Consider the following 72,089-nt stretch of genomic DNA (forward strand, 5'->3'; position numbering starts at 1 on the left):
TATATATATATATATATATATATATATATATAGGCCTATATATTAATTTTAATTCCAAAATCTGAAGTGTCATCCAGTCCACTCCGTAGAAATCTCCTACCATCTTCCAGCCATGATTTACAGGAGGAGGAATGTCTGGCATGCACTCAAGACTCCTGCTGTGTACTGCAGCCTGATAGCTTGCCCGCTGGATGTGTTTATGCAAGGAGTCTTTGTTTGGAGGCAAGTCTCTCTCAGAACATTTACCTGATTTGAACAGTTTGGCCCTCGCAATATTGACATCTTGGCAGTCCTTCTGGTCATATAGGTCACACGTGTAAACTTCCAGAGCCTCACATAGTTCTGGTGATGGGGTGAAACTTGTTCCTAGCTCTCTAAACATAGTGATGTATTCTGTTTTTGAGCTTAGTTTTTTGTATGCTTTTGCTTTCCCAACCTTATGCAGAGCGCTCACAGTGTCACATCCAGAAAAGGCATGTAGACCTACAAGGGCATCACATTTGTCTTCGCCAAGATGGGCATGTAGCTTGGTAATGTCAGTAATGTGTGTGTCTCTCCCCTTGGCAGTATGGAAATGGAGGTGGCCATCAATGTGGCTACAGAAAGCTAGAGCCAGCACAAAGACATCGGTGTCTGGGCTCTTGATTACCAGGTCACGGCTGTGTTTGGCTGCATGGACCGCGTGCAGTATCATTCTGGTGTCTGCCTCCTCTTGACTTGTCTCTAGGTCTTTGAGTTCCAGTATCTCAAGGTCAGTATAGCTCACATTCATCTTAATTGCGTGACACTTGCTTCCATGTGCAACAATGATGGTTATATTGTCAATTATGTTCTTTGCAGATGAGCTCCAATGTTGGAAGAAATACTCCAGTAAGTTTTCTTTATTTTGGCCACATGCCAGGAATTTTTTCCACTGCTTTGGGGTTTTTTGGTCATCTCCATATATTTGTATTTTTTGGTAGCCCTGTTCTGTGCGCCGACTACGCTCAGCATTTTTGATGCTCAGGTCGCTGTATGTGTCGCATACAAAATGAAGCTCTGTTGACTTGGTTGCCTTAGCTGAGTGAACTAATGTCCTCAGTACATGATCCGCATTCAATCCAAATGTTGGCTGTGGCTTTAGTTGTTGCACCAGAGCCATAGCATCCCAAATCCAAACTGAGCCATCAGGAATGTCACTCACTGTTGCAGGCGGGTTGATCTCATCGAGCAAGATGTGCATCAGCTTAGCTTTGTTGGTTTTGACCAGAGACCCATCAAAGTTTGAAACTGACTGTGGAAAAGAACCCAAACTGTAAGTGAGCATTTCATCGATGTTAATTTGCCTAACACTGCCCACAACAATTAGCCTTGCAAACAAGTTGCGATGTGATGTTAGGGTGATTTCTTTTCCTCTAATTTTTGTGACTGTACTTTGGCCAGTGTCTTTGAATGTTTTCATTTTCATTTTCTTTATAGGGTCATGGAATGATGCTTCGCCATTGATGATCCTTTTTTCACAGAATTCAGTGAGTGCCATTACACCTCTTTGTTTAGCCCCTAGTAAATCTGTGGCAACATTTTCTGATGCCTGTTGGCCAGAAGAGATGTGACAAAGAGACTCTCCATCCAGCAATGGGTCAAAAGGATTAACCATATTTTGGATAGTGGCCACAATGTTCATCACATCAGCCTGATCTCTCTGCATTCGGGTGTTGTCTAGCTCGGAGTTAAGATGTCCTACCGGGCACTTTCCTGCCATTGTTTTGCATTCAAAAGTGATTGCTGCCCGCTCATGTTGTGTTAGGGTCCAGCGGTGAACTGCACCCTTGTTCAGAGAGAACCCACTGATGCCTCCCTTTGTCTTTGAGTCACGATTGGCTGTTTGCTCAATGACTTGATCACATGCAGTGCCGGCGAAACCATGATTTTGATGTCTTTGTGCCACAAAGTCACCTGAAAGAAGCTGCTGGTGTGCTGAAGGGTGTGTGTCTTCCAGGTTGATCATTTCAGCCCAATATGCCGTCAAATACCTGGCATAATTTACTTTGTCACAGGCAAAAAAACAGGGCAGCATACTTTGCACAGTGGACAAATGGAGAGCCCAGTTCCCCTCTCTTGTTGCCCTGATGAAAAGAAGCAAATCTTCCATCATGTCAAGGTATGTGCTCCAACATGCGAATGTGTGGTTACAGTTGTTTTTCACCACAAATTCTTCATAACCTTGCAGTAATTGCTGAAATGTGTCTGATGTTAGCATGACCTTAAACTCTTCACAGGGAAAACAATCCTGCATATCTGTTGTTACTTTTAAAGCAGCTGCATTTTGTTCTTGTGTCAGTGTGTCCAAGTATGCCCACCAGCGCAGTTTCTGGAGTGCTTCCATCAGGAGTTTGTGAGCCAGTATGCTCCTGTTATAGTGATGGCCGGAGATCACTCCATCGATTGAGCCTGCTGCCACCAGGTCAGACTCGATCAAGATGTCCTGAAAGCCAGCATCACCATACAACTTTCCTATGCATGAAAGATATGCCATTGCTGTGTGGAACTCTCCCATCCTCACTACAATTCTCGCAGAGTAAGAATTTGTTTGCCAACGGATCTCTTGGGCCTTGGCATATATGGCTTGATCCATAACTAAAACAACTAATTTTTGTTTCAAGCTGTCAGCAATGGCAATGGAGCGGCTCAGGATGGTGTGGACAGTGTTGAGATCAGTCGGGTTGGCGTCAATCACTGGCAGGTAGCCAACATATGTAGATGGCAGGACTGTGTCTTTCTTTAACATGATATTAAACCCTGTCCATCCAGGAAGGACTTTGCCCTGGGCCTCAGGTACTTTCAGTAAAAAGAATGTAGCATCAATTCTTCTACCGGTAGTTTGGGCATATCTGTATTAGTCCTGCTGGAGATCTATCTTCAATGCAAAATGCTGTGGACCAGACCGCTTTCCTCTTGTGTAGGTTGAAAGATTCTGTGGAGGAGGATGAACAGACCGTTCTCGTGTTCTCTGTCTGAGTAATGTGTCTGGTAAGGATGCTGTATAACTGTTTATGGCTCTCTGAATTATTATACCATTGGTGTTATGTGTTGTCCCTTTACCTGAAAGAGTTTCCTCTCCAAAGTCATTATTATCCCAGACAAGAGTCACAGGCACTTCAGCACTGATGTTTTCAGGGATGTATATTTCTCCTCTCTCCATTTGTAGGTGAGCAAGGGCAGTATCATGCTCAAGGACCTGGGAATTGGATGAGCAGTGACCCAGACCATTTAACAACCCTATAAGCTGTGCAGAGCCAGTCATATGCCAAACTGCCATTGCAAGTGAGCACTGTTTTGGCATGAGCCACCGTCCTCTGGTTGCCAGGGTAATAATGTCCTGACAAGTGGACACTATCTTTCTGCTGTCCTCTGAAGTGACATCAACACGTTCATCTGATGGTTGTAATGACATTCCTGATGTCCATGCAATAAAGTTAAAAAGTTGGTGAGGCACTACACTCAGGGCATTTTCCAGTGTGAGGTCACCTGCTGTGGGAGGCCATGGAAGCTTTGGTGATCTTTTTGATGTCTTTTGTATGATTTATTTGAGTATAATTGCTGCATGATATAACACCCGAGAATCATTTGTGTTGATGGTGGCATTTTCAATAGCTTCTTGACTTGTCATTTCTCCTTCACTTTCTTCAGATGAGGAGGAAGCAGAGGAGACAGCAACTTCATGCACAATCTCGTCAGCTGACCGATTGTCCACATATACAAGATAGGTTGTGGATGCCTTCAGGAATTTCAAGAAGGGATGAGACTTTCAAAGTCTTGCCTTAAGTGAATGTGCCTTATAAGCTGCAATGTTCACTCCCTCTGTTTCTTCCACAGTTTTTTTGAATAGCAAATTCAGCTTTGACAGTCGAAGCACTTCGCAGTGTTTTAAAAGCCTCTCCTCAATGACTGTTTTGCAGAAGTGCTTGTATCCATTTTCATATATGTTTGTTTCTGTTCTCTAATTTTTTTGTGTGGTCAGATACCAGGTATAATCTCGATAGCAGGTGAAGTGATACCGTGCTTCACTTGCCACCAAGTCCCTGTCTTGGATATGGAGAAGGAGAGACTCATCCCTTCTCCCTTCAGCGGTGAGAAGCAGTTTCCCGGCATGGGAAAAACATGTTAGTTTTTCTTTTACCCTTTTCCTGCTGTGTGTCTGAACCTTGTACTTCTCATGTTTGCAAATAATGCATTGTACTGGAAGCAGGTGTGGGGCCTGCTTGGACGTGTAGATATCACGGGCATTAGACCTTAGAGCCCGTGTTTTTACTGGAGTTGCCTCACCATCCTCTGCCTCTACCACAAAAAAAGTGCAAAACAATAGATTGAGGTTCTGCACCCTTCCCCACATCACTGATTAAAGAAAAATGGTTTGTAACTTTCAGCAGGGGAAAACTCATGCTCCATATATTGGTTTCACCTGTTCCCTTAACATGGTTAATAAACCAGTTTCACAGTGTTCAGGTGTCTGGCCTTGTTGATGTTAATAATACACTGTATATAACTATATTATTTGTACTATTATACTGTTACTGCTACTACACTGCACATAACTGTATGTGTTTTTTCATACTGCATATCCATTTCTATTATGATCTATTATGCACATTTATGTAATTTATATTACTGTAAAACATACTACTTTCTTAAATGTATACTACTGTCTACACTGTACTGAATGTCTTAAACTGCACCACCTATCTATACAATATAATACTGCACTGTATGTCTTTTACTGCACCTCCTGTCTATACAATATAATACCAACCTTCATTTGCAGTTTCTTCAACTAATACTGCCTTCTCTCTTCTCCTTTGTGCTCATTCTATCTTCGTGATATTTGTGAAATGGCTGTAGCACTCCCTGTGGTAGCCAATGTTAGCTGGTTTGACTAACTGGTTTGTAGGTTCCTGGCTTTGTAACTTGTATGCCTGTACTGCCTCTTCTGCTATAAGACTTTCTCTGCATTCAAGGTCTTTCCACAGAAACACCGATTTAATAAATTTCACCCAACTTATGTCTGTGAAGGGAATGGTGGGTCCATTTCCCTCACATATATGCATGCAGCACTTCATGTTTTTGCCATTTCTTCCACAGTAAAAATGTGCGGGAAAAAGAGTATTGTCTGGCTCGTTTTTATCATAGACATAATAAATACATAGATGCCCAATTGCCCGCTGGAGCGTACGTCAAAGGTGCCGCCACATTGCGGAGGGCAACTTTCCCATAACTTTCATACCGGGAATTGAGAAAAGTGTGTTTTGTGTGCTGCTTGGGGCTGTACAAATCACCACACAATTGAAAACAGGTCTCGAGGAATTACCTTTCACAAGCAAGACTGAACATATGTTTCTGGTTGTATTTGGCCATTATATAATTAGTAAATAATTAGAAATTTCAAAATACTACTGTTATTGTGTCACGAAATGTAGTTTTAATAGTTTTTCAGTCGACAATGTAGTTGTCTAAAGCTCAAATCTATGGTTTATTCATAAAGATAGAGCCTATTTAAAATTTTGATCTGACGTTTTCGGAGTGAGAGATCCAGGCGCTCAGCGCTCATGTACCCCACCTGGAACAGCCTTAAGTCGGCTAGTGCTTCTGACGTTTCGCGCTGGCTCTGATGTCTAGTGGTTAAACATGAGATATAATTTGTCTTGTGTATATCTAACGGGCGATCTTTGGTCTCATTAATCTATAATTTTTTCCTTGGCAAATCGTTTTGGCTGAGGGCAAAGTGAAGTTTCATAACTTTATATTTAGGCTATTTTAACATTGTATCCTGCTGTAGATGTCTATGGTTTTTATGATGTTGTGTTTCCAAGCAATACAATGGATCAAATGTGTGAAATCAGAACGGTATATTTATTAAAGATTACAACGAAATGACAGGACATCGTATGACAAAAGATGGTTACATAAAATAAAACAGTGAAAATGCATAACGTTACCTCTACATTCACATTTTGTGTCAAACTGAATATGTAGCATAAGTGGGCAAAATGAGTTAACAAGTTCAATTTTTCCTGGGCTAAAATCACTTCTCGAAAAGATGTGCACAGACAGCAACTTCATATCAGCGCGCCAGTGTGTTGACAAACGCGTCACCAACACCGACACTTTCCCACGCACGCTATTGGATGAAGGCAACAAATACGTCATGCATGATATTATAGTAATGTGCAAAGTATGTGAGTGGCAACAATTTTTATTTGCTTTGTTGAGAAGTGTAGTGGTTATATATAAAAAACTGGGTTATCCATCCCCACAGATCGTCTGAAAACACGAAATCTCCCCTCGGCCCACCGTCTATGAGTGAAGTTTGAGATGCCATTTATTTGATAGCTGTAAAACGGGAGGTGCCCGTTTTACATCCGTTTTCATACTTACGAAGAGAGCGTCTGGAGCGTTGGAAGCTATATTGAAGAAAGTATAATTCTGGCCATTCCCCGGTGAACCATGGTCCTAGACGGCAACCCCTGAATCCTATGGAGGGAGCCATGTCCAAGAAATAGGGGCGTGTCATCCGGAGATTCTCGCAAGCCATCATCAATTGGTGGGTAGGAGAGGCTGGCTATAGAATGAGCCAGTGTGAGGAGGCGGAAAAACGGCGGAGTGGCCTTGAGGAATGATAAGCATGGCAAAATTGAGTAGGCCTGATGGGGCTGGAGATTGCGTAAGGAGACCCAAACTGACCAGGGAACGACGTGAAAATAGACCTGATCCTGTCATGTTTCTTTAGGGGGGAAGCTTGCATGGTTAGAGAATGTGTGTGATGTCTAGAATTCTAGAGACGTGGCTTGTTGTGGGTTGTTTTTTTTTTTATTATTCTCTTCTCTCTCGCTCTCTCTCTCTCCTCCCTCTCATTCCTCGAGATGTCACATTCCTAATGTCTCAGATTCATGAGAGTTTAGTTGTTGGCTGTAAAAGGAACATGAGAGTCTTATGTACTCCCAGCATAGAGCCCTGAAGGTGAAGTGGACGGTTTCGTTTTTGAAGGAGGTGTGCCCCAAAACATATGAAAATGTGTGCATGTTTGTGCAAATCATCTTGCACAAGACTGCTTTGTGAATGTGTTTCGATATGAATCGGGATCTTCAAGAATGTGATTCTCGAGCATTGATCAGTTCCGGCTGTTCATGTCCCACCTGAAGATGCAGTATCACACTTTATCTTTTGTGAATATTTGCAAATCTCCTTCCGAAGGTGTTTGATAGCTGATTCGACAGCTGATGTGCCAAGTTACCATTGTCTCTGACATATTCCGGAGACCAGATACACATGCGATTAATGTTAACAGATTATACGTATTTTCGAATGTCTAAGTGTTCGACGTTGATATCCGATCTCTGTTGCGTGATAGCAGTCCTCCAGAAACAGCAATTTGTTTATTTGTGCCGGAAGTACGGATGACAACCTGCAATATCAAAAATGGGACTTCATACCTTATTATGAAATAGCGATCGCCAGATGAAATTCAGTTCGGCCTGCTTGGGTCAATTGTCTGTGACAGAGTTCATTCTATAACGTCCAGTAGCACTTTTGTACGCAATTATAATTATTGATATGTTCTCTATGTTTACATGAGATCTCACCTGGAAGAATTACACTTCATCGTTGTCATCACTTCAATTATTTTGAGTTTTCATTAACCCTTGTGCTGTCAAAAATGACCGGCCTATTAAAAATGGTTATAAATCTCTCATTATGATATATTATCAAAAAAAAAATTGGATTATAACTTTTTGTCTACTTGTTTTCTTTCAATTAGCACAGGTTTTGTATTTCTATTTGGAAATTACTGATTATAGGCCTCCTTGACCTGAGCTTATGCACCTAAGTTTTAAGTGAAAAAAGCATTATTTGTGGATAATTTTGGCAATATTAAATAAAATCTGAAAACATGCTATACTATTTGTAGGAAATTTGGTAGTATAAATGTACACAGTATGGGAAAAAGTGCCCACCTACCTCCATCATTATTTAGGGAACAGTATGTGTTAGGAATTAACTGTCCTAGGAACTGTCCACAAATCTACGTCATTATGTAAGGAATTTATAATGAAATTCACTGCATTGGACAACCATTATAAGAAGGATAAATGACATATAATTAGATTAACATCATAATAAAACAACTCGTTGTATCCACTCACAATTTCTATTGTAAGGAATTAGCTTTAATATGGGAATTACAATTAATTCACATATTGGAGTAATATTATTCACATGGCTTATTGAAAGTAATATCACAAATATTTTAGGTATAGCATGTCATGGTGTTTCCTTGCATTGCTTTGGTTCTTTGGCTCTTTGTTGAAAGTTCTGGTTGTTCCGTCAATGTTTTAGTCCGTGGATGCCTGTTGCTGGTATGATGAGGCGCGGCTTTGAAGCGAGGCCTTCGGCGAGGGAGACTCGTGACTCCTGTAGTAGCGCAGAGAATAGCTTCCTCTGAACTTTGTTTCGAGCCTTCCTGACTCAACAATGTAAGGGACTTGAGGGCAGCCGAGGCGAGTCTGCAAGCCTCGAGGGCCAGAGCGAGGAGGATGCAGAGCTGCAGAGGAAGAGAAGAGAAGAACCGAACATTCTTCCTTGGTACCAGAGTCTTGAGTGTAGACTGGCTGCACCCAAAAGGTGTCTTGAGCCAATCATGGTCAACTCCTTCCTTCCTTTTCAAAGTTGATTTCCAATCCTTTGTGTAAAGGATTGGTTTAATCAAACATTTTATATCTTGAAAACAGTGCAGGAGACATGACATTTGTTAAAATTCTCTACAAAAACAAGCAAGAATTGATATGCTAAATATGACATATCTTCATGGATATTCATCATGAAAGTAAAAACATAAAAATACCTGATTAAAAATCATAATAGTTCATTCATTGGTTTACAAAATTGATAATACAAGATTAAGGATTATAATCATCGATTTGTCAGTTATAAGTGATTACAAATCACTACACATATTTTAAAAGGTACATCAGGCTATAATCATTAATTCCTCATTTATAAAAGTGATCACAGGTCATAACATCCTTTTTGGAATTAGCAAGGCTAGGTATTGTGTACATTTTGGTACAAACAGGTAGATTCTGTGTATTTAGAGGGCTAAACCACAAGTACTGTGACTTGTGTGAAATATTTATGGCTCCAGATCTCGCTCTCTTGAGTTTAACTTCAAGAAGGAGTTTCCTAACAGGATACCAGATTAAAAATGTATAATGTTTACTCCGTTAACTTAGAGCTTGATTATCTGTTATTGTAGATGTTATAGTCAGGCTAACCCTGGGATATAAAATTCTCTTGTGTCCTTTGTCCAACATACATTGAGTCAAAATGTCGGTGCCTGTGTGGAAAAGTTCAGAAGGTCATGCTATGTCCCATGTCACTGTACTTTGGGGTGCAGGGACCTCTCTGACCAATGGCCCCTTTTTTAAAATCATACTGTTTTTCTGTTTTAGCAGAATGGTAATCTCTTTGACCAGCCATTTGGCATTCCTTAATTATCTCAAAACAACAACATAAAAGGAGCTTCAGTCTCCCAAGAGGGGACTTCCTGAGGTAAGTGTGATCTTCCTTTGTTTGGATGTTGCTGGGAGACTTTCGGCATCAAATGTATAGATGAATAGTTTTATGGACTACAAAGGCCATAAGGTTATTCCTGCAGAAAGTTACACTTATCGCTTTGCATGTCCTTTGGAATGTTTGCTGCCTGGTGCACTTAAAGTCACTATTTTTGGGTAAAGTATATCCAGGTTTAAAAGGTTGGGTTTTCCTGGATTCAAGTCATTTTGTATAGCAATTGTTCGTTCTTCTGCACCTAATATACTACATTCTAAATCACAGTAGTATGCTTTAATGTTTAAACAGTAAGTTTGTTTTGGAACACTTTTATTAAAAAAATAATTGCACAAAGTCACTATTATGGTGTTCACAAATGACTGTCCTATTAAAATTGCTTATAAATCTCTCATTATGCTATATTATCACTGTGGCACCGGGGGCGTAGTTGAGAACCCATCTGGAGAGAGAAAGCGGTAAGGGTGCTTGCACCTGAGCTAAATTATTTAATTTATCTCATTTAAATCTCTAATTCCAGTGAGCATGGGGAGATCGGCATATAAACGGCCACGCCACCACCAAACGGGAGAGAGAGAATGACACAAGTGACCAGCGACTGACGTGTCTTACTGAGTGTTGTATTTTGCTGTGAACAGGGGTGGAAAGAGTACTGAAAAATAATACTTAAGTAAAAGTACTGTTACTATACAACTTTATTTGAGTAGAGTAAAAGTGTCTGACCTAAAAACTACTCAAGTAAAAGTAAAAGAGTAGCTCGTTTAAAAGTACTCATGAGTATTGAGGACTGAGTTGCAAAAGCTATGCCCCTTTACAATAAAAACTCTATGCTGCCATTTTAAAATGTAGCACATATAACGTAATTTAAATTCCCTTTCATGGCTGTTTGCCAGAAATAATAACAATATAGGTATTTTAAAGGTGATTATGACAGACACATTTTAAAATACATCACTTATCTATGATAATGTAAACACTACATGAATCTGTTTTTTTTTAATAAAAGGGTGACATGATTACAGAAATTAAAAGATGAAAAAGTTATTTTCAATATCATAATGTATGAAACAATTACCATATAATTAATTTACGTTCAAGGTCTAAATTTCACTTAATGCCGACTTTTTGTTGCCGAGTTGTTGCGCATAAACCATGTTCAAAACAATGCAAGGAATGCAAAAAATAAAATTAAAAAAACACTAAAAAAGAAGGGTCACTTGGCATAATAGAGGAGGTAGAGCAGTTGTTTGGTACAGGGGCAACATCTGGCTTTAAAGGGATAGTTCACACAAAAATGCTCTCATTATAAAGTCACCCTTTTGCCATCCCAGATGTGTATGACTTTATTTCATCAGCAGAAGACACATTTTTAGAATATTTCAGCTCTTTTGGTCCATACAATGCAAGTTAATGGGTGCCAACATTTTGAAGCTCCAAAAATCACATAAAGCAGAATAAAAGTAGCCTAATCAATGTGACCGGGGACTCCATGTGTTCAGAAGAGATATGATAGGTGTGGGTGAGAAACAGATAAATATTTAAGTCAATTTTGCTAGAAATTCTCCTCCCTGCTCAGTCAATCTCCATTTAAACTTTTACTTTCTTCTTCTTTTGTTTTTGGTGATTCACATTCGTCAGGCATATCACCAACTACTGGGCAGGGTGAAACATTTCTAGCAAAAATTGACTTGAAATTTTGATCTGTTTCTCACCCAACCTATCATATCACTTCAGAAGTCATTGATTTAACCAATGGAGTCACATACATAACTAACTGCATTTACATTAATGCATCATCTAGATGGGCATTGGCGGAATTATAAAGTGTATTTGATAATTTAGGCATCCCTTCCAGGTGTGATTTTTTTTTACAGCTGAACATTTTACAGATGTTCAGCTGTAAACTATTCTTGAGGCATTCTCCACATCCATAACAGTTGGCCCGTAAAAGCTTTTTACGTGTGATTTGATTGGATGGGAGTCACGAGACTCTCTATAGCCAATCATGTTGATGGATAAAATAAAATCAGGATGGGGATGTAGCGAACACAGACGGTGGGAAAATAGTGCAGTAAAAGTACTGTTACAGCACTGAAAATACTCTCAAGTAAAAGTGAAAGAATAAAATTTTGAAACTACTTAAAGTACAATTATTGGGAAAAAGTAGTTAATTACAGTAACCTGAGTATTTGTAATTCGTTAAATTAAACACCATAAGAAAACATCTGTGCTATAAAATGACACTAGTTTGTTTTAATGTTTCACACTGAAGTTTGTTTTGAAGCCCCTTTATTTTGTAAAAAATGGCAGATTTGGTATAGATTTGGTAAGTCACAATTGTTGTGTCATCGGTCAAAAATGACTGGCCATAGAAAATGAATGGAGAAGATCACAAAAACTATTTATTTTTATTTTTAAATGAACCAGGGCATGTGGTCTAGTGTCATGATCAAGCATGTGATCAAGAGCCATGTGCAAAGAGTAGCGCTTGGCCATTGTGTTACCATAAAGTGAATGATGATCAAGGCCTTATGAGGCTTTATATACCTTAGCTGTGGGAAAGCTCTGTATATTAGTAAATATTAACCACGTTTCCATTATCGGGCCGAATGAGGGTGTGGCAAGTGTGTGCCAGGGACAGTTGCGTTCCCACTGTCAAATCTGGGGCTTCATCGTGCCTCCCGGGACTTTCTCAGGGCCAATGGCCTTTGGCCACCAATTACCCTCGGACCAAACAAGGACAACAGGGGATTGAGGCAGTTGCAATGTCAAAGGCGGAGTTTCGCCAAACTTGTCAGGATATGTATCCAGCGCACAATGGTACAGGTTCAGAAAAAACTAATAAACAAAATGCAGGCACAGTACAAATCGCACAATGGACAAAGTGGTGCCCAAATGAATTACTTTCCATGGTTCAGTGAACTTTCATAGATGGTGTGCTGGGACATCGTCCCACTGTTACTGGAGATACAACTTGGGACATCATGGCAGTTACAGTCGATGAGTTGTTAATGCTAATTTATCTTACTAGCTAGCTAATGTATACCATCAATATAAACTTGATTCTAGATAACATGATTCTAGATAACACTATGCTTCAAGATGCCGCCAAGTATGGCTGCTGCGCTGCGAGCTCCGACCCAATATTGCAGTTTTTAAAAAAAAAATTCATCTTGGATGTAATCTGCCTTATTTTCTATGAGAGAAAAACACTTTTGGACATTGTTTCGTGAGCAGCACACCAATAACTGCACTTTAAATTACTCAATGACATGCTGTTTTCACATACGACAGTGGAGCCATTTGTCCGACTGTGGAAACATTGCCAGAAAAGGGGAAGGAGAGCTGGTGTTCTCATCAGACTAAGACGTCGCGCATATCGACCCTGCTACCCAGCATTCTACTGTCAAATGTTCAGTTTCTGGACTAAAAGGTCTGAGAGCGCAGGTCTCTCTCCAAAGAGAGATGAGGGGCATTATCTGCCTTCCAGAAACTTGGATGTTGGCGGAGATTCCAGACTCAGCCATCGGACATGTTGGGTTCCTCTCAGGTAAAAGCAGAGGAGGTGGTGTATGTTTTATGAACAACAAATCCTGGTGTGATCAGAGGAACGTACATTCTATCAAGTGTATTTGCTCTACTGATCTGGAATTTCTCATGCTTTTGTGTCGACCATTCTGGCTACCGAGGGATATCACAGTGGTGTACATCCCCCCACAAGCCAACACAGACCGGACACTCAAAGAACTGTATGGAAGTATAAGTGAGCAGGAAACCACACACCCTGAGCTGCGTTCATTGTGATCAGGGACTTTAACAAAGCCAGCTTGAAGTCAATTGCACTGAAATACTTCCAACACATCAGTTGCAACACACAAGAGGACTGGGTTTTGGACCATTGATACTCTCCCTCCTGCGATGGCTACAAATCCCTCCCCCGCCCACCATTTGGCAAATCGGACCACTCTACCATTCTGCTTCTGCATGCTTATAGGCAGAAACTGAAACAGGAAGCACCCGCCCTGAGAACGATCCAGTGCAGTGCTGATCCAGTTCTATGCTACAGGACAGTTTTGATCATGTGTACTGGGAGATGTTCTGGTCCGCCTCTGATGACAACATCGAGTTCTATGCTGATACCGTAACATGTTTCATCAGGAAGTGCATAGATGATGTAGTGCAGACCAAAACAATACAGATCTACCCTAACCAGAAACCATGGATTAATAGCGATGTTCGTGCGGCACTTAATGCGCAGACATCTTCTTTTAATTCCGGGAATGTAGACGAACATAAAAAAGCCAGTTATGCCCTCCGAGCAGCCAAATGCCAGTACAGGGAAAAGATTGAAGGACAGTTCAAGACCAACTCTAGAAGCATGTGGCAGGGAATAAATATCATCAAGGACTTCAAAGCAAATAAAAACTCCACTGTGAACACCGCTGCCTATCTCCCAGATGAGCTTAATATTTTTATGCTTGTTTCGAGGGAAATAATGGCACCCTCGTGGAGCGAGCTCTCACTGCCAAAGCTACAGAGGTTAGTTCACTCTCCATTACTATAGCGGACGTAATCCAATCCTTCAGACGGGTGAATATCCGTAAAGCCGCGGTCCAGACGGCATTCCGTGCTGAACCATCTGGCTGATATTTTCAACCTTTCCTTCTCCTTGTCTGTGGTCCTCACATGCTTTAAAACATCTACCATTGTGCCTGTACCAAAGCAACTCAAAATCACTTTCTTAAATGACTGGTGTCCTGTTGCTCTGACCCCCATCATCAGCAAATGCTTTGAGAGGCTAATCAGAGATTACATCTGCTCTGTGCTGTTTGCCTCACTGGACTCACTGCTGTTTGCTTACCGCAACAACCGCTCCACTGATGATGCCATTGCACTAACACTACACACTGCTCTCTGCCACCTGGAAAAAAGGAACACATATGTGAGAATGCTGTTTGTAGTCTACAGCTCAGCATTCAAAACATAGTGCCCTTCAAACAGGCTCTGGGCTTAACCAGCTCAATCTGCAGATGGATCCTGGACTTTCTGTCAAGAATGGACAGCAACATCTCCTCATCACTGACCCTCAACACTGGAGACCCGCAGGGCTGTGTTCTCAGCCCATTCCTGTACTCCCTGTACACACATGACAGTGGGGCATCACATAGCTCCAATGCCATCATTAAGTTCGCTAATGATACGATGGTGTTAGGTCTGAACACTGACAATAATTAAACAGCCTACAGAGAGGAGGGGCACACTGTGACACTCTGGTGTCAGGAGCACAACCTCTCCCTCAATGTCAGTAAGACCAAGGAGCTTATGGTGGACCTCAGGAGAACACAGCCCCATCACCATCAACAGAGCACCAGTGGAGAGAGTCTGCAGCTTCAAGTTCCTCTGTGTCCACATCACTGAGGAACTCCCATGGTCCATCCAAACTGAAGCAGTTGTGAAGAAGGCTCACCAGCGCCTCTTCTTCCTGAGGGAGTTTGGAACGAACAACCACATTCTCACACGTTTCTACACCAGAACTGTAGAGAGCATCAGGACTGGCTGCATCACTGCCTGGTATGGTAACAGCACTGTCCTCAACCGCAAAGCCCTGCAAAGGATGGTGCGAACTGCCAGACACATCATCAGAGGTGAGCTTCCCTCCCTCCAGGACATCTATACCAGGCGGTGTGTGAAAAAAACTTGGAGGATCATCAGAGACTCCAGCTACCCAAGCCATGGGCTGCTCTCACAGCTACCATCAGGCAGGTGGTATTGCAGCATCAGTACCTGCACCAGCCGACTTCATGACTGCTTCTTATCCCAGATGCATATCTACAGACAAATATCAGCACTGCACTTTATTTGCCTCAGACTGGACTCACATTTTATACTTCTCTTAATAACAAACTGGCAACTGACTATGAATTGACAGCTGAATGTCAACACAACACTTCTTTATTTCCACTGATTACATGGGGGGGATTTTTTATGTATACAGTCTTCTTATTTTGTGTATACTGTATATTGTAAATTGTTATTGTGTTATGTGTATATCAGAAGTTAATTGTAATTGTCATATTGCTACATTGCTTGGAACTGCACCCAAGACTTTCACCCACTGTTACACTTGAGTAACAAAAAAGGGATTTTATTTTATTGATACTTCAGCTTCCCTTTTGCTTGTGAAATGAGCAAGGTGTGTGACTTTGGCACCAGCTATCGGCCCCGGCTCGCCAGTTGATAGCCCTGGCTTGCACTGGACTGATAGTGAATTCAAGTTCATGCTACATTGTGGGGACCAAATGTCCCCATAAGGATAGTAAAACCAGAGATTACCTACATTGTGGGGCCCAGCCAGTGGTCCCCACGAGATAAATGGTTTATTAAATGTACTTAACAATGATTTGTTGAAAATGTAAAAATGCAAAAAGGTTTCTGTGAGGTTTAGGCTTAGGGGTAGGGTTAGGGGATTGTAATTCTCATTAGAAAGACTCGATTGGAGAGGAGTCACTGTGGGGCACAGTAAGTTCAGGTGTGTGTGCGTGCGTGTGTGTGTGTGATAATGTTGGATGGATGTTGGATGCGGTTCACGGTAGGATAAAGTTAATCTCTGTGGAAAAGAAAGAATGTAATACTCATAGTTTTGCATGTGTGTGTGTATGTGCATGTGTATGTGCACAGGTCCGAGGCCTTTATGCTTGCAAGCACACATGCACATATGTGCTCATCTAATGGATGAACATGTTCCTGAACACTCTTATTTTTTTCTCCCCCATTAATGACCGGGAACACCACAAGTATGACTTTGTGCCATTTTGTACAAAATAAAAGCATTTCAAAACAAACTTTCTGGTAAAATATTAAAGCACACAGTGTGATAAATAATACATATTGTTTTAATATTGTATTTAATATTGCAAAAATTATCCACAAATAATGCTTTTTTTCACTTAAAAAAGGGGTAGGCTCCTCGCCCCTGCCTCCTATCTTCGGCAGGATATGACGATTCCGAGTACGATTCAGAAGTATATTTTTTGGACTGCCAGACGCCCCGTAAAAGTAAAAGACATTACTTTTCTGTTTTATTTTCTTAATATAAATCATCTTAAATTTCACTTAAGTCTGTGAGTCTTCCTGACAGAACATGTCTGATTGACATGTCTGTGCATCAAACACACTTGTTTTGCTCCTAGCAAAAGTTCTGCATTTTCCTACAGTCTTTAGAAATAACACAGAACAGAATGAAGCATATACTGGGCCATAGGAAGCGGAGAAGGAAGTGGGGAAGAGGACGGACAAAACTCAAAGAATAACAACAACCCTGCATTGAAATAGTTTGTAAACTTTTATTTTCAGAACTAGGGCTGTTGTGCAATCATGAAGATGATTCTGATGGATCAATAATTGAAGATGCAGAGTTTATGGAAGTGTGCACAAAAAAAAGAAAAATATAAAACAGAAGTCCGAACTACAAAGGTGTTAGAAGATAGTGAAAATATGTTGACAGCAGCACAAGGAGGGAATACAAAAAAGACCAAAACAAGTCAGAATAATGTAAGAGATGAACCTAAATCAAGCAAGAAGTTGAATTCATATAAAGGTGATGATGACTTTTGAGAATACCTCATGAAATCATATGCATCCAATAGGGCTATCTTAGGCTATAGGAAAAATTATTGGATCTGTTAGCATGACTAGATGTCTGGGAGAGGGGAGAGTTCTGGTGATCGTTAATGATGTTGTTTTAAAAAACAAGCTTCTTAAGATTAGAGTTGAATGGAGAAAAGATCTAGGGTGGAAAGGGGAGTAATTACTGGAATTCAACTGTGTAATTAAGAAGAATCTAAAAGGAGGTAAAATAGTGAATATAAGAAAACAATTAAAAAACAATGCAAGACTGCGGCAAGAGAGCTTGAGTATATTATTGGTATTTGAAGGAAGAATTCCATATTAAAGGGTAACTAAACCCTAAACCAACTTTTTTTAGTTAATGATCTGTAAGAATGGGGCTTTATTAGTACTGGTCATTGATTCAAGTATTTTTTTTGACATTTGTGTATAAAGTGTTTTAATTCTACAATATATGGTGTAAAAACGTCTGAGTGCTGCCCTCTTCAGGTTGAACGGTGGCTACTGAAGTTGAATTTTCCTATTGGCTGTTTGCGGTACTTCGTGACGTAACCGGTGACAGCTGCCGTAAGCAGGTTCCAGCTCACCACGCCCTTGGTACGAGCTACCATGCCCATGGCAGTATAAAAACCATCTCGTTTCGTCAAAACCACTGTAGCGAGTCAGGAGTTGGAATTGCGAGTATTGAAAACGATCAGGATAGAGTATTTTAGCATCTATTTAGCATAGCATTTATATAGTTATTTAGATTATTTAGTGTAGTCTAGGTAGTTAATTAGCATATTTGTTATTGTTAGAAGCATAGTTAGTTAGTAGCATAGTATTGCGTCAGTTAGGATAGCTTCAAGTTAGCGTCGATTATCTGTATTTAGTACAGTGGTCAGGATGGTACGTAGGTGTAATGTTGCTGGTTGCAACAGCACTGCTGGACTGTATAGCTTTCCAGCAGACTTGGAAATTAGGCGCCAGTGGTTGCATGTCCTTGGCCTGGAAGACCGCGAGTTCCCGCCTAGAGCTGTAGGAGTGTGCAAACTGCATTTTACGCGGGATTGCTTCTCCAACGCAATGGAGGTGGAAATGGGCTTCTCCAAACAACTCGCGCTGAAAAGCGACGCAGTGCCAAACGCTGCTCCTCCTGCATGGACTCCACCACCGCAGAGGCGTCTTGAGGTGAGTGATCATATATATTTGAATCACAATTTACTGGATTTGCTGGATTTTTTCACATAGCGCAAAATATGAATATGCCTACAGAGCGTACGCTATTGACATCAACTCGATAAAACTCATCAGATTCATGTACATGCTTGCGACCGTGTGAGAAATAATAATAACATAATAGTAATACTCCTGGAGAAAATTACCACTCCAGTCACTCTCCATTTTAGAGTCTGACAGCAGCTGTCAATTAATCCGTCACTACGGGTCTCAGCCCCGCCCTCGTTTTGTCCCCTCTATCCCCGCTGGTGTCTGCCCACTTTTCCAGCATTTTTCAAATATTGCTAGTGGGTGGAGTCAGAATCTGAGCAGGAGTTTAGTTACCCTTTAAGTGCAAATGGGATATATCAGTTACCCAGTTAGAGAATATGTGCCTAGACCTTTGAGATGCTTCAAATGTTAGCTTATCATGACATGTGGCAGCAGTTTGCAAGGGAAAAATTAGATGTGTAAAATGGGGAGGGGAGCATGACTATGATAAGTGTCCTGAAACGGATACTTTAAAATGTTGTAATTGTGGAGGTCCTCACAGTGCAGCATATGGAGGGTGTGAGGTGAAAATAAAAGCTAGAGAAGTTCAAAAATATAAAGTTGAACATAAAGTGAATAGGAAAAGCAGAGAAAAGGTGATGGTATATAAGAATAAGCCATAAGAATCACTGACCATGGAGACAGAAAATCAAATGAAGGGAAATTGTAAAAATGTTCACTAAAATAGAATTCATTGTTAATGACAAAAGATAACTTTTTGTCATTTATTGTCAAGGTTATTAATATTACAGCAATGCTGTCAAGCAGATCATCAATGATTAAAACATTTTGGAAGCTGCATTGGATTTTTAGGAATTTCAGAAAACATTCAGAAAACATTATTCATGATACTTACTCGATCAAGTTAATTTACCATCAAGCTAGTCAGAAACTGATTTCATGCATTACAATGGAATAAAAGAAGACTGATAGTGAATGGTCAAGAGTTCAAGAAATATGTATAAGAGTTATACCAAATATAGCATGCATACAAGAATCATGGTTGAAGACAAACCTGCAATTTATTTTGCCAGGATATAACTCGAAAGGAAAGATTGGGAACACAAGGAGGAGGAGAAGTTAAATTTATAGGAGAAGGAATAGCATACAGGGCAATCCCTGAAGTGAAAGAAGTAGAATGTAGTATGGTAAAAATGTATTATCAAGGGGTATCACATATTGTATATAATTTTTTATAATGCATGTTCAAAAAATACACAATGTTTGCTTGAGAAGGTTGGAGGGAATAAGGGAAAAAAGGAGTTTTGGTGCAGCAATTTTAATGCACACAATTTGTTATGGGGTAGTACAAAAATAGATTCCAATAGATGAACAGTTAATTGAAGATAGGTCTTTAGTTTGTTTAAACACAGGGCAAGGCACTAGATTTAACGTAACGAGGAATACAGCATCATGTATAGATTTGATATTAATTCATATGGCTGCGATATGTGAATGGAATGTGGTTAGTGATACAGCCATTGGAAGTGATAATTTTCCAATAGTATGTGAACTAAATATTAATAGCTGTAAAATGGGGCACTAACTGCAAGGAAAATGTATGTATTCATCAGTGGACTTGTATTCATTTAATAATTATTGTGAGATAAATAGAGATAAAGTGATAATAGACTCTGTGGAAACCTTCAGATCTCTTTCTTGTATGATATTAGAAGCAGCAACAAAATATACCACTCAAAGAACAGCAGGTCAAAAAAATTATGAAAATGCCATGGTGGACCAAGAGTGTAACAGAGCAATTAGAGAAAGGAACACAACATTTAAATAACTCAGGAAAAATTTAAAAATGAATAATTTGCTGATATACAAAAAAGCAAGAGCCAATGCAAGAAGAATTAAGTCTGCTAAGAGAAAAGGATGGATAAATTTTTGCTTTACGGGAGGTGAGGAAACGCATGTGGATAATATATGGAATATGATAAGGAATATGAGTGGGAAAGGTAGAAATTCGATTCAAATACCAATTTTTGTAGAAGATGATATTGTAGCTGTAAAAGATATAGATATAGATACAGATATAGATATAGGTATGGGACAGTCTTTAGAAGGATTCCACAGTATAGATTTGAGAGAAGGGTATGAATTAAGAAGAATAGTTATTTTTGGAAACAATCCAGATATAAAATATTTAAAAAAAAATAGTAATACTAGTTGCCTAGATATGGAATATACAATTACAGAATTGAAAATTGCATTGCAAAACTGTGCTAATACTGCTCTTGGTCTAGATAGATTAAGCTATATAATGTTTAAACGTTCATCATTGTCACGTTCACTGTTGTCTTTTGGTTTTGTACTGTTATTTTGAAGTTTAGTTTAGTTCCTGTTTCCTGTTTTGGTTTTGTAGTCCTTTGTATTTTCTTTTATTCTGTCATGTTCACTGTTGTCTTTTGTTTTGTGCTGTCATTTTGAAGTTTAGTTTAGTTCCTGTTTTGGTTTTTGTAGTTTCCTTTATTCTGTCATGTTCACTGTTGTCTTTTGTTTTGTGCTGTCATTTTGAAGTTTAGTTTAGTTCCTGTTTCCTGTTTGGTCTTTGTAGTCCTCTGTAGTTTCTTTTTATGATTGGTGTTCCCCTGATTGCTTCTCCTTCCCTGATTGTTCCCCCCAGGTGTCCCTCATTCCCTTGTTTGCTCCTCTTGTATTTAAACCCTGGTTCTTAGTTCAGTCCTTGTCAATCATTGTTTGATGTAGTTTGTAAGTTGAATGTTATCGTTGCATGTTCGCTGCTCTTGTTCCTCTGGTTATCTGTGTTCGTTCGAGGTCTCCCTGCCCTTCGTGGATGTTTTCTCCAACCTGTGTAGCCCCTTTATGTTTTCCCGTATTTAGTTCTTTTTCCCATCGTGGACTTTTCATTTGTTCCTGAATTTGTCTATGTCTTTATCTGTCTCATGATTGTCAAATAAAGCCAGTTTTGGATCCGCACTTCCCGTCTGACTCTTCCTCACATCGTTACAGAACGATCGACCAAGAAATGGATCCAGCGGGCCAACTACCAGCTGCTTTGTTTGAAGCAAGGGGACCGACCAGTAGAAGACCACGTCCGGGACTTCCTTGAGCTGGCAAACATCTCCGACTTCCCGGTCTCGGCTTTGGTGGTTTTCTTCTGGGGAAACCTGAACCCCTCGCTGAAGGAGCGGTTGCCACCGGCAACGCGCGGTTGGACACTGCAGGAGATCATGGAAGAGACTTTTCTGGTCAGTGGCTCGCCACTCACTGTGGGCATGGCAGAGGAGGACCCTACCTCACCTCCCGCAGTAGTGACCTTCCACACGCCCATGGCTCTTCCCATCATGCCTGCCCCACCTGTCAGTGAGCAGACCCCCACACCAGTCGTTGCCTATGAGCCTGCACGGTCCACTTCGTCTGCCCGGAGGAGGAAGAGAAGACGGGCTTCCGCCTCCTGGTCCACGCCTGCCCCGGTCTGCGAGCCTGCGCCCTCGTCAGCCCCGGTCAGCGAGCCTGCGCCCTCGCCGACCAGGAATATCATTCCACCATCGCCAGTCACATCAGCCCGGAGGAAGAGGAGATGGGGAAAGGCCTCTGCTCTCAAGACTCCGCCTTCCGCAGCCCCGTGCCCTGAACCGCCCCGTGGCTCTGCCCTTTGCGCCCAGTGAAACCAAGCCAGCACATACAACGGTCAACCAGCCAGCGCCTGTCTCCTCAGAGGTCAGTGAGCCAGCGCCTGTCTCCTCAGAGGTCAGTGAGCCAGCGCCAGTAGCCTCGACCGTCCCTGAGCCAGCGCCAGTAGACTCGACCGTCCAAGAGCCAGCGCCAGTAGCCAGGACCGCCCAAGAGCCAGCGCCAGTGGTCGTGCCCGTCCTAGAGCCAGCACCTCTCGAGACTCCTAGGGCTCCCCCTCTCGAGCCTTCCAGGGCTCTGCCTCTCAAGCCTCTCGAGCCTTCCAGGGTTCCGCCTCTCAAGTCCCCCGAGTCTTCCAGGGCTCCTCCTCCCGAGTCTTCCAGGGCTCCTCCTCCCAAGCCTCCCAGGGCTCCGCCTCCCAGTTCTCCGCCTCTCAAGTCTTTTGAGCCTTCCAGGGCTCCACCTCTCGAGCCTTCCAGGGCTCCGCCTCTCAAGTCTCTCGAGCCTTCCAGGGCTCCGCCTCTCAAGTCTCTCAAGCCTCCTAGGGCTCCGCCTCAAGTCTCTCGAGCCTTCCAGGGCTCCACCTCTCGAGCCTCCTAGAGCTCCGCCTCTCAAGCCTCTCGAGCCTTCCAGGGCTCCGCCTCTCGAGCCTTCCAGGGCTCCGCCTCTCAAGCTTCTCGGGACTCCCAGGGCTCCGCCTCTCAAGCCTCTCGAGCCTTCCAAGGCCCTTCTCCCCGAGCCTCCTACAGCTCCGCCTCCCAAGCCTCCTACGACTCTGCTCCCAGAGACTCCAGAGCTTTCTAGGGCTCCGCCTCCTGAGCGTCCTACGGCTCTTCTCCCAGAAACTCCCGAGCCTCCTACTGGCTCCGCCTCCCGAGCCTTTCACGGCTCTGCCTCCCGAGCCTTTCACGGCTCCGCCTCCCGAGCCTTTCACGGCTCCGCCTCCCGAGCCTCCTACGGCTCTTCACCCAGAGATTCCAGAGCCTCCTACGGCTCTGCCTCCCGAGCCTCCTACGGCTCTGCTCCCAGAGACTCCAGAGCCTTCTAGGGCTCCGCCTCTGAAACCTCCTACGGCGCCATCTCCCTCGGCTCCATCTCCTGAGCCTTCCACGGCTCCGGCCCCTGAGCCTCCAGAGCTTTCCATGGTTCCGCCTCCCTCGGCTCCACCTCCCGAGCCTTCCTCGGTCCTGCCTTCCTCGGCTCCGCCTCCTGAGCCTTCCTCGGCTCCGCCTCCTGAGTCTTCTACGGCTCCGCCTCCAAAGTCCTCCTTGGCTCCGACCACCACGGTTCTGCCTCCTGGTCCACCCAAGGCCTTACCACCTGTGTCTCCCACGGCTCTGCCTGCCTCTGCTCCGCCCCAGGGTCTCCTGCAGCCTTGCCTGCGCCTCTTCGGTGCCGCCACCCAAGTCTTCGACTGCTCCCCTAGTGGCCACTCTTCCTCCCAGGCCCCCTGAACAAGCCCTTGCCCTATGGCCACCTCCTAGGTCACCTAAGCCTGTCCCTGTCCTGTGGCTTCCTCCCAGGCCCCCTGAACCGGCCCTTGCTCTACGGCCATCTCCCAGACCAGTCCCTGCCTGGTTGATACCTCCCTGGCCTCCTAAGCCTATCCCTACCCTGTGGACGCCCCCCAGGCCACCTGACCCAGTTCCCTTCACACACCCCCAGAGACTGCTTGCTTGCCCTCTCGGCCTCCCTGGTCTGCCAGTCCGCCCTCTCTGCCTCCCTGGTCTGCCTGTCTGCCCCTTGTGTCCCCGTGGACTGCCTAATTGCCCCTTGTGCCCCCTTTTGTCTGTCTGTTTTCCCCCTTTTCCAGCTCCTCTGTCCTTGAAAATGTGTTTATTTTTTTCTATTTTCTTGTTTCTTAGGACCGTCTGGAATCCGGTCCTTTTGAGGGGGGATTCTGTCACGTTCACTGTTGTCTTTTGGCTTTGTACTGTTATTTTGAAGTTTAGTTTAGTTCCTGTTTTCTGTTTTGGTTTTGTAGTCCTTTTGTAGTTTCTATTATTCTGTCATGTTCACTGTTGTCTTTTGTTTTGTGCTGTCATTTTGAAGTTTAGTTTAGTTCCTGTTTGGTCTTTGTAGTCCTCTGTAGTTTCTTTTTATGATTGGTGTTCCCCTGATTGCTTCTCCTTCCCTGATTGTTCCCCCCAGGTGTCCCTCATTCCCTTGTTTGCTCCTCTTGTATTTAAACCCTGGTTCTTTGTTCAGTCCTTGTCGATCGTTGTTTTATGTAGTTTGTAAGTTGAATGTTATCGTTGCATGTTCGCTGCTCTTGTTCCTCTGGTTATCTGTGTTTGTTCGAGGTCTCCCTGCCCTTCGTGGATGTTTTCCCCAACCTGTGTAGCCTCTTTATGTTTTCCCATATTTAGTTCTTTTTCCCATCGTGGACTTTTCATTTGTTCCTGAATTTGTCTATTTCTTTATCTGTCTCATGATTGTCAAATAAAGCCGCTTTTGGATCCGCACTTCCCGTCTGACTCTTCCTCACATCGTTACAATCATACAATTTATCAATGATACTAAAATTATTTAATAAGATATGGGAGGAAGGTATAATTCCAAAGGTCTGGAAGCAGGCAGAAATAATTCCTATTGTGAAACCAGGGAAAGAGACAACCAAGCCAGGAAGCAATCATCAAATAGCATTAACGTCAAATTTATGTCAATTTAATGGAAAAAATTAAAGTTCAGAGGTTCTTATGATCTAGATAAATAAGGCATATGATATGTAGAAAGGGCCTGCTAATTGAAGTATCAAGATTAGGAATAGAAGGGAACATTTGTAATTGGTTACTACAGTTTTTATTTGATAGAACATTTGTGGTAGAGGTAGGTTCATGTTTATCATCTATTTTCTCTGCTGAAAATTGTATTCCACAAAGGTAGTGTCATTAGTCCATTGCTTTTCATCATAATAGCTAATGATATATTTCCAACTTCGGTCCATGTACAGGGTGTGCTTTGTATGCAGATGACGGTGCTATATGGAAGAGAGGACAAAACATTTCTCATGTAAATTTAAGTATGCAGACAGCCATTAAAATGTGGAACAATGGTCAATAGATTGGAGATTTAAAATGTCTGCAAGCAAATCATGATGTGTGTACTATACTCTGAAAAAAGAAATTCCCAATCATTTTAAATTATTATTATATGTAAAATCAATAGAATGTGTGAATGTATTTAAGTATCTAGGTATGTGGTTTGATATCCATTTCATCTATATGTTTCTTATAATGGCTAAGAAATGTCAGTACTGCTATTGTACTGTGAACAATAGCAGGGGAAAAAATGGGGAGCAGAAAGAACATCATTATTGATGATATATCAAACCATGATAAGGTTTGTGCTTGATTATGGATGCGTGATTTATGGTGCTGCTTAAATGACATTGTTAAATCAGTTATATTAAATACAGTACAGAGCTCTCAGGAGATGCCTAGGAGCAGTTAAGTCGACACCGTTTAATGCTTTGTTAGTTGACAATGTTGTCATTGGTATATTGGGCTACCTTGAAGAGTCATGCTGGAAGCCATTGCTTCTGATGTTTTAAATAACTGTTGGGAGTATATAAATAAGAAAGGAAGGGGTTTTGGGTGGATTATAAATTATGTGGCAGAAAAATATCAAATTGTAGACAGAATATTGAATGCGTCACCTGTATCGAGTGAAGTTCCATCATGGACATTCCCTGATGTAGACATAGATTTGGAGATAGCGTGGCCAAAAGTATTGGCAGTGAAATAAATTTGTGTTTCGCAAATATTTCTGCTTCAGTTGTTGTGGTGATGATTCACATTTTTTCTAGATTATTGTGCAGAGTGATCAGATGCATTTTAAATAATTGCATAAAGCTTCATTGTCCAAATAAATTAACTTCTTCACAGAAACCCAAATTTCAAAATTTTTTGGCCATGGCACAAAATGACCAGCTAACATCATTTCACTAATCATATCAGCAGCACCTGGGAAAGTGTGAACGAGTACTAGTCAAGTGAAATCACTTTATCATTCTGATTGGATTATATGAGCAGACTGATTGCTTTAAAAGGAGGGAAGAAGTGCTTCCAATCATTGTGTTCTTGTTCGCAATGGTTACCTCTAAAGTAAGACGTGCAGCCATCATCGCTTTGCATCAAAATTGACTCACATGCAAGGAAATTGCTGCAAAGAATATTGCACCTGAAAGAATAATTTACCGGATCATCAAGAACTTCAAGGAGAGAGGTTCAACTGCAGTGGAGAAGGCTTCAGGACGTCCCAGAGTGTCCAGCAAGCACCAGGACCATATCCTCCTGAGAAGTCAGCTACAGAATCATGTCACCACCAGTGCAGAGCTTGCTCAATTTTGGCAGCAGGTTGGTGTGAGTGCATCAGCATGTACAGTGATGCAAAGACTTTTGGACAATGACCTGGTGTCAAGAAGGCACTTCTCTCCAAGAAAAACATCAAGGACAGACTGAAATTCTGCAGGAAGTACAAGGGTTTGACAGCAGAAGACTGGGGCAAAGTTATTTTCTCTGATGAAGCCCCCTTCTGACTGTTTGGGAAATCTGGAAAATCGATAGTCCGGAGAATAAAACGCTACCATGAGTCCTGTCGTGCCAACAGTGAAGCATCCTAAGACCATCCATGTGTGGGGTTGCTTTTCATCCAAGGGAGTGGGCTCTATCTCACAATTCTGCCCAAAAACACAGCCATGAATAAAGAATGGTATCAAAACATCCTGCAAGAGCAACTTCTCCTGACGATCCAGGAACAATTTGGTGATAATCCGTGCATTTTCCAGCATGATGGAGCACCATGCCACAAGGCAAGATTGATAATGAAGTGGCTCGGAGATCATTACATTAACATTTTGGATCCGTGGCCAGGCAACTCCCCGAATCTTAATTACATAGAGAACCTGTGGTCAAGTAGATCAGAGAAGAGAAGAAAATGGGAAGAAATAGGACAAATTAAATAAAATGTAAATAAGCATATCAAGGAAAGATTTTATACAAGAACTCAAATATATAAAGATGGTTCAAGAGACCCAAATCGTCTAGGTTAATGTTGTAACCTGATGGAGGGAACGAGACATTGTGTCGAATGAAGCGACACTAGGGGTCTTTCTTGAAGGCCGGGGTTACCTCAGAACTTGAGAAAAGGCCAATGAGAAATTGTCACACATACTTTTCATGTCCTGCCCCCGGACATACAGGTATACAAGAAGGGAATCGTGTATTTGTCTATTCAGGTTTTGCACTGAGTCGCCGAGAATAATGTTCGGCCATTACACTGGCTCGGTACAGCGTCATGCCCAGAGGGACACAATGTATCCTTCCCTCCATCAGGGAAAAAAGGTTACAACAGTAACCTAGACGTTCCCCGTCTGTCGCTCACTTGAAGTTGTGTCGAATGAAGTGACACTAGGGGTCCCTATTCAATCATACCATGTGCTGAACCATGTACGTGAGCTGCTGATGCAGGTGCGGACGTCTTAAAAACGTAATAAAACATAAAAACTTCTTAAACTTCTTAGGTTCCCGGCATCCCAAAAGCGGGGGAACAAGCGGTGTGCTAAGCATGGGAGCAGGCCGCGCAAGCAGTGGCTTTTCTCTCTCTATGTTTCTTGCATACAGGTCCTTCTCAAAAAATTAGCATATTGTGATAAAGGTCATTATTTTCCATAATGTAATGATAAAAATTAAACTTTCATATATTTTAGATTCATTGCACACCAACTGAAATATTTCAGGTCTTTTATTGTTTTAATACTGATGATTTTGGCATACAGCTCATGAAAACCCAAAATTCCTATCTCAAAAAATTAGCATATTTCATTCGACCAATAAAAGAAGTGTTTTTAATACCAAAAAAAAGTCAATCTTCAAATAATTATGTTCAGTTATGCACTCAATACATGGTCGGGTATCCTTTTGCAGAAATGACTGCTTCAATGCGGCGTGGCATGGAGGCAATCAGCCTGTGGCACTGCTGAGGTGTTATGGAGGCCCAGGATGCTTCGATAGCGGCCTTAAGCTCATCCAGAGTGTTGGGTCTTGCATCTCTCAACTTTCTCTTCACAATATCCCACAGATTCTCTATGGGGTTCAGGTCAGGAGAGTTGGCAGGCCAATTGAGCACAGTAATACCATGGTCAGTAAACCATTTACCAGTGGTTTTGGCACTGTGAGCAGGTGCCAGGTCGTGCTGAAAAATGAAATCTTCATCTCCATAAAGCTTTTCAGCAGATGGAAGCATGAAGTGCTCCAAAATCTCCTGATAGCTAGCTGCATTGACCCTGCCATTGATAAAACACAGTGGACCAACACCAGCAGCTGACATGGCACCCCAGACCATCACTGACTGTGGGTACTTGACACTGGACTTCAGGCATTTTGGCATTTCCTTCTCCCCAGTCTTCCTCCAGACTCTGGCACCTTGATTTCGAATGACATGCAAAATTTGCTTTCATCCGACAAAAGTACTTTGGACCACTGAGCAACAGTCCAGTGCTGCTTCTCTGTAGCCCAGGTCAGGCGCTTCTGCCGCTGTTTCTGGTTCAAAAGTGGCTTGACCTGGGGAATGCGGGGATGTTTCTACTCCAGACTCAGTCCACTGCTTCAGCAGGTCCCCAAGGTCTGGAATCGGTCCTTCTCCACAATCTTCCTCAGGGTCCGGTCACCTCTTCTCGTTGTGCAGCGTTTTTTGCCACACTTTTTCCTTCCCACAGACTTCCCACTGAGGTGCCTTGATACAGCACCTTGGGAACAGCCTATTTGTTCAGAAATTTATTTCTGTGTCTTACCCTCTTGCTTGAGGGTGTCAATGATGGCCTTCTGGACAGCAGTCAGGTCGGCAGTCTTACCCATGATTGCGGTTTTGAGTAATGAAACAGGCTGGGAGTTTTTAAAAGCCTCAGGAATCTTTTGCAGGTGTTTAGAGTTAATTAGTTGATTCAGATGATTAGGTTAATAGCTCATTTAGAGACCCTTTTCATGATATGCAAATTTTTTGAGATAGGAATTTTGGGTTTTCATGAGCTGTATGCCAATATCATCAGTATTAAAACAATAAAAGACCTGAAATATTTTAGTTGGTGTGCAATGAATCTAAAATATATGAAAGTTTAATTTTTATCATTACATTATGGAAAATAATGACCTTTATCACAATATGCTAATTTTTTGAGAAGGACCTGTAGATTTAAAGCAGCTGGGGCCTTTTAACGCTATAACACACATCGGGGAAGGCATTCTTTTCCAACTCCTATTCTTTCAGGGGGAAAAGACCTGGCGGAGACCACATCCTGCCCAGGCTAGGGGGGTGTTAAATGTGGCGAATACATCACATGGGTTTTCAGGCCACACGTGGAAGTGGTGCAGTGGTAGATCCTACCTAGCAAGGGAGAAGTTACTACAAACACATTGCCCGGGGGACAGAGGGGACTGCCCAAGGCAGGGGGACCGTACTGTGGAAAATACACACAGGGGTATTAATCTGTGAACGCCAACCCTGTGGAGCACCTATTCCAGTACAGAGTAATTAGTACTCATAGTGGGTCTGGTCAGGAATTCCTCTGCTGAATTCACAGACCAGAGGGCTAGGGAGGAAGGACATCCAGGGAGTGTGAGTTTAGTGGACTCTCCTAGGAGAAAGAGCACACGTGATCGCCTCAGTGGAGGGGAAGGGCACTATGTGCAAGCGGAACACCCGGTCAATGCGACGGGTTGGGAAGTGAAAGCCACGCTTACAAGCTCCGTGCGAGCAGCATTAAGGGGACAATCATTTTCGATGTACCAGGTGGGGCTTCGCAGCGGGTCGGAGCATGCGGTGTTGCGTCGGTAGGCAAAAGCGCATCCCAAGGCTTTGGTGCTGAGAAAAGGCTCAAAGCACGTACCTGCCTCCACACACCTGGTAGGGGGTGGTTTAGTGAGTGAGGAGGAGGTCCCGGCGTCCTCTCGACTCGTCATAACCGGATGGCTGAGGGACAGCAGTCGTGGGCGGGGCATGATGTGAGAGATGGCCTCCATCTGTTTCTTCACCGGCGAAAACTGCTGGGTGAAGTCATCAACGGTGTTGCCGAACAGGCCGAGCTGAGAGACGGGGGTTTTGAGAAAGCGTGCTTTGTCGATCTCCTGTATCTCTACCAGGTTCAGCCACAGGTGACATTTCTGGACCATCGACTTCCCGAGTGCCTGCGCTGTAACCTTCATGGCCCGGAGGGCGAGGTTGGTTGGAGAGCGCAGTTCCTTAGTACGTTAGTGTCAGGACTAACCAAGTGCAACCTTTCTGTCCATCTGGGGGACCTCCTAGCACCCATGGGCCACCTCGCCGTTGAGGGTAGTGAGAGCGGACGAGCGAGGAGGTCGGATGCGGGTCAGCTCATCGTGCACCTCCGGGAAGAAAGGAACCGGGGGGGGGGGGGGGTGGCGGAAGCCCAGTTGAGTCTTCCATGTCAGACACCGGGACGTTCTCCAATGCATCACCAAAACACCTCAATCGCCAGCTGAGTCATACTCTATGTGTGAAGAAGGAGCGACGCGGGGGGCGGCTGGAGTGGCGTTCCATTTTAGGAAGGAAAACCGCAACGTTGCCATGGTTAAGTTATCGCAGTGAGAACAAGAACCATACACAAACGCCTCCTCACTTTGATCGTGGCCCAGACACACGAGGCATTGTCTATGATTGTCAGGAGTGGAGAGATATTGACCAGGAACTACACAGAGGTGGAAGAGCATCTTTAAAAAATGCATCATGAAAAGGACGTTCAACGCCTGGTGTGTGTGCTTTTTAGATAAATTAAACTCTTTTAGGGAATAACTATTTTCAGAAGCGCTGTCGAAACGCCCAGGGGCAAAGCTGCACTTGTATGCAGATAAGGGGAAAGAGATCCAAGAGCAAGCGCTCTGCAGAGGTGAGTGGAATAGAAGTGATCTCAGCTCGCTGAAAGTGAAGGTCTAAAGACCGTGTGCTCCCAGCAGGCCACCTCTCAACAAGCAACACCTGGGCTTTTAAGGCATCACCTCACCTGCAGAGGGCACACAACTAAAGAAATACAAGTCAATACAAAAACAATAATAAATGGCTCCTACACTAGGGATCATGTAGGGTACACGATTTTGATGCAGTACTTAAATAGTACAGGTTTGAATAAAATAATTTAACTTAATTTAGATTAATGATGCTATTCCACTCTTCTAGGATCATGAGGGGTTCTGTGTGGAGAATGGAGGAGCTGAACACACAGCGCCATCTGAATCATGGGGTCTTGATTGAACTAGGGTCTTACTGTGTCTATTGTCCTGTTCCCTTTAGTAATTTATTGTACTGTCCCGTACTTTTGCACACGTTTGCATGTGCACTTTATGTAGAAATATTAAATAAAATTACAAAATTTCTTTTACAGGTGTACTTTTGGTCTAATACTTTATTTTAATTATATATTAATATAATTATTAGGGCTGTCAGTCGATTACAAATTTTAATCGAATTAATTACATGGTGTCCCGATTAATTAATCGTGATAAATCGCATTTAATCGCATATACAAATATTTGCTGAGAAATCCCCTCATATAACAATAATTAAATCGCTGTATATAATTGGATTACATGAAAATGGTTTATTCATATATAATAAAAATTGTATATAATAAAAAATAATCAGATAATTAAAATGCATTACATTCTTGTGGCAGAAGAGTTAATAATTGAGAAGACAATACAAAAAGCAGCTTTAGAATACAATGTATTGTTTACTACCATATTATTGATCATAAGTCATTCATTGGCATACAGTTCACAGCAATCCATTTCACAAGCGAATTTGTCAATCAGTTTGAGATTTATTATGATGGCTTGTTTTAGGACACCTGCATCAGACATGCTTGTGTAGCGTCTCAGGTGCGTTGCGCCATAAACATAAAATGTTTAGGTCACTGTGTCAAGTTAAATATAGTTTAATACTTAGAACACATCTTGAGATCCCTTGAGTTCAAAGTGTTTTGAACGCAAGAACGTATCGCATGTTTGTGTTGTTCTGCCTACTGAATTGTCACTGTATAAACTGCGCATTGCTTATACAGCTGAAATTTCACTTACTGCCCTCTGGAGTAAACAGGTGGTACTACTAGCTTGCATTTCTCAGGAATCTTCCTTATTATGGTCCAGGAACATTGCGATTAATTGCGTTAATTTTTTAACATCGACAGCCCTAATAATTATACATATTATATACTCTGCACCCATCTACCGAGGTACTACAACTTGGGAATTAACCTTACTTGAACATCATATTTATGGGCAAATTGCCGTTGTTATTTTTTTTAGACATTTCTTTTGAAGCAGAGAATTGTGGGTTGTGAGTGCCCATGAAAGATACACCTCATGCATCCTCTGAATTCCCAAGAAAGAAGGTCACATTCGAAGGCTGCATTCAAAGTGTCCTACTCCCTTTTATGAAACGAGACAGCCTCGATGATGTATGCAGCCGACAAATGCAACCTCTGGAGGATCCAGCCTTCCAACTGAGACACAGCCAACATCTCACATCGTGTTGGGTAATCAGCCAGTGAATCACATAGTACACAGGTGTTTGGAGATGAGCGACGAAATTCAAGTGCGGCTAGGTATGTTTGTGACCTATACATATAAATATGTACTGACAGTGCTACACTCGTTTTATCTTGTATAATATCTCAATTAAAAGAGTTTAATTTGCTCATTCTGAGGGAACGGGAAATGCAAGTTTTATGAGTTTTACTCTGAGTATTAGGTACTGGCTAACTGTCATTTGAGAGCAGTGGCTTGCTATGTCATTGACATGTTTTATTTGTTTTAATTTTTTACTGAACATTGGCTTTTATATACAGTTTGCAAACAATTTCTGTTCAGTTATAGGTCTATGGTTTATTGTTAATGATATGTAACCATAAGGTGGGTACTCTTGAGAATATAATACTGTACATGTGGTGTGTGCATGTCGCTTATCATGTTTGGAGTGCGTATAAAGGAATTGAAAGAGACTGCCTATAGTGAAGGATACATTGGAAAGGTTGACAGGAGTCTTGAGAGTCAGTTATGTAAAAAGTAATGTCTTCTGTGTATTGGGTTCACATGTTATTTCATCATAACCATTTGATATGCATTGTTTGTAAATGTCATTTTCATAGTAGTATAAAGAGTACCAAACTTTACTTCATAGCCCACTTTTTTGGTTGATGTTTATAATTTATACCTGTACATTTCAGTGCCAAAGTGATAGTTTACAATTTGTTTAGATTCTGGGAGAGTTAATCCTCTGTGGTTGATGGACGCGTCCTGCTGGATATTTAAGTCTTTTAATATTTAAGATATTTAAGTTTTTTTTTCTGGAAAAGCAACTGTTTCATTTGCCGTTGTTTGCTCTGTGTTGTGTTTTTGCTATGAGTGCCATTTTTTCATGATTTTTTTGGTTACCTCTATGCTTAAGATGACATGGGTCTGGGCAGAGAACACACTGAGGCAGCATTTGTGGATGGCTCATGTTATCATTGCGAGAATATGGTGGCTCAAGATCAAGCAACCCTTCTGCTCCCATCTTCAGGTATGTCACACGTGATCGTCCACTTAATAACCCTCGCCTGGAACTTGGACTTGAAAGCTTATGCTTTCCAACCCGTCGTGCTAGCTGGCCAGGACCATCTGACTCGGCTACACGATTCAGTTCACCAGGCACCCGCCCCATTTCAGCGGCATCCGCAAAAACACCTCCACCCTGCGTGCAGAGATCGCAACCCTTCTGCACAAAGACATGATAGAGCCTGTCCCTCCAGCCGAGATGGAGAAGGGTTTCTATAGCCCTTACTTCATCATACCCAAGAAAGGAGGTGGGTTATGGCCAATCTTGGACCTACGAGTTCTGAACCAGACCTTACACAGACTCCCGTTCAAGATGCTGACACAGAAACGTATTCTGACATGCGTCCGGCATCAAGATTGGTTCACGGCGGTAGACCTGAAGGATGCGTACTTTCACGTCTCAATATTACCCCGTCACAGGCCCTTTCTACGGTTCACTTTTGATGGCCAGGCGTATCAGTACAAGGTCCTCCCCTTCGGTCTGTCCCTGTCCCCTCGCGTCTTCACGAAAGCCACAGAGGCAGCTCTTGCCCCATTAAGGGAAGTGGGCATTCGCACACTCAACTACCTCGACGACTGGCTGATCTTATCACACTCTCAACAGTTGCTCTGTGCGCACAGGGACCTTGATCAAATGGGAAAAGAGCAAGCTCTCCCTGGTTCAGAGCATCTCTTTTCTCGGCAAGGAGTTAAACTCAGTCTCAATGACTGACATGCTGTCGGTGCTGAACTGCCTGAGTACGTTCAGACCGGGCGCAGCGGTTCCACTGAAACAATTTTAGAGGCTCCTGGGGCATATGGCAACCTCAGCGACTGTCGCGCCACTCAGGTTGATGCATATGAGACCGCTTCATCACTGGCTTCAGACTCAAATCCCAGGATGGTCATGGCGCTGTGGCAAATACCGTGTGACACTCACCCCTTCCTGCCATCACTTAGACAGACCTCTGTTTTCTAAGGGCAGGATTCCCCCACAGCAGGTGTCCAGATGTGCCGTATTTACTACGGACTCCTCCCAGTTGGGCTGGGGCGCCATGTGCAATGTGCATGCAGCCACTGGCTCCTGGTTGGGACCCCGGCTGGGTTGGCACATCAACTGCCTAGAGTTTCTGGTTGTATTTCTTGCCCTGCACAGATTTCTGCCATTGATCATTGGCAAGTACGTGTTGATTAGTTCAGACAACACAGTGACAGTAGCGTATATAAATCGCCAGGATGGCATTCGCTCTCATCGCATCCTGCCATCTCCTCATTTGGAGGGTGCTACATGCCACTCATATCCCGGGCAACCTAAACGCCACAGCAGACGTGTTGTCATGACAGGTAAAGCTCAGTGGAGAGTGGAGACTCCACCCTCAGGTGGTCCAGCTGATTTGGTCTTGGTTCAGGCACACAGCTGGCCCCGGGGGGGCTATGCAAGTACGCATTTCCCCCAGTGAGCCTACTTGCACAAGTCCTGTACTAGGTCAGGGAGGACGAGGAACAAGTCATTCTCGTGGCCCCCTACTGGCCCACTCGGACTTGGCTTTCGGATCTCACGCTCCTCGCGACCGCACCTCCCTGACAAATTCCCCTAAGGAAGGACTTTCTTTCTCAGAGACGGTGCACCCTCTGGCATACATGCCCAGACCTCTGGAACCTCCAAATCTGGCCCTTGGACTGGATGTAGAAGGTCTAATTTCGTCTACCACCAGCTGTCACTCAAGCCAGAGCTCCCTCTACCAGGCTTTATGCCCCAAAGTGGCACTTATTCACAAATAGGTGTTCTTCTCGATTTGAAGACCTGCAGAGGTGCGCAGATGTTCAGTGCTCCCTTTCCTGCAGGAGGGGCGGCTGTCCCCCTCCACCTTGAAGGTCAATGTAGGCACCGTAGCGGCTCACCACAATGCAGTGTATGGTAAGTCGTTTGGGTAGCACAACCTGGTCATCATATTCCTTAATGGCGCCTGGTGGCTGAACCATCCTAGGCTATGCCTGTTCCCCTCATTTGAAGTATCCATTGTCCTCTCGGACCTACAGAAAACCCCATTTGAGCCTCTAGAATATGTCAGACTAAAGGCCCTCTCCTTGAAGATGGCCCTCCTGATTGCGCTCACTTCCATCACTGCATGCGTTCTCAGTAAGCGCCCTTGTCTGGAGCCCGGTCCTACGTGCCCAAGGTTCCTACGACCCCTTTGTTTTGGGTTCAGGTAGTTAACCCGCAAGTGCTGCCCTGGCAGGAGGTAGACCCAGCCTTAGCGTTGCTGTGTCCATTGCGTTCTTTGCTCACCCAATTTGTCTCTTTGTCTGCTTGGTGGACAGCGGAAAGGGAACGCTGACCACAACAGAGGCTTGCCCATGGGATCGTGGACGCTATTGTGTTGGCCTTCAAGACCCAGCCCCCTTCTGGGTTCTAGCACTCTCTACAAGGTGTGTGGCATCCTTGTGGGCACTGGCCATGGCACCTCTCCAGCAGTCATCTGTGAGCGGCAGGATGGGCAATACCCAATACATTCGCGAGGTCTTACAATCTCCGGGTTGAGCCGGTTTCATCCCTTGTTTTGACAGGTCCAAATATGTAGAATTTGGTAATATGGTGACAACAGCTGGCCAGGTGTTTCACTTGCGCATAGCGCCTTTCCCCTCCCCTGAAGTGAAGACGTGCACTCTACTCCCCCAGTCGAGTCCACAAGTCTCGGAACCTGGGCATCCTTCCTCCCTAGGAAGTTCGCAGCCAGACCCACTGCAGGCACCGACTTGCCTGCGCTGGAATATGTGACCACAGGTTCTGATTATTCCAATATCTCCTGTGATGTATTTTCCACAGTGCGGTCCCCCTGTCGGTGGACCCACATCTCCCTTGGGCAGAGCTCTGTCCCTGTGTTTGTAGTGCTCCTCCCCGTCGAGGCAGGACCTACCACCGCACCACTTTCATGTGTGGCTGGTAAGCCCATGTGACGTATTTGCCAAATGTTAACCTCCCCTGTTGGGCAAGATGTGGTCTCTGCGGCGTCTTTTCCCCTGAAAGAATGGTATTGGAAAAGAACATCTTCCCCGATGTGTGTTATAGCGTTAGCTGGCCCCATCATGTAGTGGATGCTTTCCAATACAGTTTATCATCCCTCTGCCATACTCACTAGGAAAGATAGAGCTCACGCTGTGTGCAATCCAAGGGAGCATGGCAGCACAGTTTAATATAGTCTTCACTAATGTCTTGTGAAAGTGTCCTTGGTGAAATAAATTAATTTAGCTCGGTAAAACATTTCGAGCTGTGTCCCCTACCCGAGCAACCAATGGTGTGTGACCACCAGCGGCAGGCTCCAAAGAAGGCCTGGACTACTTTACAGTGTCCCTGCAATGTCTATCTTGCTCTCCCCATGGTTCCATGCCAGGATCGAGATCACATGTCTGTTTTAGTTGGCTCTGTGCCCAATGTGTGTCATAACCCCCAAAATGTTCAAACTTTGCTGCAGTGGCTCAAGGTACAAACAGACAACTATTTCAAGCTTTGGCCAACTCGCTTATTCTGAACAATCCGCAAAATATACAGTGAACGTATATAGAGGACAGTACAGTCTGTGTCCCCTGAACTGCCATTTGGACTCATGTTGGAGTCTTCTGGAGATTTCTAGCTGTGGTACTGAGAAAAACCTGGACTGTACTGGAAACTGTGCTACCTTCATGCAGTGTTGCAGTTGAGACCAGCTCATCCGAATCCAAGTCCTGGCCGAGACAAGAGTATGTTGAGTTAGAGTCAAGATCGAAGAGGGTTGAGTTCGAGTCAAGACCAAGATTGGAGAGGGCCGGGCATGAAAACAGTATGAATGGATGCAACAACAAGTTTGGTGTGAATGACCACATATTAACATGATACAGCACCAATGGAAGTTTATTTTGTTTGAAATGATTGTATGTAAATATCCACTTCATTCAATGATTAGTATGTTCTCTTTTTTCTAAATTATCCCGATGCTGTTTTGCTGAGTAAGATACTGTTGCAAATTCAGTGAGAAAGCAGTCTGAACATATCGGACTGAATAGCAAATCAATTCAGGGCTTTTTTTTGTTCAAACAAAAATATGAAAATATGGTCTTGTCTCGAGTACTACAATACTGCTCTCATTTGTAGATTACTCCTCTTCAAAGGCCATTATTGGGATTCACCATCAAGGGGACTGTATACCAGTTCAAGGTCCTACCCTTCGGGTTGTCCCTAGCTTCTTACACATTCACGAAATGTGTCAATGTTGTGAGGCTGAGCATCATAAGCATAATGAATTACCTCGAAAATGTACTAGCTCAAACAGAGGCACAAGCTTGCAAGCACAGAGATCGATTACATACACATCTAGAGCAGCTGAGACACAGGGTCAAATGGACAAATTGTGTGTTTGTGTCCAGACAACAAATTTCCTCTCTAGGAATAAATTTGACTTATACAAATTTTGGCTTAATTAACCGAGGACCATATTCAGTCCTTTCTCTTTCACTTGGAAGAATTGCAGCTAGGGGAGACCCTGCCACTGCGTCACTTTCAGGGAGTGCTGGGTTTAATGTCCTCTGCAGTCATTGTCAACCCACTTGGCTTGCTGTGGATAAGACTCCTTGAGTGCTGGCTCAGCCCTAGGGTCCATCATCATGCCTGGTGAAATGGTCACCATTGACACTAAGTGACACATCACTGATTAGCCACACTAACTATTTGGAGGAGGTCCGAATTTTTATTGGAAAGATGTGATACTTGCCAATATGGGCAGATGCAAAGGTATAACCATAGAAATTTCCAAAACAGGCTGGGGAGCTCTTTAAGAGGGGGTGTCCAGCAATTGGCACTTGGACAGATGTACATGCATGGTGGCATATAACTGGCCAGGAAGTGCGAGCAATCACGCCGCATGCATAAATTTCTAAGGAGACCTGAGGTCATGCCCATTTCTGAACTTGGCGAGAAAAATTCTACCCTGCAGCAAGTCATGTCTCCTACCGATCTTTTCTATCCTTTGACATATTCACGGAGGAACAGAGTTGATCCCAGAATTAGATTAAAATATATGGTCTCTTCATTCCCAGTGGTGAGAATAAGAGCATATGTTTCACTACCCTGTCAGCTAATGTCATTGTGCCAAATATTGATACAGTACCCTCTATCATTTATTGTCATGGTGCCAAAGCCCTTGGACTGGTGATCACTCTTTTCCCCTCATTACCGCTGACCGGAAATAGGTTATGAGACATTGCTCCACTACCCGAACATGGCTAGTGTTTCTGACTTGACATTGAGTCGTTGGTTTATTGTTCCAACTCCCTTCCTATTTTACAGTATGTAGGTGTGGCTCCAGCAATGCTTTTGACTACCCTGTAATGGCTAGTAGGCATTGAAAATCAGAGATATGATGTGATGGTAAATGGCTCCCTTAGAGTTTGCTTCTGATGCAGCATCAAAGTTACCTCATTGAAAGGTTCCCTGAAAGGATAGAACAAGACACTGAAAAGCTGTGCTGCACCTACTGATTTTTTGCTGTCATGGGACGAGAGATATGCTCTCTTTCCCTTCAATTAGAAAATTCTGAAATTATGCTGGCTTCCGCTTATATGTTCACGATAACGTCAGCATAAGTTGAATGCTAAGCTTCAGCAGCCAATAAAATTGGTGTTATGGTATAGCATTTCAAAGTCATATTTAAGTAAAGGTTACATAAGTAACAAGGCCTTTTGGTGTGGATTTTGTAGTTACTATAATTTTCACATTCCATTTTTCTGAATCTGAGCATATTTCAGCCAAACCCATGGAAATACACGTATCTTACATGATTTTAGTCAATATGATCACACTGAAAGTCAGCATGTTGTTTCCGTTAGTTCTAGTACCATAGGTCTGGCCACATTATGCTGCCACACTGACAAGAGTCATCTCTCATCAGACATTGCATAGGCTAAGAGTGTTTACCTTCCCTTGTGGTGCGACCAGAACTGTGTTGCATCAGCAGTGTGGAAGACCTGAGTTTGCATTCCACAGCTTGAAACCAGGAAGTAATTGCTTTCACATAATCATTGACAAGCTTAATTTGGAGGATGCATTCAACAACTCATTTTTGTTGAACCAAGAAAATGGACAACTTCATGGACCAAGAAAATGGAGCTCACAGGTGGCAGCAGTTTCACTGCTATGCTGATGACACCCAGCTCTATCTTTCCACCAAACCAAATTCTTCTCTCCCACCGTCTTCCCTTCATAACTGCTTACTTGAAATACAATCATGGTTTTCTTGTAACTCTCTCAAACTCAGTAGTAATAAAACTGTGGTTCTTCTTGTAGGTACTAAGTCGAATCTTGCCAAATCAAAAAGTTTTGCTCTGACCACTGACAATTCCACTGTACTTCCCTGTTTGAAAGTTAAGAGTTTGGGTGTCATTGTGGATAAACTTCTAACGGCTTTTTCACACATACGCCATGTGCAGTGCGTATGCGGTGCTTATGCGGTGCGTATACGGTACAGGAGCAGCACGCGCTAGTGCTTTCACATATGCTGCGTTTGCAGTGCGCTACTGATCCACAGTTTCTGTGTGCCACAAAATCAAAAATGTGTAAGTAATTTTGATTTTAAATCCAAACGTTAACTTTGACATTGTTTAAGACATTGAAACAGTATGAAAATTTATTTTAATCATTGTGATTCTTTGTTCCCTTACGAGGGAACTCGCGATGCGTCGATGACGCTTTGGGAACGCCTTTGCGTGAACGCCCCTGAAGCACGTATGTCAACTAGTCCAATGGAATGAATGAACGCCACGGGCGGGTGACGTCATGACCAGGAAAGGATATAAGCACATCCGGTGCGTTACTCGCGTTAGCTTTTGTGCCTCAGCAAAGCGCTCTGTGTCAAAACTGTCTGTCTTATTTATTGTTGTCTGTCTCTCTTTATATTGATATTATGGCGAAACAACTATTTAAAGCCTATGCTTCTCCTTGCCCTCGTTATATCACGGGTGGAGATACACATGAGCTTTGTGTAGTTTGTTTGGGAGTGGAGCATGCGATGTCAGCTTTCGAGGGGGCTGACTGTCACCATTGTGAGCGTCTGCCGCTCCCGTCTGTCCGCATTTGAGGATGATGGACAGGCTCGCGAACCTCAGGGTTCTGGACCCGCGGCTGTCGAGGCAGCTCGGAGAAGGCTCACTGGGGGTTCGCAAATGGATCTCTCCGAGGGATCCATTGCTCTCTTGCCGGTGTCGGAAGCCCGCGCTGCGGCTTTATGAGAGTGACACAAACACTAACACAATAGGGGGAGAGGATTCGCCTCCCTCTCCCCAGCATATGAGGAGCTTATTGAGGTGATAACTCATGCTGTTAATAAATTAAATGTTGACTGGCCAGCAGAAAAGAGATACGCGTCCTAAAAGCAATTTAGACGAGCGTTTTCCCACATCTAATGTTTCATCTCAACCGGGCCCTTCCATTTTTCCAGATCTACATAGTGAGCTATGTAGATCATGGAATAAACCATATTCGTCTTTTTAACCCCCATGTTCACACATATTCAAATATAAAGGGGCTGAAAGATTTTGGTTATGGGTCGATGCCCCCAGCTGAATAGACGCTCGCGAGCTATCTGTCTCTGGGGTCAGCATCGTCCCTGATGGATCCCGTGTTGCCGAATAAACCACTAAAAACCACATCCAATTTAGTGGGTAAGGCTTATACGGCAGCAGGTCAAGCTGTCTGCACACGATGGCAGTGCTCCAAGCAGATCTGCTGGGGGATATCGATAGGAGTGAGGGTGTTAGTCTCGACGAAATTCGAGAACTTCATCGGGCTACAGATCTTTCTCTCAGAGCTACAAAGGAGACCGCCCGTGCTATTGGGCGGTCTATGGCAGCCCTCGTAGCTACTGAGAGACATCTTTGGTTAAATCTTGCAGAGATTAAAGATAAAGAGCGGGCTTTTCTTTTAGATGCCCCTGTGTCTCCCTCTGGTCTCTTCGGTGACTCTGTGAATACGGTTGTTGAAAGATTTCTAGAAAATAAAAAACAATCTGAGGCTTTTAAAAAATTCCTTCCTCGCCGTGAGCATCCCCAGCCAAGCTCCTCGCACCGTGTGCAACAGAAAATAAGTGTTGCGTCTCGTGCTCCCCGAAATCTTGGGGACCGAGCCAACACTCTCAGCCAAAGTCAGCTAAGTCTAAGCCGGATCTGAGGACTGTACTTACGGCTAAGAAGGCTTCGGCTCAAAAAAAAAAAAAAAAAGGTCCTGATGCTATGCACGTCAGACCATCGAGGACAGCCCCAATTGAGGTGGAGCGGTGTACACCTCAGAATACGGTGCCTGCTCCACTTCGGGGTCCTCATGGGACCAGTCTGCCAACCCCGCCACCCTTGGTGCTTCGGGGCGCAGTGCTATCCAGCGAAAGTGCGGCGCAATGTCGACTCGACGTTGCGTCGGACGTGAGCCCTCTGAGGGGGGTTCAAAAACAGTCAGTTCGGTTGTTTCCTGCCAATATGCTTCAGGTCGCCGGAGTGGCTGTTCCTTTAACACCAGAGGCCAGTCTCGAGAGACTGGTACCCTTAGTACGGTCTAGCTCTGTCACCCCGCACGTTCACGAAGTGCGTAGATGCAGCTCTGGCCCCGCTCAGGCTGCAGGGCATACGCATTCTGAACTAAATCGACGACTGGCTGATTCTGGCGGAATCAGAGCAGTCAGCGGTTCGGCATCGAGATGTCGTTCTCGCTCATATGAAGAAATTGGGGTTGAGACTCAATGCCAAGAAGAGTGTGCTTTCTCCATTACAGAGAACCACTTTCCTTGGTGTGGTATGGGATTCAGTCACGATGCGGGCCACACTATCACCTGTTCGTGTAGCTGCTGTCATCACAGCCACAAAAGATTTGAAGCTAGGCCAGTCACGCACTGTGAAACAGTTCGACAGAACAGTTCGACCTCACGGCAGCAGCGTCCAATGTGATCCCCTTTGGCCTGCTGTACATGAGACCTTTGCAGTGGTGGCTCAGGACCAGAGGGTTCTCCCCGAGGGGAACCCACTTCGTATGATCAAGATCACGCGGTGGTGCATCCGCGCCTTGATTATATTGAGGAAACATTGGTTCCTGTCCCAGGGTCCGGTGCTGGGAGCTCTTTGCCATCGAGTTGCTATCTGGAAAGACGCTTCTCTCACCGGCTGGGGAGCAGTAATGGAAGGCCGCTCAGCTCAGGGTCTGTGAAGGAACCATCATCTCTCTTGGCACATAAATTGCCTGGAGATGATGGCCGTCTTCAATGCATTGAGACATTTCCTCCCAGATCTGAGGGGCCATCATGTGCTTGTCCGTACAGACAACACATCGGTGGTCTCTTATTTAAATCGACAGGGGGGTCTGTGCTCCACTCTGCAACTGGCGCACCAGATCCTCTTGTAGTCCCTGGGGAAAATACTCTCCCTGAGGGCAGTGTATATCCCAGGGTACCAGAATATAGGAGCAGACACCCTGTCGAGGCAGGTGCTGAGGCCAGGGGAATGGAGACTCCACCCCGAGGCGGTGGAGCTCATTTGGGAATTTTACGGCCAAGCAGAAGTGGATCTGTTTGCGTCTCAGCTTACGACGCACTGTCCACTTTGGTTCTCCCTCATGCAACCAGCCCCCTTGGGGTTGGACACTATGTTACAGACGAGGCTACGTCGGTACGCATTTCCCCCTGTTGCTCTGCTCCCAGGAGTTCTGGAGAGAATCCGCCAGGATGGAGTAAGTCTATTATTAGTAGCTCCACGCTGGCCAAGTCGAATTTGGTTTGCGGACATAATTCATCTCCTCGACGGCCCTCTTTTCGAGGTACCCGTCAGGAGAGACCTTCTGTCTCAGGCAGGGGGCAAAACATTTCACCCCCGACCGGAGATTTGGAACCTATGGGTTTGGCCTCTGAGGGGGCCCAACTTTTAGAGAGTGGTCTCTCGACTGAGGTCGGTGAGACCATTCTTAGCTCCAGAGCTCCAGCCACGAGGAAATTATATACACTTAAGTGGAAAGTTTTCACGTCTTGGTGTCACCAGCATCAGCGAGATCCAGTTAACTGTTCAGTCAACACAGTACTTGAGTTTCTCCAGTATTGTTTTACATCAGGTTCATGTCCTTCTACCTTAAAGGTTTACGTGGCGGCCATTGCGGCTTTCCACGCCCCTGTGGGTAGGACATCTTTGGGTCGAGACCCCCTGATTATTCGTTTCCTTCGTGGCACCTTGAGGCTGAGGCCTGTGGTTATTGTACTGCAGGCATTCTGTCCTCCTCCGTTTACATCTTCGGACCAGGAAAAACTGAATCTCTTGTGTCCAGTGCGAGCACTGGACACTTATGTCCACAGGGCTGCCCCGTGGAGAAGATCTAATCAGTAAGTGGATAGCTGAGGCTATTTCTCTTGCATATGAGTCCTCTGGCCAGCCGTGCCCTTCGGTGGTCAGGGCTCACTCTACTCGAAGTATGGTGGCCTCTAAAGCCCTCGTATCAGGAGTTTCCCTTCAGGAGGTTTCTGATGCGGCAGGTTGGTCCTCGCCGCTAACTTTTGTGAGGTTTTATAGCCTGGACCTGGAAGCTGCCCCAGGATCCCAGGTGCTTTTTACTGATTTGCCGACAGTTTTTATCATCTGGCATTTTGTAATTATGGCGTATTGGGTATTATCGTTCCCAAAGCGTCATCGACGCATCGCGAGTTCCCTCATAAGGGAACGTCTCAGGTTGTGCTTATATCCTTTCCTGGTCATGACGTCACCCGCCCGTGGCGTTCATTCATTCCATTGGACTAGTTGACATACGTGCTTCAGGGGCGTTCACGCAAAGGCGTTCCCAAAGCGTCATCGACGCATCGTCTCGTTCCCTTCTCAGGGAACTAGGGTTACAGTCGTAACCTGAAACATTTTACATGTAGTTTGAGTTGTTGACAGAAGAAAAGCTATCACGCTATATCTGTTGCCAAGAAGGAGAAGAATGAGATGCATTTGGGTTCACTCTGTCTTTTTTTAGGGTAAAAAAATAATATATGATGGCATTTTGCAACTTTTGGGACTATAATGCCAAAAAGTATAATATACTTTTTGGTTTTTCTTGACCCTGTAATTTAGTAACTGTAGAACACATTAACTGAAATTATGCGTATATGATGAAATTATTACAGTTTCTTGTCAATCTATGTCTATTTTAATGTGAACAATGCGCTGCCACTTTAATTCAGCATATGCACCGCATACGCACTGCAAACGGAGTATGTTTGAAACGGGTGTAACTCTGCCCATATAACGCCTATTCTTCATCAACTTCAATGGCTCCCTGTTAAATTTCAGATTGATTACAAGATTATGTTATTGAACTTCAAGGCTCTTCATAGCCTAGCACCTTCCTATATTCTAGATCTTATTCATATATATTCTCCTACCTGCACTCTTATCCTGTTCCTCTCTCTCGTGATACCTTCTGTTCATCTGACTTCTATGGGGTCCAGATCCTTTAGCAGTGCTGCTCCATGACTCTGGAACTCTTTACCGCCAGATATCCATAATTGTGATCATCTTTCCACTTTCAAGTCCCTCCTCAGAACCCACCTTTTAAAATTAGGTTACTAAAAATAACTCTTATTTATGACAGTATATATTCCTATGATAATGCACATTTTTACATGTGATTTTAGTTTTTTTCATCTTTTATGTTTTCTTATTGTAAACTTGATTATGTCTGTAAGGTGACCTTGAGAGTCTTGAAAGGCACCAATAAATAACATTTATTATTATTATTATTATTATTATTATTATTATTATTATTATATGCCCAATATCAAGAAAGACTTTGGCCACTGGGGGCAGTGTTTTGAATTTTGATAAGCAAAGACCGATTTTAAATAATGTCAACCTACTGTTTCCGATTTCAGTGTGAGACCAGTCTGTTTCGGTTATAACTAAATTTGGACAAATGTATGATCACTGCCTTTTTCCTTTGCAAGACAGTACACTCTGCTATTCTATGCTATGCTATACTATACTATACATATTTTGCATTGTCCAGTGAATAAGAAATATAAACCTTTATAATCAATCAATAGGCTTTGAGATCTTAACATGCATTTCCTCACTGAGGAAACTCATGGTGAAAAATATAAATAATAATAAATATTAATAAATAAATAAATTAAACATAAGCAGAAGAACTTCCCTTTCAAACGAAACATCAACTACATTAAGAAGTCCTCTGGAACATGACTCAAATTAAATTGAATTGCCAAGGCAGCTGTGGGGATAAAAGTTTAGATAATGCAGTCCATTTAGAGCTAATGTATAATTAAGAGCTTGCCAGTGATGATAATTGGGGCTAAGAACATCATAGAGAATAGGTACTGCTTTTGGTCTTGTGCCATATATTTCATGCTGTACAAGCAGTTTTAAAGCAGCTCTAACGAAATCATACTATACTGGGATATACATTATTTTTGGGAGGGTAGGAAAAATCAGTTTGAATAAGTTGAAATATGTTCTTTGATAAAGTATGTGAATATCGTCTGTGCAATTTCTATGTGCAGTCTATAAAAACATACACTTCAGAGATGGGCAGGCCCAGACATGAAGCAAATATGTATTTATCTGTATGTGAGACCCATTATTTTTTGGCTATGCTACATCATACATGCACCTCAAGAACACATGTGCATGCACATGAGAACATTAGTCTTAGCAAGGTAGAGATGCAATGCACAGTAATCTTAAGTTGATTCTGATCATGTGCAATCAGCAGGGTTCCCTTTCTAACAGGTCACGGTTATGAATAGTGGGGATCCTTGTTTTTCTCAGCCATGGAGAATGACCCCCAGCCCCAGCCGCAGGAATGCAGCTCGAGGGATCTAATGTTCAATTCAGATCAGCAATCCCCAGCTTCTCTTCTAGATGGTGCTAGATGGATTTTTGAAGAAGAAATATTACATTTGCTGAATAAAAGAGAAATAAGGGTGGTAACCTACCACAGGATTTACTCCAGATATTTCATCATCCCCAAAAGAGGGTTCTGGATTTGTGGAAACCAAGCAAACACCTCAGATGACACAAGTTCAAAAAGTTCACAATCATAATGTAGAAGCAGCACTAAAACCACTGAGATTAACGGGTCTCTCCTTTGCGCTCCATTGATACTAGACCGTTTGTGTCTCATTTGGAGAGCTTAGGCTTCAAAATACATTTTATCCCTTTTCCAGAGATGAAAAAATGTCTAATTCAGGCTGTGTCTACGCCTATTTTGTCTGTTTGCCTCAATGGTGTCAGTCATTCCATCAGGACTACTGGAATGAGAGAGATTCAGCACTGGATAACAAAGCAGTGCTTGTGTCCTTGCCATTGTCTCAACCGCAGAGTGAGGTCAGAGGGGATGCATCTATCCATCATTAGATAATCCCCCCTTTCCTTCATGAGGGAACCACTTTGAGGGCAGTCTCTCAAGAAAATTATGATGTCAGATGCATCACTAACAGGTTGGGGCACAGTGTGAGAAGGAAGATTAGTGAATGGGGTTTGGGCTGTGTCACTACAAAACAGTCACATAAACTTACTGACAGTGTTTCTAGCATTGATGCTGCAAGCGGCCATTCCACTGATCCGATGGCAGTATCCAACAGGAAGGCAAAGGCCTGTGTGTGTTCATCTTTTCTGGCTCTTGTGATTTTTTAATGTCTTAAACTATTTGGTTTAATGTTGACTACATCTGACTCCATTAATAATTTGATTTGACTCCAATCATAATATACCTCGAATTTAGACTAAGGTTCAAATCAATTTCTGATCATCATTTTAGATATAATCATAATTTGGTGTGTTTGATTTCTTGGTTGGTCTGCATTCTCATTATTCATTCATCAGGGGTCGATGTCGCTTAGGGTCATACGCCGGCCTGATAACACACAGATCCCACGGACATAAGGTTGCCAGTTCAATTTTAAGTCAGAGGTTGCAGGCACTACTATCATTAATACAGGCCACCTACCGCTTGCTCATAATCAAATGATAGTTTTGCTTAGTCATGTACATACAAATTGCTTAAGCGAGTGATCTGTAACTGATGGTACCAGAAGGTTTGCTCTCATTCATGGCCTGTAATAATAATTATTTTTTATGCTTTTTAAAAACTACAATATCTTTCTAATTTCAAAAAGGAATTTGTTTTCTTGTGCTAAAAATTAACATTCTTCTGTAGAGACTGTTGTTATGTAAACTACAGCAGCGTTCAGTGCTTTTTATCATTTTCTTTTGAATACCCATGAAGACACATACCAACACAGAGACATAATTTCTCTAAATTCTAAATTATTTGTTTTGACTAAATCTACTGTTGTGTGGATGAGACCTATGTACCAGTCACACTGAGACCTTTTGAATGATATCAAACATGCATAGTTGCATTCTTTGTACATATATGTATTAGGTGAGTTTTGAGGTGATTTAGAGCTGAGAGGGACAAGGAGGAAGGAAGAGAGGAGATGGGGAGAGAGAACAGATGAGAAAAGACAACAATTAAGCCATTCACACTTTCCATCTTCACAGGTAAAGATGGTGACTTTGTGAGAGATTTTCTTTGTTCTTTGAAGTTCTTTGATTTCTCAGGAAGCGATTATTTTAACACTGCCTTACCAAGCAATTTGTACAGTTCCTTCAAGGCCCCATGTCCTAGCCAGATCTAACAACCCGGCAACAGTGGCATACATAAACAGACAAGGTGGCATGCATTCACAACTGCTACTCAGACTGGCACAAAAGTTGATTGTGTGTAGCAGTGAGCATTTTCTTTCATTACGGGTGACGTGCCTCCCAGGGATGATGAATATGGGATCGGATCTCCTGTCCAGGTGGAATCCTCTGTACGGAGGATTGGAGACTTTACCCTCACTTGGTGAGTCAGCTGTGGGAGTGATATGGGCAAGCTTCCTTAGATCTTTTCATCGCATGAAAATGTCCATTGCCTTCAGTTCATCTCCCTGACGAGGGACAGCACATCCTTGGCCAAATGCTTTACTTTGAGCAGTGGTGTGCACAAAGACACATTGTTCCATTTTATTTTCGGTGGCAGACGTTTTGTTTTCTTCAGTAACTTTTGGATAAGGAGCCTTTTCTACCATCAAGATTTATCTCACTGCCATACATTCATGTAGAAATTGACTTGAATACAATAGGTCAACACCCACTTGTTTGCAGGTTTATGAGGGGTGCTCTGCGTTTGAACAGGGTGTCAAACCTATTCGTTTTGTCATGGGATCTGTCTGTGGTCCTGAACTTGCTTTCTTAACCTCCTTTTTGAGCCTGTTAAAAAGTTAAGAATTTAAGTTCCATTCACTAAAGGCAGGTTTGTTATTAGCTCTGATGACCGCAAAGCTAGTTATTGTACTCTATGTTTTGTTAGTTCATTCCTGTATGTGCTTTGCTGTGTATTTGTTGAGAGTGACTCTTAAGTTGAATCCAGCCTTTGAGCAACCCTGCACTTAGCTGTAAGCCGGTGGACTTTCAGGCTTTCTACCTGCTGCCATTTTCCTCGACAGACGGCTAGTGGCTTCACTGTTTGTGTCCAGTTCATACTCTACGTTTGTACGTGGAAATAATTAAGGCATTAAGGAGGAGTAATCAGTTTGTCATTTTGTGGGCTGATTCTGGTAAAGGCAGACCCATACCACAACAGCGCCTGTCTCATCTTGAAGTGGTGGCTATTATACTGAGTTATAATAGATTGGGATTGTGACCTCTGGAGGACTTGAGAGTTAATTCTACTAGTGGCATGGCTAACTCACGGATGCTGTTGAGGAGCATTTCAGTCCAGGACATTTGTGCACCTCCAACATTTGTCCAATTTTATAGAGTTGATGTTACAGAGCATTCATTGTCTCATTCAGTCCTTTTTATAGGTAGTCAATCTGCCAAATAAAAATAAAATTATAATACAAATCAGTGAAAGCACAAGTGTAGTTTGTTTTTACCCTATCCATTTCACTCCCAAGGGGAAGACACCACGGAGACCACACCCCACCCAGAGAGAGGGATTTTTCCCCTTTTGTCTAGACGGAAGTATATCATGTGGAGAAGTCCCATGGTAGGTCTTCCCCAATGGGGGAGGAGGCTCTACGAATATGGTGACTGGGGCAAGAGGGGCCTCTGCCCAAGGAAGACTCAGTTTACTAACAGGGAAACGTTTCAGCTGAGATATAAGTCGCAAGGGGTTTCCTACGGGGAACCAGCGCATGCGGAGCACCTATCCCAGTACAGAGCATAGGTAGCACATGTACTGATTCGGCAGTGAGTTTCTCAGCAAACCCACCTGCACTTCGTTTCCGCTGTCCACCAAAGCAGAGAAAGAGCTGCTCAGAGACCCTACAGCTCAGAGTGCAATACAAATAGATGTGTAAAGCATGCACCGGACACAGCAATGCTATGGCTGGCTCTGCCTCAACCTGGGGCAGTGCTTGTAGGTTCACCACCTGATCCCTAAATGGGGTCGTGGGAACCTTTGGCACGTAGCCCGGTCAGGGTCTCAGGATCACGTGAGAGTAGCCCAGACCAAATTCCAGGCACGATTTGGTGACAGAGAACGCTTGCTGTTCCTCTACACTCTTGATGTAGGTGAGCGCCGTCAGGAGGGCAGTCTTCAGAGATAGTGCCTTAAGTTCTGCTGACTCTAAGAGCTCAAAGGGAGCCCATTATAGACCTTTCAGGACTACAGAGATGTCCCACGAGGGAACGTGGCACGTTCTGGAGGGGTTCAACCTCCTGGCGCCTCTCAGGAACCTGATGATCAGGTCATGTTTTCCTAAGGACTTACCGCTCACTGTGCCGTGGTGTGCAGCTATAGTGAATACGTATACCTTCAAGGTGGTGGGGGACAGGCGTCCCTCCAACCTCTCCTGCAGAAAGGAATACACCGAGCCGACTGTGCAACTCTGGGTGTCTTCGCGATGGGAAGAACAGAACAGATGCCACTTCATGGCATACAGGCGCCTCATAGAGGGGGCCCTAGCCTGATTTATCGTGTCTACCATGGCAGGTGGTGGGCCACTGAGGTCTTCCACGTCCTATCAGGGGCCAGACATGGAGGTTCCAGAGTTCTGGTCACGGGTGCCAGATGGTACCCAGTCCCTGAGAAAGACGGTCCTTCCTCAGGGGAATTTGCCACGGAGGGGCTGACGCAAGGAACGTGAGGTCCGAGAACCATGTCTGGGTGGGCCAGTAGGGTACTACTAGGATGACCTGCTCCTCATCCTCCTTGACCTTGAACAGGGTCTGTGCAAGCAGGTTCACTGGGGAAAATGCATATTTGCGTAGTCAGCTGTGTGCCGGTGCATCTATACCAAGGGGCGCCTTGGTCAGGGTGTACCAAAGTGGGTGTACCAGGATGTACCACCAAGGTATATAAATTTGATATATGCTACCGCTGCCATGTTGTCTGTTCGAGCCAGCACATGCTTGCCCTTGATCAACGGCTGGAACCTCCACAGGGTGAGCAGTATTACCAACAACTCGAGGCAGTTGATGTGCCAATGTAGCCATTGGCCCATCCAGGCAAGGTCGTTCGGGCGACGACAGATTAGCGGACGCTCACTAGAATGCACCTTTGCGTCAGCATCTTGAACGGGAGACTGTGTTAAGCCCAGTTCAGTACTCGTAGGTCCAAGATTGGCTGGAACCCACCACCGTTTTTTGGTACAAAGAAGTAGGTACTGTATAACCCGTTCTTAATTTCTAATGCTGTTGAACCTGTGTGGGCGCCTGGCAAACTGAATTGCGTAGCCGAGTCGGATGGTCCGGGCCAGCCATCGCGACAGGTTGGAGAGCGCAAGCCACACGTCCAAGCTCCGGGTGAGGGGACCAAGTGGACAATCGCATTGGACATACCGGTTGGTGGGGCTTCGTGGCGGAGCAGAACCAGAGGGGCCACATTTACGGAGCTTGGGCGAGAGACATCGAAGCACTTACCTCCCTCCTGATACTCACCAGTCTGGGATCGGTCTGGGGTTGAGCGTGTTTGTATAACAGCTTGGTGCGCATGGGGCAGGGAAACTGCCGGTGGGGCGCTGAACCTGCCAAAAAGGAATGGTCGACGATGGTCATAATGACTGCCAAGGAACCAATAATCGAGCCACGAGGGTTCAGGTGAGAGCAGAAGATTCCACTCTAGCCCGATGCTGGCGGCTGCCTGGGAAAGCATGTCCATCATTTCCGCATCAGCCTGTGACTGGGCGACCGTACCCAAGGGGGAAGCCTAGCCAAGGCCTCCGCGTCCGACTGGACAAGCCCGCTCTCCGATGTTGCGCTCGAGAGCTCATCATCTTCGTGGGCCCTGAAGAGCCGGAAGCCAATCACCCCCAGTGCTAGCTGCACTGGCCTTATACCTGTAGGTAGATGGACAGAGGCGGGGAGCCGTTGGGGTGGCTTGCTTTCTTACGAAGGCAAGCCACGACTGCAACGTTGCCATGGTTATGTTCTTGCAATTAGGACATGACCCTTCCACGAACAATGTCTTTGTTTGGGCAGCACCTAGACATGAAAGACAGCGATCGTGGCCGACAGAAGGCAAGAGATAACGACTGCAACCAGGAATAACACAAACGGAAAGGCACCTTTAAAAAGACGCCTCTTTAAAAACAAGTTTCCTTGTGAACCACTCTTTTAGAATATACTCTTTTAGGATATACTCTTTTAGAAAATACTCTTTTGTTGTTCTGTCAAAGCGCCCAGGGGCGATCTCTGCAGTGCACCAGTGCAGAGGGGGGAGAAGCTGCTGAAATGCACCATCAGATCCAGCAGAGGTGAATGGAAGCCTTGGGAATTCAGCTCAGTGAGCACTGTTCGGCTCCGAAGAGAAAATCTGAATGAGCGGTTCGCATTCCAGCTCATTTTATACCCGTATGTTCGGTGGAGTGGCATGCAAATACCACTCACCAATACCCATTGGCCTTTTATCAAAGATCAGAGGTGTCTCGGGCTCCCAAGTGTGACCCCTAGTGTCACTACATCGACACAACGTCGAGTGAGTGACAGATAGGGAACTATAATTGTTTAACATGAAGAAATACAATTGACTTTTAAGTAAAGTATTCATTGTCTGTAAAGATGAGAGCATGCAAAGTGAATAGAAGAGGAGATGACAGGCTTTCTCTGTTTGGATGACTTTGGAATTCAATTATGTGTTCCAGCACTTAAAAATATCCTTAGCACACCAATAAGATTCAAATGACTGTATTCTAAATGAGTGGCACAGAGTTAATGTAGCCAGGCAAAGGAGATAGCAAATCAAGAGTAACTGATGAAAAAAAACTCCCTCCTTGCTTTCTTTTCTTTTCTATTTCTCTCATTTCTATTTGAAAGCAAGCAACAAGTGACTGCAAGAACCATACATAGCTGTGACTATTTAGCAATAAAGAATAAATCAGGCTTTTACCAATAGACATATATGATTTGTTCAAAGAAGTTATATTTACATGCTTAGTTTACTCATTTTTGAGCCTGAGCGAACAGCTTATTTCAAAATGCAGTACTTTTATGCATTTGCTATAATACAGTATGTGTAAAAATCAAGAGCACTTTGTGTCATTCTCAAAGATAATTAAACCACTGAGATTTGTCATAGGTGAGTTAATAAGATGGGAGCAGCTCAAAGCATAAGATAGAAATTCTGGAGTGTCAGAGTTAGTTAGGGAAGCAATAGGATAGGCATTTTAGGATAGGCAACCAGGATAGGCATTTTAATTGCCTCCAATATAGGTTTGCCTGCTGTAATCAGGAGTTGTTGAACATTAGGAAACAAATTCACTTTCGTTGGGTAAAGTAGCATCCTAAATTATTTAATGGTTCTAACTGAACACTGGAACATGTATATCTAAATCATGCAACAAATGTGGGACTGTTTCTTGCTGATAAGGTCAAAATATTTAGAAAATACGTTTCTCACGAGAGATTACATCTCCACACTGGCCTGGGAACGCCTCGGGGTCGCCCAGTCAGAGCTGGTTAATGTGGCTCGGGATAGGGAAGTTTGGGGCCCCCTGCTGGAGCAGCTGCCCCCGCGACCCGACTTCGGATAAGCGGTTGAAGATGGATGGATGGATGGATGGTTTCTCACCATGTACTCTTGATGCTAAACATCCTATACACTTGTATTTAGATAAACAAAGAGTAAGAGTAAAGGACAACAAATATATGGAAAAAGGAAACAATGACCAGAGCATCAAAAGTAGTTCCTATTTCAGGTTTGGTTGTGCAGCTATAGGACTCTCATTTTATAGTTTCCTCATAGTCACACAGTGAAGAATATTAAAATGCCTAGGAAATGAGGCTTGTCTCTTGGCATGATTAATGTCCATGAAATGTAATTAAAGACTTTTAGTAAATTCCCTTGTCTTCTGACTCTTTAATCAAATTTAATCATCCCCACTGACTGGTCATGCATTGTGAAACCTCCACAGATTGACAAACTATTAGCTTAAAAAAAGTATTAACTGTTTCTAAGAGGTATTTTTGGTACAATGTTATCTGAAGTGCTTCCATTGTGCAGTGTATAAGGAGAATGCCATGTGGTGGGGCTGGCAAAGTACTAGGTCCATGTATGTCATCTTTATGTAGCTTTTAGGAAAATTAAATAAATAAACATTGATTATAAAAAAAAATTATAATAATATTTATGTATTAATTGTATTCTCCCTTATGTTATTCCAAACCTGCATGACTTTCATTAACAAAAGTATACATTTGCAGTGGAATGTACTGGTCTTTATTTCAGGCAATTAAAAAGAGCAGGGAGCATTCAAGTTTGGGAAAGGACACAAAAACATTAGTAAAGTATGATACAAGAAGTGCATATGACTCATGTGCATATTATATACATGTTTTTTGAAGCCAAGGAGAGCTAGGGTGAATGTCAAGATTTTCAGTGAATAACTTAAATTTTCATCAGTTCCACAAACAAAAGCTTCAAATGCAGTGGTGTAGTCGGGGCCATATGCACGTATAAGCTGTATGCTTCCTTTTTTCCAGGGCTGTTTTCGTATAAACACTTATAAGGATCAATATTTTCGTTCACCCTCGGTATACCCACTTGTTTTGCTGCTTCAGAAGTCCATATACTTCTATTGTGTTAGTTTCCCCTTAACTGTATTGGATGCTATTTTGGTAAACTTGTGATTCTTTGTTGTTATTGGTGCATTATCAATTGAATTCTACCATTTTCCACACCTGACAACCACTGTCACTGCCGTCATCAACTGAGGGATCCATGGAAGTGAGTGGAGAGAGAGAGTCACCCTCAACCTGAAGCAGTAGTATCAGGTAAAATGAAATAACAAAATATGCCAAATGTCCCGTAAAATAAGGAATCGTCCTGTAATTAAGGGGTGCATTGTGTTTTAAATCAATATGCGACGCCATTTTCCACGTATTACATTGTCACATTCCCAAACTGCTTGATTTTACAAATCGAGGGAAATTGATCTAAGATGGTGCCGCGATTTGTTGGTGTATTTTGTTTTGTCTTGGTCCCCTTCTGTCACTCACTCCACATTGTGTCGATATAGTGACACTAGGGGTCTCTCTTGAGAGCCCGGTTACCTCTTAATTTTGAGAAAAGGTCAATGAGAATCGGCTGCATGCCCCTCCCCCGGACATATGGGTATAAAACGAGGGAAGCGTGCATCTGTTCAGATAAATTATTTCATTTGGACGTTGAGTGTCTTTTTAAAGATGCGTCTTTTTCAAGATGTGTCTTTTTCAAGATACCCTTCTGTCCTTGTGTTATTTCTGGATGCGGTTGTTACCTTTCTCGGGCACTGCCCAGACATGTGAGGGCCACTCCAGCCACCCCCCGAATCACGCCTTCTACCAACGGGTATAGGTCCGGCGCGACTGGAGCTGGGGGCAATTTCGGGAGTTCAACGGCCGTGGTTTTGCCGGGTAAAACCCTGCAGACCACCCGTTCCCCAGCTCGCTCGACTGCCTCCGTCCAGGTCCGAGATGAGACCAGATTGCCATACAGCCAGTCTGATGTCTCTTTCGGAACCCCCGAGCTGGATGAGAGTTTTGCCACTGCATCGGAGAGCGTCATATCGGACTAGACCGGGTTGGCGCCTTCGGGCGTACCCGCCCAGTCTGAGGCAGACGTCGAGCTGTCCCCTATGCTTGCCCGGGCTTCCGCGAGTGTTGAGCTGGATTTGAACCCTCCATCCTCCCTTCAGCCATTGTGGCTAGATGATTGGTTCTTGGGCTCGGGGCACCGCTCATAGCAACACCCCCCCCAGCATGATGAGTTGACGAAGTCGTGGAGGGAACCTTTTACTACCCGAGACTTCACTTGCTCGTCCGCTCTCACTACCCTTGGGAAAGGAGGTGGGTTGTGTCCAATCTTGGACCTATGAGTTCTGAACCGGACCTTACACAGACTCAGAAAAGTATTATGATGTAAATGTGTCCGGCATCAAGATTGGTTCTTGGTGGTAGACCTGAAGGATGCTTTCACGTCAAAATACTACTCTGTCACAGACCATTTCAATTGTTCACTTTCGACGGCCAGGCGAATCAGTACAAGGTCCTCCCATTCGGTCAGTCACTGTCCCCTCGCGTCTTCACGAAAGTTGCAGAGGCAGCTCTTGCCCCGTTAAGGGAAGTGGGCATTCACATACTCAACTACCTCAATGACTGGCTAATCTTAGCACACTCTCGACAGTTGCTCTGTGCGCACAGGGACTTGGTGCTCATGCACCTCAGCTGTTTAGGGCTTCTGGTCAGCTGGGAAAAGAGCAAGTTCTCAATGGTTCAGATCATCTCATTTCATCATAATAATTGTCCTAATTGAACTGTTCAGTCATGACGTCAATTTGTAAGCAAACCCAGAAGGCTATGTCATGAGTTTTCTAGACACCCCTAACCCCCTATTATTTATACCACAATCAATGAAAACATGGGTAAATACTTTTACCGAAACCCCCCAATGTTCAATCCAAAATCTATGCCCTTGCATGGAGTAACAGGTCGCAAGTCGCATGGTCCTCGATCACTCCTCCACCCTCTCAGGCGGATGACAGCCGCTTCTCCCCGGGCAGACCGGAGTCAGACTCATGACCCCGGCAGAAAGAATGCCCCACCATGTTCTCGGCGACTCGTGGGGACACTCCTCCGCCCCTGGCAGTGGCCCTACCGCTCCAGGCGGTCGGGGAGTCCAGTCCCCACTCGCCTTGCGGACGGAGGCTGTTCACCGCATCCGGGCGGTCGGTCTACTCCTTCCCCCAGTGGATGGCAGCGGCGCTCCCCTGGGTGGAGGTCAGTGTCGAGTACTCCGTGACGGGCATCCCTCCTCCTTCCCGGGTTTAGACACCAGTGTAACGTATTCAATGGAAAGGAAAAGGCGAGAACCGGCTTGAAGATATAAATAATATTTTAATGAGAAACTTAAAAGACACAAACACACTCATGACGGACATCTATCTCTCTCTCCATCGGCCTTTATGTGTATGATCACGACCTGGCCCCGCCCCCCGCCCTGCCACAATTAAGTATTAGCACTTTTGAAACAAATCAGATTAGATCACCAGAACAATAATAAATCCCACAAGACTTTATGTAATAATAAATGCATAGTCTTGATTTACTGTGCATGTCCCAAATTGTTAATCTGTACCTGAGAAGAAAATTTTTTTCACATTAAAATTATTTTATGATTTTATTAAAATAACTTTATCAATCACTGTAGATTAATAGGGATAGAAGTAAGTCAATGTGTGGCACATGCTGTGAAATACAGAGAACAATCAGCGCTGTGTCTTAAAATGACCCCATTCAGAGACCTGTGTGATGTGTATGTTCTGTTCCAGATGACTTTCACTTCTGGAATTGCACATTTGTTTTCCCAGTTCCATTTCTCAGAAGTCCTCATTAATGTGAAAGTTAAATGCATTTGAAAAAACCTTGACCAAAGGGCCCATTCAGAGTCCACTGTACAAATGAGAGGTGATTATGTCGTGTTGGGGCTTCGTTCATGAGCGGGTTTGGTTATTAGCAAAAATGAATAATTATCATAATTATGATTTATTAAAATCAATAGAACATTGATTATAATCAACATTAGCTTATTAATCTTTCAAATTAACGCTCATCAAAGATAACTATCAATTATCAAAATCAATAGAATATTAATACGAATTAATTTTGCCGGGGCACCACCCTGGAATCAGGGACTAATAACCAGACAGTATATTAGTCTCAATATAGGATTGTTCTCTTAGGAATGTCGACTTCCAGAGAACATCGAGATAAAAAAGGATCAATGAAGGCTTGAATCTGAGCAGGTGCATGCATAACAATACCAAAACTATTCTCTTTAAAGTATAACAAAGTTTATTGATGCAGTAATATCAATTAATAATCAATACAATGCAGTCGATAAACTTCTGACATCCAGCTACAAACTAATCAGTAACATGATTAGATATGGTAACAGCCTTTAATACATGAGAGGATGGTAGAGGTGTGTGTGTGTAAGTGAAATGGAAAAGGTACGTTGTGTTCACCGTTCACTTTTGAAGACCCGGGTCTGGAGAGAATCACCGATTGTTGAGCAGCCTATTGGTCCAGTTAGTGGACCAAGGGTTTCCCTGCTAGATGAGGAGGTGGGGGATGCTGATCTGATGGTGTTGGTGCCTGAGGCCCTGCAACCTGCACAAGAGATCGCACCTGAGAGTTTGGGACGTTTAGGGTCATCCGAGTTCCCAAAAGAGTTATGGTTAGGTGGTACAGGTCATGTTGCGGTAACATCAGGGGAGCCAGTTAATGGGGCGGTGAATCCTCTAGTTGTTGAACAGGAGGTATCCTTGAGCTCCCCTTCAGTTGTCATTTGTGAAGGGCCAGTTGCACTACGCAGGACTGGGCGTACTACAGCAGGCCAGCACTCTAATATGTATCGTCTTCCATGCACTGTGAGTGGGTTGGAAAGGGAGGTTGAGGGTCCCTCTGGGCCAGTGTCTAGTGCCATCTCAGTTTGGTTTAGACCCTGGGATTAACCATCTACCGTCTTGGTTGCAAGGGTTCCCTTTTTTTTTTTTTTTTCTGGATCGTCGGGATGCCGACACAGAAAAGGGGGGTAGATTGTAGTGGGGAAGTCCGCTATATTCTCTAATAAACGTGTTTGGGTCGTAAGCCAATTAGCTGTCACCCTTGTGATATAAAAAGGCAAGGATTCGTCTCCCTGATGTGTGTCATTGTCAACGTCACAATTTCGTCACCAGGGCAGCATTGCTGCTTCTTCCGGCATCAGATGTGGACATTTAGAAAGGTATGAGCAGTTGGTTTTCCGATTTTATTGATACCTTAATTTGGTAACTGAATGTTCGCTGTTTGTATGATAGTAAGCGTTTCCCAGTTATATGGGTCGCAGCCGTGGGATTTTACGTGCGGGTCTTTTAGTTCTCAATTGTGGCTGTCGCTGCTGTGTATGCCTCAAGTGCGTCTGCGTTGTCATCATCGGTATGTATATAGGGGTGTTTGCTAATTTTGTGACGTAGGGCTGAGGGTAGTAGTTGGAATATTGTATTTTTGTTTTAGGTGCATTTCCTGGTAGAACGGGATCGTCCAGGCCAACTAGTCCATTGTTAACGCATGCATGCCTTTGAATACATCTGCAGCGTACCGTCATCGTTGCGCTTCCCGGTACACCGGGAGCGTTTGTGTAAACGACTAGTCTGGGCATATTCTGCAGTTGAATAACACTGCTGTTCTGTTTTTGGTTATTGTGTTGTTGTTTGTCTTGTGGTTTCATTTATGGTTTTGTTTTGTATTTTCGGTTGGCTGAGTTGCGCGTGTGCGCGGCGCGTGTGCGTGTGTTGAATAGTGTCCTACGTGTTAGCTGTTTATGTGGTGATGTAATGCCAGAGCAATGTGGTAGCATGTGATTTTTTTTATTTGTAATGTGTTTTCTTTATTTCAAGTGTCCTTGTGATCTGCGCTTCATGTAACCTCTTATGAGGAGTGGTGACATTGTTTGCATGTAATATTTTTGAGGGTAATTTGTAGTTTAATTGTTTCTTTTGTTTTTTGATTCATTTAATTGAGTTTAGCCAAGTTGGGCCAATGTTTGTATTAAACTTTGAACACTAAGGTGTTAATTTGATGTGTTCATAGGACTTGGGTGCCGAAGGCAGTAAGGCCGGCTTTAGTCTTTCACAGTGGGGGGGGTGACTGTGTGCGGTGCTCATCACTGAAATCCTGATTTTGAGTGTGTACTTGTGAATGCTGTGATTTCTCTTTTATAGGCGTGATGTAATCTTTGGTAGCCCGCCCCTGCCGGAAAGCCCCAGGTCCTTTGATTGTTGTAGGTTTATAATATTTCTATAAACTCCAGTGGCACCTTGGCTAAGGTCTCTTTCATTTTAAAGTAGTTTTAAAAATTTGTCAATAAAGATGAATATTTTTGTAATGTTATTCATGTCTCCGACCTTTCATTGAGTAGGAGATTTGGTCCTTTAGTTCCCTGGGTGAAAATCCCAGGGTGGCGTAGTCTTTGGCGTAATTGGGTCACGTACTATAGTTACACTCTTCTCGTAGCGGCCTAAGGTCTATTGCCACATAAGGAGAGAAGGAGTGCACAAAATGGCTCTCGTAGAGCGTGCGTCACACAAGGTTTCTGGCCAGAGAATGTGGTCACAAATGCGGGCGTAGAGACTAGTGAATGTAATGTCCGTTTAACATGTGTCTCCACTGGTATGACAAGTGGAGGGACAATGCTAGTCTCTATCACCAAGTTGTCTGTTCGCCAAATGTGTGTGCAGGTACAGTACTGTGCAGAAGTCTTAGGCACATTAGATGTTTCACAATAATGTTTGTCTTAAGATAGTTATTAATATCTTCAGCATTAGTGTGTCAATAGGAAATATACATTTTAGACTTCTAAACATTCCTTTTGCAAAAGGAATAGAATAGAAGAACAGGGAGCCCAGCAACAGATGGCATGGTCCCCATTGAACATTGAATCAGTCTGGGATTACAAATCTCATTCGTGGTAACAGTAAGTTACATTAAGTATTATGAGTATTATTAGCAGCAATGAGTGTATTCAGCTGTCCGTAAGCTATACAAGCAATAACCTTGATACACAAGAATAACACATTATAATAATCTATCTCTGTCCAGACATCAACTTACTTGAGTTGCGTGAGGAGGCGGACAAAAACTTGTTTGACTCCGACTCTGTTCCTCGAAGCTCGGATGATGATGGTAGGCTGTTTCCTCGCTCTGTCAGTGGGCAGTACGGTGGAGATATCACCGGAGTTGACTCGGTTGAAGAAGGACAAGAAATCTTCTGTCTTCACTTCTGCAGGCAAAAGAGTGAGACGCGGATTGCTCAGTGGTCTCCTTCGGATCCGTGTGCTCGGTGGAACACGAGAATCTCGGCTCATCTAGCGAGATGGAGAATGTATAGCCAAAGTTAAGGTACATACGGAACTTCCTTGGGCAGCGAGGCTACACCATCTTAATACAGTCACTGGAAGTAAGGCTTATGAGGAATCTCCAGGGTTTTATACTCTCAATGACATCATGGTTGAGGGATGTGTTCTTTCATGCATTTCATCCAGTAGGAGTTGAGTGTTCGATCCTTTCAGAATTTCACACCTAGGTGCAGGGTTACTTTTGAAATGTATTCCACTACAGATTACAGAATACATGCTGTAAAATGTTATTTGTATCGTATTCTGTTAGATTACTCAATGTCAGTAACACATTCTAAATACTTAAAATGACTTCAGCGCTGGTAGATTTTTTCACTTGTTTTGACTATAAAAACTCTGTCATAAGAGGGAAAGCCACCCCAGTGTCTTCCCGTCTTGGTCCTTCTACCTACAGGTATGAGGCTGAGTCGGTAAGAACTGGGGGTGATTTGGAGACCTCAGTGGGAGCTTCTCCAATGGGAAACCCCCCACGGACCTCCCATTCCCCAGCACACTCGTATGCACCGGTCGAGTGCCCATCTCAGGGTACATTCATGGTCTTGTTCGGGGCTTGCGAGAAGGATGAGTTATCGATAGCAGCATCGGAGAGCGGGCTCATAATGTCTGACGTGGAAGACTCGACTTGACTCCCACCCTCGGTTGCGGTGGTCCAGTCGCAGGCTGACGTGGAGCTGGCGGCCATGCTTGCCCGGGCAGCTGCGAGTGTCAGGCTAGAGTGGAACCATCCAGTACCAGGGGGTACTCTGAGATTCCTCAGGTGGATCAGGTGGTCGCGGTGCACTTGTGCCCACAGACCGCCGCCACCTGGCGGAGTCGTCCGAGGCTCCCATCCAGGGCCTGTAGGCTTACATTGTCACTGCTATTCAAATCCTGCGGTAGTGCTGGACACAACACCTCCCCCCTGCATGTCAGGACTCTCCTGTTGGTGCACCAAGCCAAGGCCCTCAAAGAACTGCATGAGGGTAGTCCTGTCCCGGGATTGGTGCATAAACGATCTCGCCATCCGGGCGATGATGGTCACGGCGCGGGTTGCGGCCAATCTTGGACCTGCGAGTTCTGAACCTGGCCTTGCACAGATTCCCGTTAAAGATGCTGACGCTAAAACGCATATTATCGAGCATCCGGAATCAAGATTGGTTTGCGGTGGTAGACCTGAATGATGCATATTTCCATGTCTCTGTTTACCTCAACACAGACCCTTCCTTTGGTTTGCTTTCATGGGCCAGGCATACCAGTACAAGGTCCTCCCCCTCGGTCTATCCCTGTCACCTCACGCCTTCAGGAAGGTTGCAGAGGCAGCCCTTGCCCCGTTAAGGGAAGTGGGAATCCGCATTCTCAACTATCTCAACCTCTTGCTGATCCTAGCTCACTTGTGGGATTAGTTGTGTGCTCAGCCAGCTGGGGCTTTGGGTCAACTGGGAAAAGAGCAAGCTATCCCTGGTTCAGAGCATCTCTTTTCTCGGTATGGTGTTAGACTCGGTCTCGATGAGGGCGCGCCTCACAAACGAGCCAGCTCAGATGGTACAGAACTGTTTAAGTACGTTCAGACAGAAGATGTCGGTCCCACTGAAATCCTTTCATAGGCTCCTGGGGCATATGGCATCAGTCACGCCGCTTGGGTTGATGCATTTGAGACAGCTTCAGTACTGGCTTCAGACTCGAGTCGCAAGATGGGCATGGGGCCACTCCTTCTTCTAGAGTTAGCAGCGACTCAAGTCGTTGCGGGCCACTCATTTCCTGGGCAACCTAAACAGCACAGCGGCAGGTTGCGGCAGGTCACTCTCAGGGGAGAGTGGAGACTCAACCCCCAGGTGGACCTCTTCACTTCCTGGGAATCCTCCCACTTCCCGCTCTGGTATTATCTGACCGAGGCTCCCCTCGGCACAGCTGCGTTGGCACAGAGCTGGCCCCTGGGGCTGCACAAGTATGTGTTTCCCCCAGTGAGCCTACTTGCACAGACGTTGTGCATGGTCAGAGAGGATGAGGAGCAGGTCACCATCTGGCACCCAGACCTCAGAAATATCCATGTCTGGCCCTTGGACGGGACATGGAAGACTTAACTGGCCTAACACCAGCAGTGGTAAACACGATCACTCAGGCCAGGGCTCCCTCTACAAGGTGCATGTATGACCTGAAGTGGCATCAGATTGCTAAGTGGTGTTCTTCCTGACATGAAGACCCCTAGAGATGTACAGTTGGATCAGTGCTTTCCTTTCAGCAGGAGAGGCTGGAGGGGCAGCTGTCCCCCTCCACCTTGAAGGTGTATGTAGCCACTATATCTGCACATCACGATGCAGTAAGACATAAGTATTTAGGGAAACACAACTTGATCATTAGGTTCCTGAGAGGTGCAAAGAAGGTTAAATCCCCCCAGACCGCACCCCATTCCCTCGGGACCTCTCCATGGTCCTTCGGGGCCTATGGGGAGCTCCATTTGAGCCCCTAGAGTCAGTTGAGTTAAAGACGCTCTCCTTGAAGACTGCCCTCTTTACGGCGCTCACCTCCATCAAGAGGGTAGGGGACCTGCAGGCGTTCTCTTTCAGCAAACCATGCCTGCAGTTCGGTCCGGGTTACTCTCATGTGATCCTGAGACCCCGACCGGGCTATGTGCTCAAGGTTTCCACGACTCCATTCAGGGATCAGGTGATAAACCTGCAAGAGTTGCCCCAGGAGGAGGCAGACCCAGTCTTGGTGTTGCTGTGTCTGGTGCGTGCTTTGTGCATCTACTTGGATCGCATACAGAGCTTTAGAAGCTCAGAGCAGCTCTTTGTCTGCTTTGGTGGACAGAGGAAATGAAGCGCTGTCTCTAAACAGAGGATCGCCCACTGGGTCATTGACACCATCACTATGGCATATCATGCAGTTGACTTTTCCCCAAGATACAGGGGACCGTTTGATGCCAATTTTCACTGGCCTTTTCTCAAATATCAGAGATGTCTGAGGCTCCCAAGAGCGACCCCTAGTGACACGATGTCTCATTCCCTCCATCAGGGAACAGAGGTTACAACAGTAACCTAGACGTTAGCGACGTGTTAATTTACTGTATGATCATGTTGTTTTAACAGAAAAGTGGAAAAGTATTTGATGAATTCTTCAGTGATAAAATAACTAGCTTAGGGCAAAAGAAAGTGGGCACTTGTTTGATTTCTAGCTCTCCACCTAGTGCTGTGAAAAATAATCCACTTTCACAGTGGTTAGCCCTAATATGCTCAGTTCACGTCACTTATAGATTATTCTAGTTGTCTTCTTTAACTAAACAGCAAATAATACTATTTTGCAATGGTACAATCATCTCTGGACATCATGTGATACATTGTCTCACAAGGCTTAATTCTGTGTTCTTTATTATTTAGCCTATATATGCTTCCAGTGTAGTAATTAATTGATATCTCATTTAATTCGTATGCACATTGTACAGTTAACCCTTTTATAAAATGTTCTTTTCCCTGCTGACAGTGAGAAACTCATCCACACATTTGTTAAAATCTAGACTCAACTACTGCAATATTGTTTTGGCTGGCCTACCTAAAAACTCTTGCAAAGAGATCAGAATTAATCTGTAAGAAAGCTGATTTGTTCTAGACAGAGGAATCATATTACTCCAACACTAAAATCCCTTTTCTGACTCTCATAGTTTTTACTGAGCATATGGGGCCCTTAGTGAAATCCTACTTGGAGGCCCTGCCACTGCTCGGTGTCTGTCAGTGGTGCTCAGGTATGAATCCAGAGGCAACTCAAATATGGCCACGGAGCGCAACTCGCAAAGTTTTCCATGAAATTCTTCAAAAAATTGTATCAAAGAACATGGATTATTTACTCTACCCATCATTGGATGATATATTGTGAGTATGTATCTTTCTAATAGCCTACACAATGTATTTTCAGTTACAAATAGGTCTTTTTGTGGTTTGATAGATTGAATGAAACCTATTCAAGGCTACATACAGAGAAATTGCATAATAAACTTCAATAAACTAATTAGTTTGCACACTAAACTGCTAACTCAATGTCATATTGTTAATTCTTAAAGATGTAAAAAAAAGCCTTCATAACTTTTGTGTGTATGACACTTGCATTGCATTGACGCGTCCTGTCCTTGCCGTGTCACTTCTGGTCTTGTGTTTAGCCTACTTTACCTGCAGCTTTTAGTATCTTTTAAAAAAAATAAAACAAGCGTGGGAATGACATTGCTGACTCTCTTTGATTCTAAGAGAACTGATTCTAATTCTTAGAGAATTAGCATCAATATCATCTTCCAAATTGTAAATGGTTTCATGGTGTTGACCTCACATCTGATGACTAATTACAGAATATTTATGTTAGATCACCCTGATCATCCAATACAACTTACTGGTTATACCAAAAAGACAGCTGACAATTGGGGAGTCAGCTTTTAGTCAAAAAAAGTTGGGACAGTCTGAACAATGCTAATAAAAAACAAAAAGGAGTGATTTGTAAATGATATTCACCCTTTTCTATATTGAACGCTCTACAACTATTACATTATAGGATGTTTTTCCTTGTGAATTTCATTTTTTTTTCAATTCAATTAATTTCAAATCAGATGATTGTAGCACGCTCCAAAAAAGTTGAGATAGGGGCAGTTTAAGACTAATAATAATTTGACAAGTTGAAATAACAAGGCCATTTGAAACAGGAGATGTTAAACAGGTGAGGCAATTGTGTCATAGTATATAAGGAGCTTCCAAAAACAGCCTAGTCCTTCAAGAGCAAGGATAATTTGAGACTTTTCTATTTGCCATAGATGCTTCAGCAAATAATCCAGTACTTTGGGAACAATGTTCCCCAAGACAAATTGGAAGGATTTGTGGCATTTCACCCTCTACAGTACACACTATAGTAAAACATTCAATGAATCTGGTCAAATCTTGGTGTATAAAGGGCAAGAAGAATTTTATTTTTTTAATTCATCTGATCTTTGATCCCTCATACATCACTGCATTAACAAAACAGCATTCATCTGTAATGGATATTTAATGAACTTAGGCTTGGGATAACTTCAGTAAGCCTTTGTTAAACAACACCACTCGCTGCTGCATACACAGATTCAAGATAAGACTTTATTATGCAAAGCAGAAGCCCTACACCTACACGGTCCAGAAGCGCTGCAGACTTATCTGGGCTCTGTCTCATCTTAGGTGGAAAGTAGAACAGTGGAACTGTATTTATTTATTTTTTTAAAACAAAACCATCGTGTTATCCGGGCCAAAGAGGAAAAGGGTCAACCAAGCTGTTATTAGCATCAGGTCCAAAAGCCAGTGTCTGCAGTGTTAGCATTTTTCATACTGTCCCAATTTTTTTCTGAATTGGGGTTGTAGGTGCTATATAAATGTTTTACCTACTAGCTTTCCATCCATATTAGGTGGACTGTCTGGGAACAAAGTGGTATTTTTTTTTTATTAAAAGTTATCATGCTTATGCAACTAATGTGTAGAATGCCTTCATTTGGGCTTTTATGAAGAACTGATGCAACAAAGACAGTACATTTACATTTACATTTACATTTATTCATTTGGCAGAATGCCATTTTTTATTTTTATTTTTTAGTGACCGGTTAAGTGCTTTTGGAAAAGATGTGTTTTTAGCCGTTTTTTTAAGATAGAGAGTGAGTTAGCTTCCCGGATTGAGTTGGGAAGGTCATTCCACCACTGTGGTGTGATGAAACTGAAAGTCCGGGAAAGTGTTTTGGTGTCACTTTGTTTTGAGGGAACGGAGGTTACGGCGAAAGGAAACCAAAGGTGGGGTCGGTTTTACTATAGATGGGAGAATCATGTTGAATTGAACAAAGTAGTGATCAGAGACATGCAAAGGTGTAACAAGAATATTAGAGGTGGTACAGTTACGTGTAAAAATGAGGTCCAGCTGGTTGCCCGACCTGTGAGTTGCTGTGGTGTGTAGTCTTTCCAAGTCAAATGAGGCCAGAAGAGTATTCAGTTCAATGGCCTGGGTTATGTCTTGGTGTATGTTGAAATCGCCAAGAACCACAAGTGGCCTGCCATCCTCTGGCAAGGAGGACAGCAGGACAACCAATTCCTCAAGAAAGCTTGTCAGCTGACCTGGGGGGCGATAGATGACAACAACATGTAATTTTGTGGGTTGCATTGTAGTAATGGCATGGAATTCAAAAGATATATTGTTACATAGTGAAGCCTGTGGTGAAAAAGTCCAGTTATTATGAATGAGCAAACCTGTTCCCCCACCCCTACCAGTATGTTGAGGGGTGTGGGAGAAGGAGAAGTTGTTGGAGAGAGCAGCAGGTGTTGCTGTATCCTCAGGACGTATCCATGTCTCCGTCAGTGCCAGGATGCTGAGGGTGGACTGTGTGGGATGAAGGCAGCTTTGTTCACAGCAGACTGGCAGTTCCAGAGTCCAACTGAGAACGAGAGTGGAGCAGGTGTTGAAGTGCAAAGCGGCCATAGGTTGTGTGGGTTGCGTTTTGACTTGCATCTGTATCTTGTGAACGGTCTACAACAGATAACAGGGATGTGCTTGAAGGCATGTGTTATTAGTGAACTAGACATGTTAGTATGTACAGTATGTATAAGTAAAATAATAAAAGAGATAGAATAGAAAAATACTTAAGTGCTTTGGTGAGTGGAGCCTTGTCGGTGTCCTTGCTCGGTGGACTCGCACAGGTAGACTCGCTGGTCTTTACCCAAGTAGGTATTCACACGAGGAGGGCTTGACACGAGGGCCACCACTTCCGCTTCCGCGTCAGCATTAAGTCCAATAAATAACCACTTTTACGAGCAGTTCAGTGGAAAAAGCAGCCACGCCTTAATGCTACTTAGCACAACAAAGCTAGTCACGTGGTCACCCGAAACCGAAACTCAGGGTTGCGCGGGAACAAACAACTTCTGTACAGCGCAAATAAATTATGCTGCACTTTAGCAATAAATAATACTCTAAAACAAGTGAAGCACTGTTTGCAGACACTAAAACGACGATAGTTTTACACACACACAGGATAACCAACCCGAATTCTAAGCAAATCTAGCAACGAATCCTACGTGACAAGTTTAAACAAATCTAGCAATTAATATTACGTGACAAGTCTAACAATTCTATTAGCGAATACTATGGGACAAATCAACACAAATATAGCGCACACACACACCAAACACACGTCTAAGCGACCCGCGTTCAAGACAGTAAACAAACAGCACCTGATCTAGCAATGAATACCACTATAACAACGTTAAAAACAATGAAATAAACACACTTACATACAACTGCAGACTCCTGTATATAGATCTCTTCTCCTCACAGTAGACATGACATATAGTAATAAGCCTGCTCAGTATTGCTTGAGATGTCATTGCAATTTCTGGCCATGCTAACAAACAGGCTTGCTAACAAATTGTCCCGAAATGAGGAATATAGCACAAGCTTGGCTCAGCATCCTCTAATCCTTCTGAAAGTTGGCTAAAAATGCTGGCCATTATCTGGCAAAAACAACTACCTTAAGGCAGTGTTTCCATTTCTGTTACACTGTAAAACTGCTGGTCAGGGCAATGTGCAATGTTTGTACTCTAATAGGCCCAGTGCACAGACACAGTTCCAAGTGGTTATTTGCCCTTGGACTGGAAGAAAGAAGGGGTAATGTGCACGATGGGCTATTATGTGTGGATATGTCTGGGGCGATCCCATTGAAAAATCCATCCATCCATCCATCTTCTGTAGATGCTAGTCCTAAGTGTAGGGTCACGGGGAGTGCTGGAGCATATCCCAGCTGTCTCGGCTTGAAAGCAGGGAAACACCCTGGACAGGTGGCAAGTACATCACAGGGCTAAGACACACAGACATACACACTCTCACATACGGGCAATTTAGAGTCTCCAATGCATTTGATCTCCATGTTTTTGGACTGTGAATGGGTTTCCTCTGGGTGCTCCAGTTTCCCCAAACAGCAGTGAAATATGAAACACTTTAAAATAATTTTTCATTGTTTAATCTATGAGGAGTCAATTTTTATATGAGGTGTATCTTTCAATTTTACTGGAGCAAAAACTAAGGACGTCCCACAAACCTTAGTTTCAGCTCAGACATACCAGAAAGCTTTTTTTTATTTATTTTTTACTACTGCGTGTAATTTCAAATGCTGTAATTCAGATGCACCTTGAACTCTAATGACTTATAATGAATTATATAATGTGTTGACTGTGTGTTAAAGTATGGGTTGCACTAGTGTAGTCGACAGTGTCAGCCTCAAGCTGACTAGTTACTTACTAAATTAATTATAAAACAGCATCTGTAGGAAAAACGGCAGGTTAATAGGGAAAGACTCAGAACAGCCCAGTAGGTGATAGGCAGGTACAATGAAACTAGCCAAAAAACAAAAGAAGAACTACAGCGGGTGTGGAAACTTGTGTCTCTGCACTAAAAAAGTGTCTCATGCCATCATTGTGGAATGATGTCAATGATGTCTATTTTAGCTCAATTGATGGCCTTGACTAGTCAACTATTAAAAATAAGTAGTCATGCACCCCTAATTGAATGTTTTGTTGAAGAGTGCTTATCAAAATAAAAGTTATATATAACTCAGCATACTGATATTTCAGGCTTTTGTTTGTATCAGGGGCAAGGCTACATAAGAGCCAAGATGGCTGGTCCACCCAGTCAAAACTGACAGAATATACTAACAGTTTGAAAATAAAAAGAAACTGCATTTTTTGTTTTGTTTTTTGCATGCCAAATAGCTCACATGCATGATAATCATTATTCTGTAAAGCTGCTTTGAAACGATGTGTGTTGTGAAAAGCACTATACAAATAAAAATGACTTGACTGCATTATTTCCCTGTTGAAAATATAGTTGTAATTTTTTATTTTATTTTAAATAAGAAACTTTGATATGATTATGATGAACTGAAATGGGCCACACCCAGTTTTGTGGTCTGTGCAGTTACATAGAGTCATTCTGTAACAGGACTTGTCGTTGAGGGAATGACGAAGCATGGTTCATGAATCTTCACACACTTTATCCACAATAAACACTCAATGATATGGGTTTAACTCAAACGCATTTGCACTACTGTGTGTCCCTCTCTCCCTCTCCTGGGCTCTGGTGTGGCTCCTCATATTGCTTGTCCCGAATTACTGCAACAAGAAACAGCTGGAGTAACTTTGGAAAGAATGCTTATAGAATATACACACATGCTCAAAAAATGGAAGACATAATGTAGTTCAATTTAAAACAATGCATACCCTTTTCATGTGTAAAACTAAACTTTATAAAATTGTCCTCAATATATGGCCTGCACTTATATAGCACCTTCTTAAGTATTATCAGTATTCAAAGCGCTTTACACTGTTGACTCAATCACCCATTCATACACCAATGGTGGCAGAGCTGCTATGTAAGGTGCTAGCCTGCCATTGGGAGCAACTTGGGGTTCAGTGTCTTGCCCAAGGACACTTCGGCATGTGGAGTCATGTGGGCTGGGATTTGAACCACCAACCCTGCGATTAGTGGCCAACCCGCTCTACCAACTGAGCCACAGCCACCCCTATATATCACCTGATTGCAATAAATGCTTCTTCTTCCGAGGAGCATAAGATCCGAGAACCAGGTCCGGGTGGGCCAGTAAGGGGCCACCAGGATGTCCTCGTCCTCCCTGATCTTGCACAGCACCAGTGCTAGAAGGCTCACTGGGGGAAATACTTTCTTGCGCAGCCCCCGGGGTGTCTGTCCCGAGAGAAGCTCCTGTCAGGGAGTACCAGAGCGGGCAGTGGGAGTTGTCCTGGGAGGCAAAGAAATCTATCAGTGCAATGCTGAACTGGTCCCTGAACAGCTGGATCACCTGGGGATGGAGCCTCCACTCTCCACTGGGGGAAACCTGCCAGGAATGAATGAGTGCCAGGGATGTGAGTGGCGCACAGCGACCTGAGTCACGGCTGACTCCAGAGGAGATGGCGGGCGAGTTGTGACATATGATGAGTGTGCACGCCGCCATGGAGATTTATGTACGCTACTGTCGCGGTGCTGTCTGAATGGATCAAGACGTGCTTTCCCCGGATTAGTGGGAGACACCTCCGTAGGTCCGCAGGAAGCAGAGGTCCGTCCAAGGGTTGAAGGTTTGACGGCAAGAAGGGGTGATTGTTACATGGTATGTGCCGTGGCACCATGCCCATCTCGGGACACGAGTCTGTAGCCAGTGCTGAAGCGGTATCATATACATCAACCAGAGCGCCACGGCTGAGAATGTCATATGCCCCAGGAGCCTCTGGAATTGTTTTAGAGGAGCCACTTTTCCGGGATCAAAGAGAGTGAGGCACCTGAGCACTGACTGAGCGCGCTTGTTGGTGAGGCGTGCTGTCATTGAGACTGAGTCTAACTCCATGCAGAGAAAAGAGAAGGTCTGAACCGGAGTGAGCTTGCTCTTTTCCCAGTTGAACTGAAGCCCTAGACAGCTGAGGTGCCTGAGCACCTGGTCCCTGTGAGAGCATAGTAACTCTCGAGAGTGAGCCAGGATTAGCCAGTCATCGAGGTAGTTAAGTATGCGGATGCCCACTTCCCTTAGCGGTGCAAGAACTGCGGGAGCCAGGTGAAATGAGTCGCGATGGTCCTGGCCAACCAGCACTACGGGTTGGGCAGCGAAAGCCGCGCGTCCAAACTCTGCGTGAGGGGCACTAGCGGGACGGTCACTTTTGACGTACTGGTCGGGGTTTTGCACGGGGGAGCAGGTAATGCTGCTCGTTGGGAGGCAGAAGACCATCCCGAGGCTTGAGTGCTGAGAAAAGACTCATAGCACTTACCTTGCTCCGCGCACCCGGAGGAGGCGGATTATAGACTGAGGAAGAGGTCCCAGAGAGGCGTCTTCGGAACTCGTCAGCGCTGGGCTGCTGGGGCTGAGCAGTCATGGGTCCGGAGGCGAGAGAGCTGCGTCCAGGGAGCTGGAACTGTAGAGTTTTGGGGCCGGGGTGACGTCAGAACG

The sequence above is a fragment of the Xyrauchen texanus genome, chromosome 13, assembly GCF_025860055.1.
Source record: "Xyrauchen texanus isolate HMW12.3.18 chromosome 13, RBS_HiC_50CHRs, whole genome shotgun sequence".
Lineage (NCBI taxonomy): Eukaryota > Metazoa > Chordata > Actinopteri > Cypriniformes > Catostomidae > Xyrauchen > Xyrauchen texanus.